Below are 68654 nucleotides of genomic sequence, written 5' to 3'. Positions count from 1 at the left end.
GTTCCACTATACAAGAAGACACAACATGAATTCACCTCAGTTTCCCAAAACGCGCACCTCGCACAACATACACGCAACACACCACATACATGGGAGGCCGTCCTTACATGACAATAGCTGTTAATAGGATGTTAATAATAAATCAATCAAACAAACAAACAAAATGTGCTAAACAATGTGGCATTATTTAAGAGATATCTACAATGGGTTTTTTGTGGGTTTTTTTACTTTGAAAAATTCTTAAATTCACAAAACATTCTACGAGTCAACGGTAAAAACCTCAGGTTAAACTCGGTGAACATACACTTCTTTATCAATATCGTTATGTTCAAGTATACCTAAGAAGTGGTATATAGGTATACAAACATCACTATAAGAGGCTAATATCTTAAAGCAATGTCACTCTAAATATACACTATAATGAATTACAGAAGGGATATAAAAACCTCTAGACTTCAATTCACAATTCAAGATTTTCGGATGTTACGAATAGTTTTATGCTATGAACGATAGCCTTACATGTAAATACTTTCGTATGAAAACGCCATTTTTTGTGCTTGAGGTCACATGATCTTCGGATATTGCCCATAATAAACAGCGAAAAAACAAAACTTAATTTAATATATATGAAAAAGGATCTTCGAACTTCCTAGACTTATTATTAAGGGAAACTTCGTAACTTTTTGAAGCAAATTTACAGTTTGTTTTGCTCTATGTTTTACGAATACGAATCCTGAATGATATGGATTATGCGACTTTAAGGCAAACCGCTATGCACAAGACTAGACATTTCACTTTGTAAAAGGACATAATACTCTCGAGATTACATCGACAGTCTCAATGATAGGATGCTTTAACAGCTTGTCTAATCCAATTAAAACAAATTAGTTTCTAACCATTTGCCAGCGGAAATGCATAAACACACTTTAATTTTATTCAGAAGATAACATATGTTTTTTATCTATTCTAAATCCAGACTGAAGGACGCTAGGGGGAAATAAAATAATAGTATTCTTTAAACATGGAGTTAAAAAATGTTGCCATTAAAAATGATATATAAATTGGAATTACTCTAGGTAGCTATTCAAAGGCTTTCTAAGCATTCAGCTTTTAATGTCGTTTATGTTTGACAATACTACTGTACATATATCGAGGTGGTCATTCATCCATGATATATAAGTGATAACGAATCAGCGGACACAAGCTATGGCACACAATATTCCATCCAATCGGCGGATATCATCACTAATCAGAGAGAACAAGTACATCCGGGTCAAGGTGTTGATTAGTGTGTCCTTGTGATAGCAGCTTTGATGGCATTGGTGAGCAGAAGTAGGCATTGATATCAAGAGCTATTTCTGTAGACGTCCATGTTTATGTTCTGTCTTGGTGCTAGGGGGAGGTCTTGTTAAGTTTTCATTATCAACCTGTACCTCGAAAGTGATTTTTTGTTGTAGGGTTATCATGAAGGTCAACTTAGACCCGCCTTTCCGGACCTTATTGAGATCACCAATGTCGATTTGGAAAGAGGTTCCTCGATAATCACCTCCTATGTCTCGGGACGTTTGGTTGGTGCTGGTCTGGGAGGGATTTTGCTGTCAAAGTTTAATCCATACCTTTTATTTGTGGTGCCATTGGTTGTAGATAGCGGGATAGTGGCAGCCATCCCCTGGTGTTCAGTTTATGAACTGATGGTGGCTGCACATGCGCTACACGGGACTTTGTTAGGCGTATTAAACATAGGTAGGTACATGTATAGTAAATATCGATGATAACGATGCAATGGAATGTTTAAATATGATTTATATGACATACATGTAACTAGTTTACAACTCTTGTCATGTTAGTTTCCCTGCATAACTATTGTATTGTTATGGACGAAACTCCAGCAAACGACGATGAAACAAACCTGTCTTCGATACCTACATTAACAGGGGGCCAACGCGTCTTGGTATGCGAAGGTGTAATTTGGTATGCGAAGCAAATGTGGCGTCGAAAGCTCCGCTTCGAGTATCAACCGTGATTGGGAAATCACCCATGTCGCTTGTATGCTTCATGCAACACTCTTGTAGATATTGCGTTTCGGTGACAAAATGATTGCAGTTTCTAAAAATGCAAGATATAATTATTGTCCTTACTTAAATACAAATCTATTGAAGAAAAAAACACTCGATTTTCACGCTAAAAACAGCACGTGGGCATGGTACAGGACTTTGTTTGGCTGAATGTGAAATTGTAGTTCGTTAGAAACAGCCGTATGATAGACAGAATCCTGTAAAATAACATATTAAACAATGTTCAACCTGTTTCCACTGTGCAAAACGGCTGAATTTACAGTACCCATCATTTTATTTCGGTGTACGTAATCATTGGTATGCGTAGTCGTGGACACCATATGATGAATTTTGGTGTTTGACTACTAAACTTGTATTTTCTATTATTTTACTAACATGTTATTTACCAAGATCTGACGCTGTTATTATAACAGATGGGTAAGATAAACTACTTTTGGTCCAACAAACAATGAACCTCAACCTACGTCACCGGAAGTGATATCGGACACACAAAAACAATGAAAAAACGCCCGCTTCAAGATGAAAATCGGCTGAAATTATGACATAACAGCAATGCATCTTCTAAACCTATCGCGCGTCAAAGACAGTGTATTGTTAGAGATTATATGAAGCCATTAAATATCGTCAAACTAGCTCAGATAATGCAAACACCTCGACACAATATTTTTCGACAGCAGAGATATCGGTCACATTTTATTCAATAAACTTTTAGAAGTTGTAAATAAATAGATGTTGCTGTCACAAAACCGTCCCGTTTACTAATATGTAATATATAAATGACTGTCGAAAGAAAATTGTATACCTACATTAAATTTGCTAGTGGAGAAACATAGACGGTGCTTACATATGAAATTATGAAAGCGATATCGGTCCCACACTTAGAACTAAGGTGTAACAGGTCACAATCCATTGAATACGAAAACAGAATATTTTACGGCAGTTCATGCAACCTCCAATGGATAACCCTGCAACACCAGTCAAAATACTTTTAAATTGAATTGATCTCTTTAAACCCTCCATCAATCAAATAGGTTGGCGAGCTATGAAAATCGCCTTCCAGCCATTGCACGTCACATTCCGTCGGCCGTCTTTAAATTGTCCTGTTATTTCTCTGAAAGTACTGAAATACGATTATTATTTTCAGTACCGAGCTACATGTAATTTTACCTATAAAAATTTAATGGTATGCATTTTTAAATTTTCAATCGTTAGAAAGTCCACTTCTTTGATTCTAATAGATGTAACTTGTTTGCTTATGGTTCAAATCAAACGATTGTTGAGCTTAATACTTTAATGAAACCTTTTCAGGGAATTTTTTAAGTACTTATCATGTATCTCTCTCTTTACTACTTGTTTGATTGTCAAAAAGGTCACGCCAATTGGAAATAACCGCGGTAATCGACAAACTTCAAGTTCGTTTCGATTTACCGAGTCTAAGAACATACAATTAATCAAATATATTGATCGATATAGATAATTTTTAACATAAGGATTGTATTTATTAATAGCTCATATCTTTGAGACAGATTATAATTACATAAATAATGAATAATTTGTGCCTAATCTGAAATTATATTTACTACCACGTGTTGCTTTATTAGCATTCATATACATATATAATACTTTATCACTGCAACCTCTAATATGTTATATCCTACCAAACTGCAATTCTCTGACATTCGAGTGGGTCTGTCATGAAACAGCTAATGTAGCATATTTTATTATGTGATGTCCAAAAGTAATTTTATGTGCCAATTCGGAATCACATAAAATACGGGCTTTGTTTTCGCGTCCTTGACGATATTGTATTTTTATTTAGATACCAATATCTTGGGATGTTATCATGACAGAGGTGTTATAATCAAATGAAAAAGGTATACGGTTAAATTGCATTACCGTTTTGACAATTAAGCGGAGTATGAATGCCCAACTGGACATCTATTAATTCACACATGAGAGCGCTAAAGAATATTGGAACAACATGTTGAAATTGACCCGATTTTGTACAATCGCAATGTGTGAAACGGTCAACGATATGACTCTTGGCCCTCCTGTTATCAACAACTGATTTGCTTTTATAATTTGTTTGCAATATGATCATTGATGCTATTGTTGTTAAGATATATTCTAAGTACCTTTTCAATCGTTATTGTGTGTTAAATCTGTGGAAGAAATTATTAGTGAACTGACATGTAGAATTGTACTAACGCTATCAGCTAAAAACCCTCAGTGATCCTGTGCTATCATGTATTCACGTATTTCTGTTAGCTTATAGATTAGTGTGCTTTTTCCTTTTGTTTACATCGGATGTCTTTACATCTTTAAGTTTTATGTAGTTTCTTGTATATTGTCACTGCGAAGTTTTTTAAATTATACGCAAAGACAATGCAAGAACAAAGGTGTGTAGTACAAATAGCATGTATAGACAAAAACTAAACAATATACAGTGTACGAATACCAAGTATTTAGCAAAACAAATGTTACGATAATAGTTCATGATGTATCATATATCTCGGTAGTATTTCCTTTTTACCTGAATAATTAGTTAGGGAAAACAACGCTGCAATATTTCAGCAATCTTTACGAAGCGACAAAGCATTTCAAAATATTTGGATGTGACCGTTACCCTGTGAACGACATCCTTTTTAAAAACAACAAAACGTCAACTAGTTTATACATGTATGTCACTTTTGTAGCGGATAAAAATGAACTATAGCTACTATTTGAAATATAAGGTATTTTATGTCAGTAAATAACAGTAAAGTTAAAAAAAATTACACTTGGCATATTTTCGGTGAATAAAATGTGACCAATAGCCACGCTGTGGAAAAAAAAGACAGACGGATGATGAGCAATAGACGAAAAGCGATTTCAATAGCTCATTAACCATTTGCTGATAGGGGGTTCAAAAGTCTTCTTTCAAGATCAGATAAATTCAATAAAAGTATTTTGGCGTCTTAATCCACAGTTTTCGTAACTTTGGATGTGACCGTCATCCCTAAAGTTCTAAGTGTGACCGATATCACTTTCATAACTTCTAATTAAGCACCGTATATGATTCTCCACTAGCAGATATAATGAATGAAATATTTTCTACAACAGTCATATATTACTTATTAGTAAACGGGACAGTTTTGTGGCAGCAAAATTATTTATTTGCAATTTATAACGTTTTAGTGAATAAATGTGACCGATATCCCTGCTGTCAAAAAATATTGTGTCGAGGTGTTTGCATAATCTGAGCTAGTTTGACGACATTTAATAATTTCACAGAGTCTCTAACAATACACTGTCTTTGACGCGCGATAGGTTAAGAAGATGCATTGCTTTTATGTCATAATTTCAGCCGATTTTCATCTTGAAGCGGGCGTTTTTTCATTGTTTTTGTGTGTCCGATATCACTTCCGGTGACGTAGGTGTCCCCATTGAACCTAGCTGTAGCAGATACTTCGTATGTTCCATTTTTTTATTCATCCCCACCCCCGCACTTCATACACGCTACACACCCCATACATGACCATGGCTGTAACATTAATAAGCCATTAATTTAATCAAACAAACAAACAAATGTAATCATCCATAAAATCGATGTTGTGTTTTTATCGGTTTGCATAATTGGTTAGTTTAATGTCTGAATGTATTTTGATGATTTCTGTTTTGTTAAATCATAAACGTTTGCGTGTGATGCATTAAGATAGAGTTCCATACGCTGAATTCTTGAGTTACAAAGTTTGTTTATTATACATGTTTAATATAATATACCTGTTTCTCAGCTCAAAATAATCGTCTGCTACAGCACTGTCCCGTGTCTGTGCACATGATGGCTGACTTATACCTGTGTCATGCTTGAGTGCATATCCCGACCACAGGTCCTCGTTCCTAATTGAGGACATGTACAATTATTGTATGTAAGATAGATGGTGTCTATTACATAACATTACATACATAATATTATGAGATCTCGACCGAGATTGTATGTAAAGGTTATTGCATGGCTTTCGAGTAATAAGGGATTTATTGCACCCGAGCAAAGCGAGGGGGTAATAAGTCTCGAGTGACGAGAAATCATGCAATAACTGACTTACTTCATGCTTCTTAACCTCGATCAAAAAGACAGATTGATTGAAAAGTTCACACCTTTCTGTCCCTATACCCCACTCTCCCATACTATTAAGCTTGTGAGCATTTCTCAGTATTTGCTCAATGTTAATTCATCAGTTTGTCCTTGTCCACTGTAAGGAACACAAGTATTTTGCTATGTGTAGAGGTGAAAACTTCTACTACATCACAATATTTATAGGGGATATGTACAGTATGAAACAATTGGATTGTTATCAAGCTCTGTTCAGCAATTGCAAGAAAAATAAGTAAATGAAGAAAAGAAATTCTAAGAAACTTTTTAATGTAAGTAAAGTTAAACCCATCTGTGCTTTCAATTGATAGAATGCATTTATATCAATTCCAAGGCAGCATTTGTTGATATAAATGGTCCTGTGGAGTTAAAAGTTTTCCTTACAATACGAAGCTGCTATCATATGATAATTAATTGAAATAATAATAAATGAAGCTTTTTCGATGTACATTTAAATAAATGTGATTTTCTAATTGCATTGTAGTTTTAAAAATCTTGTCAGCATCGGTTAATTGGCCTATTGATTGATTTAATCATTAGAACAAGGTGGGTAATGATTATCTCCCATTTCTTACAGCATTTTGTTACCATGGTCGACTGCACACATGTCCAGCTGTTATAATCCTGATTGGCCATGAATGAGGGATTCAGCCCCTTTCATGGTCAAGTAATCTTGATTGGCCATGAAAGGGGGTTATTGTGGAGTCAACTGTGGAAACAAGGCATTTATTGGCCACACTACTTTTCATTTGTGAGAGGCTGGAAGTATGCAGAAAAGTTTTTTGTTGGTTTCACTTACGCAAGGGTGCCGATAATTTGAGCTCCTTTGATTGGAGTTGTTTTTTTTAACGTATTGCCCGTTACAATGCACGAGCACAGATTAATATTTGAATACAAACCTATTTCGAGCACGTGCGTAGTATTTGGTTATCAACCTGCGTCCGTGTGTAGGGTATGGAACATGGGTAAGACATATCACAGGGGTTTGCTACATCGGAAGGTTGCATGGGGCCTGGATCACAGGGGCGCATCAAATCAATATTGGAGAAATGAACGTTCATTGCATCATTACTAAAAATCGCAAGAGTTAAGTTGACCCCTTTGTATATAATACGCGTATGGAATAAAAAGGCATCATATTCCTTCATACCTACGGGTGTAATACTGGCTGGTCTAGGGCAATACACTCATGCCGCCTGAGGCTGTATTGCATGGCTACCCATGCAATAAAGCCTCGTGACGTCACGGCGTCAACAGAATTCTATTTCCTTGGTAAAATTTTAACATTTTTTCACAAACTTGACTGGTTTTACTATTAAAGATGCAAACAGCGGAATTTTTTTTATTTTTTCCCGTGAAAATTGACTTTCAGCCGTAAATTTCTTCGAATTTATTTCAAAATGGCGGGATATTATAGTTGTAAAATTGCAATAAAACGTCGAGGTATGAAAGAAAAAATACTCTGTATAAGAATATAAGATTCTTTCATATGTGGATATGAAGGATAGGGATATTCTACCCGAGGGTCACAAAATGAAGTAAAACCCGAGGCTTGCCGAGGGTTTTGCAACATTTTGTGATCCCGAGGGTAGAATATCCCTATCCTTCATATCCACTTATGAAAGAGTCTCATAATATTAGGAAAATATATATTATACACGAATGTCCGTGCATAGCTGTAGGGTATGAAACATGGCTAAGACCACTGGAGTTTGTTACATCGAAGGCTGCATGGGGCATTGATCACTAGGGCACATAAAAATCAATAAAATAAAACAAATCAATATCATTATTTAAAATGGCGTGTGTTAAAGTCGTCAGAATGGAGTATTTAATTTATGTCCCCCAACCACCTCTAGAACGAATTTGCATACTCGGCCTACTATATCGGCTGAAGACGATACAATTTTTTGTCTAGTCTACAATATTGCAGGTACCCCCCCCCCCCCCCCCACCCCCCAACGTGCTTACATGTTCGTTCCTTCCCGTCCGATCCTTTTATTTTACGTCGTGTCTTTGACATTTCTATTTTCACACTGAACGGGATGTACAGGTCTAAGTGCGCATATGTAATACAAGTTAAAGTTATTTTTTTAATTGAAATATTTAATCCAGTTTCGGTGATCATGGAGCAAATATGATGTGAACGGAAAAACATAATTAATGGTGTTACAGTTGGCGAAGAAACATATCTGTATTATTTTTTGCTTTCGAGCAAAATTACTTTTTATCTATGGAGTTTTCTTAAGTATGCCTGACAAAAAGGGCAGTCACTAATAAATTTGATGTTTAGTCCATTATACGATTGTTTGAGACACAAAAGCATTGTTGCACACTCTTAAATACCTCCATCAATTGATTTAAGCAGTTATACCAGACTTTACCAAATATCTACGTCACTTTGTATGTAAACAGACCATATCATACCAAAAAACCGGTGGTGTCCACGAGCCTGCAGCATTACCAATGATTGCGTACACCGAAAATAAAACGAATCGGTACTGGTGAATTCAGTCATTTCTCACTGTGGAAACAGGGCAAACATTGTTTGATATGTTATTTTACAGGATTCTGTCTATCAATACGGCTGTTCTAACGAACTACAATGTCACATTCAGCCAAACAAAGTCCTGTACCATGCCCAGGTGTTGTTTTAAGCGTGATGATAACGTGGTTCTTTTTTTGTTTAAGTGAGGACAGTAATTACATATTGCATTTTTAGAAACTGCAATCATTCTGTCACCGAAACCTCAAACATCTACAATAGTGTTGCATGAAGCATAGAAGAGGCATGAGTGATTTCCCAATCGCTGTTGGCACTCGAAGCGGAGCTTTCGACGCCACATTTGCTTCGCATATCAATATTACACCTTCGCATACCAAGACACGTTCGACCCCCTGATTAAGATAAATCAAACACACAGGGATCTTCGAACGTGTCCTTGGTATATGCGATAGGTGTAATTTGATATGCGGAAGCAAATATGGCTTTCGCTTCGAGAGTCAACCGTGATCGGGTAATCACTCATGACCTCACTATGTAACCATCGCAACACTTCTTGTAGATACTTAGCATTTCGGTGACAAAATGGATTCAGTTTTCTAAAAATGCAAGAGATGAATTACTGTTAGCTCTACTGATCTGTTTCGAGCACCGTGCATCAGTGCAAGTAGCTGTAGGGTATTGGAGACAGGGGATAAGGACATACCACAGGGGTTCGTTGGACATCGGAAGGCTGCAATGGGGCCTGGATCACAGGGGCACATTCAAACTCAATATTGGAAAAACTAGAACGGTTTTTCCTTTATTTTACATCATTATATTAAACAATCGCAAGAGTAAAGTAGACGCCTAAGTATATAATACGCGTATGGAATACAAGGACATCTTAATATTAGGAAAATTTATATTATCAAACGTCATGTCCGTAAAAATTATACGGTGTAAAACAGCTGGCAATACACTGTTTTTAATAAAGTTTATTTCTTTTTAAAGTAAAATTATAATAAATCTCTAAAAAAGACATACAAAATACTAGTGATTTCTTAATTTCGTTTTCATAATTAAAAAAAGCAACAATTCATGAATAGCAATGTTATTAAAATGTTGTTAGATATGTTATACTCTGTAGTTTGTAAAGCGGCGAGCTCCATATTCGTAGTCTGTATAAAATGAAATATCTTCATTCAAATTGTTGACCGAGAAGTTGTATCCTCCTGCAGTCGCTAGTCGAGTCCTACATGTATGTATACACAGTGTTGATATCGCGGGAAGTGGCTTCCGATTGAGGATAACCAATCAAATTTATATGTAGGGGATAAATCCGAAATATTGTCTCGCCAACCATTCGTATTGTTTCGTCGCATATAATCTCGGCTCTGCGGTAATGTCGGAACCTGGGCTGACACGTAAAGTAGAATCCCGACCCGCTTCGAGGCTCAAGATTCACAACCTGCACGAGTGCCCAGGGTTGGTGTGATGTCTTACTTAGTATTATGAAAATGATAAATGTTAGAGAGCCGGATAATGGAAGAGAGGGAAAAACGTGGTATACCGTTACGAAAGACGTGTTATTAAGACATTTTCAGGCCTCAAGTGAACGAGACATTCGAAAGGTCGCAATTCTGGGCCATGTCACAAGTTCAGCTGAATTGATTGAACAATTCATCACAAGACTACGTGAAAAAGGTCAGTTTTCTGCAATTTTCATAGACATGAATGAGATGATTCGTGAACAAATCATTGAGAAATGTAGTTCGAGTCGTCCTACGGAGGAAGCTACTCAAATGACGTAACGTTACATTCGATCAAATTACGAGAACTAGCAAAACGCATTTGACGCGGCGCCAAAGGGAGGAAACTTTCTATGGAGAACGCATGAACGGTACGAAAAGTTAGTGCAAAAGATACAGTGAAAAGAAACGTCAAGTTACTAAAAAATCTGAGGATAGCAGAATTTGTTTTGCATGTGGCTATTCTGGACACCTTAAATCTGATCCACCCAGCCTACTAAGAATAGGAATTGTAACCAGTGTAAAAAAGTTGGACATTTCGCTTCGCGATGTAAAACTAAATCAAAATAACACAACCATACTCGTGTGAAACAAGTTGACGCTGATGATGACTCTAATGATGAATTTCTATTCAGTATTTGATGCGGGTGATGATGGCAGTTAATAAATGTAGAACTGGGAGGCGTCAAAAGCAAAATTCGTGATTGACTCTGGTGCAGGTGTTGATGTGCTTGACCAACAGTATTGGAACCAACTGAAAAGGAACAACATCAAGGTACGTGACCAGAAAATTAAACCAAGTAAGGGGTTATTTGCATATGGGATCGACGTTCCTTTAACTGTAGTAGTAACTTTTGTAGGAGAGGTCAAGGAGCCAGAATCTGGAGTTCAAAAGACAGCCGAGTTCTTTGTTATTAGGAAAAAGGAAAGGCGTCGATGGGGAAAGGAACAGCTAAAAATCAGGGAAATACTCCGATTTGGACCAGAAAATGTGACTGTAAGCTCAATTCGAGAAAAGTACCCAAGTGTTTTTGAGGGTGTTGGAAAGCTTAAGGACTATCAACTAAAGCTACCTATTGATAAAACTGTGAAACCTGTTGTGCAAGCTGGTACATGTAGTAGGATGGCGTATTCGTTAAGGAGAAGGTTGAGGAAAAACTGGACGAGCTTGTAAGCGGAGATGTCATTGAAAGTGTCACTCGGAAGCGTTATTTTCACGAAATTCGACATTGCCCAAGCTTACCACCAAATCGAAGTTGATAAGAGATCAAGGGGAATAACTGTGTTCATGACCCACAAAGGTGTTTTCCAGTATAAATGGTTGATGTTTGGTATCAGCTGTGCCTCCGGAAATGTACAATCGCATTATGATGCAGCACCTCGACAAATGTGACGGAGTACACAGTATTTTCGACGATATTTTGGTACATGGGGCTACTCAGCAGGAATATGATCACCGTCTCAACAAGGCATTATCTGTTATCCAGGAGAGGGGCCTCACACTGAATTATGACAAGTGCAAGTTTAAACTTACCAGAAGTAGAGTTTATGGGGACATATTTTGTCAGGAACTGGTATAGGACTTGCGAATAAAAAAGTGAAAGCTCGACGTCCAGAAAACTGTCGGAATGAGGAGTTTCCTTGGTCTCGTCAATTTCAGTAGAAAATTGTATTCCCGACCCATAGCAACAGTAGCTGAACCGTTAAGGAAGTAAACCAAAAAGAGCGAAAACCGTTTGAGTGGACGAACTGACCAGGAAACTACTGCGTTTCAGATTTTGAAAAAGAGACTTTCTAGTGCAGAAACACTGCAGTGACTTAAATGCGAAAACCCAAGTTTATAGCAGATGCTAGTCCTGTTGGGACTCTGGAGGTGTGCTCGATACAGGTAGAAAGATGGACAGAGCCGTGTAATCTGCTATGCAAGTCGTAGTCTGGCGAATGTGGAGAGGAGATATTCACAAACAGAGAAAGAAGCTCTCGCGTTGGTGTAGGCATGTGAACGTTTTAACACTTGTATTATCTACGGTACAGATTTTGAGTTATTGATTGATCACAAACCACTTCAGTATATATTCACTCCGAAATCAAAACCGTGTGCTAGAGTTTTGAACGTTGGGTGCTACGGTTACAACACTATAGATACACCGTACGACAATATACACCAGGACCCAAAACCATTGCGGACTCGTTATCTCGATCGTTGACAGTTGAGCCTGTGGTGAAAACTCGAGACAAAACCGAGGGATATGTCATATTTGTCGCGGAATCTAGCGTGCCTACAGCCATGACCCTTCGCGAGATTGAGTTAGAATCTTAGAAAGATTCTGAATTTTTACTCGAGATGGGTAGATGTCAGCATATGCAAATCAACGACAGCAGAGAAAACAGCCTCCAGTCTTAAGGAAACTGTTTAGTTCATTTGGTAATCCGGTCAGTGTCTGTCATCGGGGAAAAACGGACCCCAGTTCCGTAGAGAGGTATTTCAGTCATTCCTGAAAAAGAATGGAATCGAATTATCGACGTTTCACTCCTCTATGGCCTCAAGCTAACGGGGAAGTGGTAAGACAGAACAGGTCAATTTTGAAACAGATAAGAATCGCACCATGCTCAAAAGCAAGACTGGAAGGAGGATCTACAAACTTATCTAATGATGTATCGTGCTACACCACACTCGACTAACAGGAATAAGCCCAGCAGAGCTTATGTTTCGGGAGGAGACTTCGTACGAAAACTATGCTACCTGATTCTCGATTACAGATCAATGGATATTCGACATTACCATTCGGGACCGAGACAGTGAAAGGAAGGAAAAAGGAAAATGATGTACGGAGACGAGATACGAAAGGCAAAGGAAAAAGTGAAATCTGTGTTGGTGTGATAAAAGCGTTATTAAAGAAAGATCTGTTGAAAATAAGTTAGATTCAGTGTTTGATCCAAATCCTGTGAAAGTTGTGGCCAAATATGGCAATTGTGTGAAAATCCTGACCCCGAAAGGGCAGGAATATTAGAGAAATATCACTAGTGTTCAAAAAGTTCCTTGAGAAGGAGAAAAGTGTGTTGAAATCGAAATCGGATGAGCCACGTGAAAAGGAGTTTGACCTTTCTCAAGGTCATGATTCGGAAACAAGAAGTTCATCGCTACAACTCGGGCAACTTACCAGAGGAAAATTCAATTCAGGAACAGGAAGAAACGACGTTGGATACCGACGCCGATATATTGGTAACCACAACTCCAGGGGGCGTCGTACCACTTCGACGATTAGCGCACACCACATAGGGACAGTTGCCAACGAGATTTAAAGACTATGTAAAATAATCCTGTGAATATGAACTACATATGATAACTGATTTAATTTCTGGAATTCATATCAAGCAGATATGTGGAAAATAGTGTTATATAGAACTGTGAAAAATGAACGGACAGTAAAATTGAAAAGTCGGGGAATATTGAATTTTAAATGGTTTATGTGATTAATCAAAACAGTTTAATCAATAATGTTATGACATTAATTTCAAAGTTTACATATGGTAATATTTTGAGTGCTAAAATATGATATGAAGGTTCTTTCATTTAAAAGAAAAAAGAAAGGGATTGTGATGTCTTACTAAGTTTATGATAATGGTAATCTTACACATTCGTGCAACTATCCTGTATTTAGTATATACCTTTCCGAACTAACTGGATACAGAATTATGTTTGTAATCTGTACACATGCGCAGTTGAATAAACGTGTGAGCCATGCTGCTGTGAACCTTCAATGGTGTCGATTTCTATGTCCGGTTCAATCCATCCTTAAATGGGTAACAAACACTACAGTTGATATACGGATGCATACCTCCTCTTCGGTTAATATCTATTACATACATTACACATACAAGACAAACTGTAAGATCCGGCATTTATGATTATTAAAATACGTACAATCAACGGGAATAAGTTAACACACTAAAAAGCATACAATCTAGGGATAAACGATGCGCTACACCGCTAACAATAAACGTAATAATATAAATCTCATTAAACAAAATGTCTAAGGACAATTACATTGTATCGCAATAGACACACGCAAATAGTAAGTAATATTATAGCATATTTAATCACCTCTGTGTGGCAAAGGCATTCAATAAAGAGAATCAGCAACAACGCTAACTAGTGTTGGACTAATGCATTCACAAATCCTGAAATAAGAAATTAATAAAAATGCAGTCAGAACGGCCGGTTACTCATTGCAACCACTTGGGTAGACCCGCGTACGCACAATAATAAAACATCTTTTTTTTTTATAAAAAAACCCCGTACTCATAATAATTATTATACTGATTGTAAAAAACGATACGCCGAGGAGATACACGAAATAAGAGAAATTGGGAAAATGATAGATACAAGCAGGATTTTTCTTGAGGATTCCTGGCAAAAAGGGCTCGCTAATGAATGTGATATTTAGTCCATTATAGAATGTTTGACTCAAAAACAAAGTTACACTCTAAATACCTACATCGCATTTTTAAGCAGTTAATCTTCATTACTTCTAGTGTCATACCAAAACCGGTGGTGTCCACGACTGCGCTACCAAGTGTTTGATAGATTATTTTACATACCAAGTGTTTGATAGATTATTTTACAGGATTCTGTCTATGATACGGCTGTTCTAACGAACTACAATTTCATATTCAGCCAAACAGATTCCTATACCATGTCGAGATGCTGTTTTTGCGTGAAAATCACGTGGTTTTTCTTCATTGTTTTTTTTTAAGTGAGGACAGTAATTTTTCCTCTTGCAGATTTTTAGAAAACTGCAATCATTTTGTCACCGAAACACAATACAATGTATCTACAAAAGTGTTGCATGAAACATAGAAGAGATATGAGTGATTTCCCGATCACTGCTGATTCTCGAAGCGGATCTTTCGACGCCATATATTGCTTTGCATACCAAGTTACACCTTTACCATAACAAGACACGTTCGACCCCCTGACATATTCTGTATTTGGCATATTACAAATATGAGCTATGTGCCCTTGCGGGTAGGTATTTGATTGTGAACGCAATATGTTTGCGAGCGTAACGTCATACTTTTTTCGGCGAAAAAACGACGTGAATTACGTTCACAAAATATGACGTAACAATCGATACCTACCCCGCAAGGGAGCTAAAACTCTGTAATATGCAAAGACGGAAATAAAGGTTTGATATTATACAATGTATTTAATTACATTTACTTCAGAGAAAAACTGTTTCTTTTTTAAGCTATAACAACGACTTCCATGCAGTTTTTTTTTATTATATTTTTATATTGTCTTTTTATATTTTTTTTTTTTTAATTTTTTTTTATTTTTTTTTTTTTTTTTTTTTTTTTTTTTTTTTCTTTTTTTTTTTTGTTTTTTTTTTTTTATCAACGTCAAGAGGGCGTACCTATATTGATTTTGTACTTATTCTACGAGATTTCTCTTGGGCTTGGCACCCATCGCAACAGCACCATTCCTACAGGAAAATGTCAATAATATCACAACAACATTCCTGTCTGGTAATGATTCTTCCATTAATGACACGAGCTTCCCTCCAGCTCTCAAGATGCTGATCCTCCGGAGTCGACACTTTATATCGCCTACGTCATCTCAGCAGGATGATTGGGAATCCGTAAGTCTCTCATTCGCTATTCCTGATCCTAATTGCTGACGGAAAAGATGCCACTGCCTCCATTGAGAATACGAATAACGAGAAGAAAAACATGATCCGTTCTTATTCAGTTTCTTCAATGATCGTCGCAATAAACTGCGCAGTTTATAAATATTGGAATGTTTTTCTGGGATATTTACTAGTAGTTTGATCTTTAGCTAACTCGCTCAATATCTTGACGGTAATTTTGTGTCACAGTATCTTAATTGGGACTAAAAATCTTCTGGGCTCCTAGTTAATCATCCGTTTTCCTCTATTCTTTCTCAGACTAGGCTGGGTAAAATGGTGTGAAGAATATTTCTTGGTACGTGTAATAAAGTCACATTTCCGACCTTATTTACTTGCAAGTTTTACTTGAATAATCTCGAGGTTTTGCTTGCTCTGACTGTTACGTGCCGATTTCACTTGTGCTTGACTTTGGAATTTGAGGTATATTCAGCCTGTATAACTGGGTTAGCTATAAGCATCATGTGGCCTACTATATTAAGTTGGGTCAACGCCTATCTGATTCCTGTCGAGGGTAAAGTGGCCAGTTAACTTTTGATGGTTGGCTTGCTTTTATTGGTCTTATTACACCTATAGCCCTAGGACATCTCATGCAAGAGGTTTCACTTCTGTGGTTTATGTTACATATTGTCTCATCGCTTCTGTTATGAATATAATAAACATTGTGTTTATGATTATTCATACCAAGCTATACGACAAAAAATGTAATACTTACACATTAGAGGTATATACCTTACAGTCAACCAAGCAGGACGAGAATGGAACGGTTTCTTCCACGTTGTAACTAGTGTCTAAGTAACTAGCCTACTTAGGCCTGACTGCAGTGTTCATCGTAGGTACCTAACACATTTAAACGATTGAATATGGGTCTAGCGATGTGTTGTCTTCGGGAAATATTAGGTCCGAGATAAAGGGATTCACTTGGATTGACAATTTACATAATTGACTTACCCGATTACATACAAACCCTTCCCGTCAACGTTCGTTTGAAAATGGAATTTCATCAAAACTCATAATATGTCGATAGGCATCTCTATTCTTTGTACTCGGAGAATTTGATTCTGGTTTCTCTGTGTTGATAAATAAATATTCTACACATGATGCGATTTATTTATGCTTTGTTTGGGTCTATCGGATCAATTTCCGTCTTTTTACCGTTTTGCTAACACATGTTTATCGTTTGAATTGAGCAACATTGAGGAAGAATAAAAAGTGTCATGCCCTCGTATGACGTTTGTCGCTACTACGTCAGAACGACTGAAGATTGCATAAAACACACCAAGAGCAATGCCAGTCCCATCACGTTACGGTGACTCTCCATTTTTGAATCGGATCGGGAGACTACCGTATCACACAGTCTAGGCGTTATCCATCCGCATGTTTGACGAAATTGTTTTTGCAATGATTTCTAAATTTATTGTAAAGGTTTTAGGTTTCATCAGGATTACACTGATAAGATCATTGTTTCTAAATAAATATATGACAAATTGTAATAAGTTTTCGCTATTTATTTTAATTACCGGAAGTTGTTTTCTAATGGCGGGTCTATTTTCTTACGTCTCTGGTTGTAGACTTGCACAAGCCAAGATTTAGAGAGACACGCAAAAAGTTTGATAAGAGGTTTAAATATACATGTACATGTATATGATGAAATAATGTACGATTTAATTGAAATAGAAGGTTTGAACTTTGCTTTGGTGTTACGGTCACATGTATATTTTTAATCATTTTACAGTTTTAATTGTTTCGCGCATTGTAAATACGGAATTTAGTTATCCACTCTCGGGTCTGTTTTTAACTATCAACTGTGTGTAGCGGACATGTTAGATACATGAGCAGCCATGACGTATATAATCCCACGAAGCACAAACTACAGATTGTAGGTGCAGTTTGTTGTAGCCAATTTGTCAATAATATATCATGTACAAGTACACTGATCGTATTGCTATCTGTGAGTATAACAAAGTGGTGAGTTTTTTAGGCCAGTGTACTCTACCGAAGATTAGAACTCATCCTGTGTATGTGTATTGTAATGACGCGCCTTCGTTTTGTTTGTGAAACATACGCCGCACATGTAGTCATGCTAGTGTCGATTATATAGATTGTGTATATTAGTTGACGTGGGGAACATTTAAACTATTTCAAAATGATTGTGTTATGGTATAGCAAAACATATTTTATAATAGCATTAGTTATCATCGTAATTTAAGTTAGTCAATGGTTTACACAATGCACACTTTATATGTTGATCGTGATAGGCGTTCACGGTTGGAGTGAAACCGCACCTGTTTGGAGAATGCGCCCTACACATGAAAGGCGGGAATGCTCCTGGCATTTTGTGAATTGGGTGGTAAGGTAATATAATCTATGAGTTCGAAAATTGTTAATATTTTATCTAATTTAATTATCATCAATAATATATAGTGGGTTATTACAGAGTTAATCGGAATACCATACGATAATATTTGTATAGCTTAAAACCCAGACGATGGAGGAGTCTATATATAGCACTAACTTACCAACTTCAGCCAAGAGTACAGTGTTGTACAGTTTTTTACATAAAAGGGTTGTGAATCGAGGACTTTTAATTGGCGGTCCTGTGTAGGCAGACGTCTGCAGAGGTTCTGTGTTAGATCCGAGTGTTGGCCTTTGTTCTACGTAAACACTTATGCATACATTTCATGCTGATGCGATTTGTCATGGACTTTGACTTTTGACTTTGATCTGTAACTGTGTTGCTGCATCCGGGTAGCATCAACGGAACCACAAGGTAGCAGCTGGTAGCCAGACCGTGGATCGTATCTTAGAGACTCTAGGGGTTTATTATAAGTATAATATGTAATTAGCTTTTATAGGTACTTTTGTATAATATTGTATCTTATGTGTCATTTGTGCAATAAAGTGTATCTAGTTTTACTTAAGGAAAAACCAAAAACAATCATGTATATTTTGTACAATAAATCTTGTATATATTGTATAACAGTATTGGTATCATTCCTTACCACACTTGCATTGCCGAGCACGTCCTAGTTACAGCTTTGGTCAATTTCATCGGGTGATGAATTGAGTTCCTCTAGAAAAAAAACAGCATGGATAGCTTGACAGTTCATTCAAGACGAACGCAATTTATTACCCGACTCTCACCTTGTGTAGGTCTAGATCTGACACCTTCTGCACCTTGTGTAGGTCTAGCTTCTGACTCACACCTTGTGTAGTAGCTAGCTTCTGACTCACACCTTGTGTAGAGCTAGTCTGACTCGCACTGTGTAGCGCTTCTGACTCGCACCTTGTGTAGAGCTAGCTTCTGACTCACACCTTGTGTAGGCTAGCTACTCACACTTCTGACTAGCTTCTGACTCACACCTTGTGTAGGGCTAGCTTCTGACTCACACCTTGTGTAGAGCTAGCTTCTGACTCACACCTTGTGTAGAGCTAGCTAGCTTCTGACTCACACCTTGTGTAGAGCTAGCTTCTGACTCACACCTTGTGTAGAGTAAGCTTCTGACTCACACCTTGTGTAGACCTAGCTTCTGACTCACACCTTGTGTAGAGTAAGCTTCTGACTCACACCTTGTGTAGACCTAGCTTCTGACTCACACCTTGTGTAGAGTAAGCTTCTGACTCACACCTTGTGTAGACCTAGCTTCTGACTCACACCTTGTGTAGACCTAGCTTCTGATCCACACCTTGTATAGAGCTATTTTCTGAATCACACCTTGTATACAGCTGGCTTCTGACTCACACCTTGTGTAGAGCTAAATTCTGACCCACACATTTTATAAGCTAGCTTCTGACTCAGACCTTGTGTAGGGCTAGCTTCTGCCTCCCAACTTGTATAGAGCTAGCTTTTGACTCACACCTTGTGTAGGGCTAGCTTCTGACTCACACCTTGTGTAGGGCTAGCTTGACTCACAACTTGTATAGAGCTAGCTTTTGACTCACACCTTGTGTAGGGCTAGCTTGACTCACACCTTGTGTAGGGCTAGCTTCTGACTCACACCTTGTGTAGGGCTAGCTTCTGACTCACACCTTGTGTAGGGCTAGCTTGACTCACAACTTGTATAGAGCTAGCTTCTGACTCACACCTTGTGTAGGGCTAGCTTGACTCAGACCTTGTATAGGGCTAGCTTCTGACTCACACCTTGTGCAGGGCTAGCTGCTTGCAACACAGATATACAAGGTTTTTATTAAGCAATTACAATGTTTGACATTGCTATATGCCGTGATCTAAAACTCATGAAAGTTTACATTTATCCTAGAATAATTTAAAGCAGATCCATGGATACTTTTAAATAAAGTAGACTTCCTCAGGAGATATCTACACATTTGCACTGAATGATAAGATACGATGCATTTCATCACAGAAAATCACACATTTGTTAAATTGGATTATAGACAAATGCTGGAAGTAAAACTTGTCATGTTGCCAGCAGTAATATGCATTGTTATATATTTGAATATTTTGTCTTCAAAATTTACATTTTCAATAGAGTGTAGCTGTTAACATCAAATAGTATTTTAAAGTAATTATGCGACATGACAAAATAGATGGAACCTTTCGTTGTAAAAAGGAAAGTGAATGTACATTGTCTAATGCGTTTAAAAAAAACCACTTAAGAACTACAGACTCAAGAACAGTTTTTAATGTTTTATTCACCACCAGAAAATTGCCAACATATCGAGAATTGCAATACCAAAATGCATAGGTTTTAATTTAAAAAGCACAAATAACAGCTGAAAATGATGTTTTTAGCTGTTATTTGATGTTTTACATGTTTACAGCGTATTAGTCATTGTTAAGTGATTTTAAGGAATAAAAAGGGATATTTAATAAAGCACAGTTTATGTGTTATAACTAATGTTATAAGGCGTCATACATGTTTGTCTGTCCATTTGAATTATTTTCACAACTTCATTCATTAAAACGTATAGTTTTCAATAGATTACTGAAGTAAAAATGACAAAGTTAAAATGTTCGCCAAGTGATGACACATGTAACTTTAATCTGTTCACATGACAAATAAAAGTGTACCATGGACGAATCAGAAACTTTTGGGATTAATAAAAAGGCCAAAATGAAAGAAGTAACAAAAGGATCATATTGCAGAATTTTAATCCTAGAAGTTTTAATCACAGTATATGACAAAGGTGGCTAAATGATAATGGTCGTGTTGGTAAGATATTAAGTGAAGTTCAAGCTTTGCATACAAGTTTCGGGAACCTTACCTTCATACTACACTCACTCACAATAGTGATGTTTATGACCGACACTAAGATCTGTCCATATTCGCTTGGCATTACAGCAACAAAACTTAATACTCATTTCCATTACACTGACACCTTCGTTTAACAAAAATAATAGATAAAATCACAATCTGGTCACCTCGGATTGGGCTTCTTTCTTGTTCACCGACTCTATAGTATATATCTCTGCTTCGTAGACATGACCTCCCTTATCATGACGTTTTGTGTGAATTATCATACATATAACATTGGCTACAATCACAACCGACGCCATCAAACTAATGTAACAAAACCAGAGAAGAGACACCTCCTGCATTAGATGTCCTAAAGCTATAGGGGTAATTAGAGCAAACAGGTACGCTATTACAAGAAGGTAGCTGGACACCTTACCACTGACAGCAATCAGATTCGAGTTGATCCAGCTAAGAGCGGTAGGCCACATGATACTGGTGCCTAACCCGGTTATACAGGCTGATGCCCAGACGCCAATATCATCAAAGGTATAGACACTAATATTTAAACAAACAAACCCAAACGTATCAAGAAGACTAACAACCAGTAAAATCGTGTGTGCCTTCATCACTCGTACTAGAACAATTCCTACAAATTTGCCACCTAGTCTAGAGAACGAGAGGACGGACGTTACCATGGCTGCAGAGGTCTTGGTCCAATCTAGATACCGGAGACAGAACACCGTTAGATATTGTGGATAACACACCTCCATGACGGTGTAAATTCCGGAAAATAATCCAATGTTGATGAACTGCAGATAATTTGAGACTGGTGACGTTTTGTCAAGAAATGTGCTCTTCTTAAACGTTTGTGGTCCCGTAGAATCTTCGACACCTGTTTTCAGGTACACAATCAAGAACGGCACTGCCACAGCTACCGCCATCCCTGCAGATATAGAGTAAGCGATATAAAGTCTCGAGTCAGTCTGTGGGTATCTGGAAGGAGATCTGGTATCATTTACAAACGTTTCATCTCCAGAGCAGCATGTACCGGTCTGGATTGGTGTGTTACTGATATTTGCAACTTCGTTAGTGATTTCCTTTTCATGCAAGAATGGCGCCGTTCCGATGGGTGCAACTGCACAGGAAATCTCTAGAAACGCGTACAAAATGAAGACATAGGTCCTGCCTCTTGAATCAGTTCCCCATATTTGTATGGATGCCGTGGTGATGCCTTTAATGTGGATTATGAAACAGATATCATTGAAAGAAGGTCAAATGCAATAACGAAATATATGCAAGTTTGGAAATAATTACAATTCAGAATTGTGTTAATGTGACGCATGTATGGTTTCTATATTACACTTAAGGAAATATACATAGTAGAAATTTGATCAGCATTATACCATTTAATAAAGGACTAAAATACTCTTACCTACATTGAGTATGGATTGCAAGATTCCGTGTAGAGCATGTATACCGACCATTAGTTCGTAAACTGTACACCAGGGGATTGCAGCCACAACTCCACTCTGTAATACCAGGGACACAGCGAATACGATGTATTTATTGACCTTTGACAGCAGTATCCCTCCCAGTCCCGCACCAATCAGACGCCCGGAATAGTAAGATGTTAGTATGGAGGACCCTTTTTCTAGACTGACGCCGGCGATCTCAATGAGGTCCGGGAAGGCAGGTCTAAGCTGTCCATCGTTGTATCCCTAAACAAGAAACAACGTCATATTGTATCGGTCACGAGGTTATCTTCCTAAAATACTGAGGATATAGCCATGCAACGATCTAGATAACAATTTAAATATTTCTTTACTAGACATCCCTGAGTAGTACGAATATACTCAGGATAATAAGCTGAACCAATCATGTACATACTTACCAATACCACTCGCCGTACTCGCCTACATACTTACCAATACCACTCGCCGTACATACTTACCAATACCACTCGCCGTACATACTTACCAATACCACTCGCCGTACATACTTACCAATACCACTCGCCGTACATACTTACCAATACCACTCGCCGTACATACTTACCAATACCACTCGCCGTACATACTTACCAATACCACTCGCCGTACATACTTACCAATACCACTCGCCGTACATACTTACCAATACCACTCGCCGTACATACTTACCAATACCACTCGCCGTACATACTTACCAATACTCACATACTACAATACACTCGCCGTACATACTTACCAATACCACTCGCCGTACATACTTACCAATACCACTCGCCGTACATACTTACCAATACCACTCGCCGTACATACTTACCAATACCACTCGCCGTACATACTTACATTACCAATACCACTCGCCGTACATACTTACCAATACCACTCGCCGTACATACTTACCAATACCACTCGCCGTACATACTTACCAATACCACTCGCCGTACATACTTACCAATACCACTCGCCGTACATACTTACCAATACCACTCCCCTACATACTTACCAATACCACGAAGGCGTTGATTACCAGGATGCTAAACACAAACTTGATTCTCGTGTCCTTGTTCTCTAGAACCTCCCTGATAAATGACGGATTACTACACCTGGCTGAGTCAGCACCCTCCTTAGACTCCGTCATAGTATCTTGTGATATAGAACTGTGTAGTCCCCTACTTCGTATAACGGTAATCCTTGGGTTGGTCTCGCGACACTGGCTCCCCTGCTGATCGTCCGATGTGTTGGACCTCTCCATTTGTGATTCTGTGTAACACAGATTCTTCTTCCTGTCTCATAATTGTCACCAAAAGGAGCATTAAAATATCTAAAAGGTAACTACAATTAGGATAGTATTTTTATATTCTTTCTCCTCTGTCACATTTCTCGGGAAATGTAATTAAGATTTGTTTTTTGTTTTTTTACTAGAAAGCACTGCTTTTGCAACGACTTTAATTTATCTTTCCAAATTGCCAATTTTGCACTTTGAGATTACGACATAGGATTTAATATGTATACAAATAAAGACACGCTAAAACGTAAGTCAATTATCTGCTGCGCACCAACATACATATATAATTTGACATAGTGAAAATTAGGGCAAGTCTTGAGAATACAATGTGCCTAAAATAGTATTGACCGGATTAACAGCATAGCATTTTGATTTATTTAAAGACCCTTACCTCGGAAAATTCACTGCTAGCGGACGATTATACTTTTTTCCGTACGTGTGAATTTGAATCGCGTGTATTGCTAAATTTTGGCGCGAATCGCGTGTATTGCTAAATTTTGGCTTGCGTGATAAATACATTATATATATATATACCTACCAAGGCCTGCGACAAGTGAAAAAGCAGGGTACCTTTCGGCGATAACAGGATGACATAACTCAGAAAAAGAGACTAATTTTGCTATTTAATTTCCGTGTAAAGTATTTTTCTGAATTTTACATTGTTCGACAAAAAGAGTTTTAAAAATTCTTAAAGCAGCTTGTTTTAAAAGAAAGTTAGTGAACTAAAGCATCCGAGAGTGAGTAAAATTAATTCAAGCACAAAAATTATTCACAACCTTTTCCTGAGGTGTGGGTGAGCAGCTTAACACTTACGAAATATTCATATGATAATGGGATGATTTGTTTATTTAATTAAGTGTATGTTTTGCGAAGTGCATGTTTTGGGAGACTGTGGTATATTTATGTTGTGTCTCCTTGTATAGTGGAACTGTTGCCCATTTTATAGTGCTATATCACTGAAGCATGCCTCCGAAGACACCAAGCAACATACCCCACCCGGTCACATTATACTGACAACGGGCAAACCAGTCGTCCCACTCCCTGTATGCTGAGCGCTAAGCAGGAGCAGACACTACAACTTTTTAAAGGGACATAATAATAATTTGTTCTGTATGCTTAGATATGGTTTTCAGATGTTTATTGAATATTTTATTACAATGATTGGTTATCTAAAACGACAGAAAAACGTGGGGAATACCTACCTCAAAAATGATAAAAATAGACCGTCATATTCTATATTTGGAACACAAAACGAAAGCTGGTCGAAACAAGGTTATACTGAACAACAAACTTGCTGACATGACAAGGAATATAAGTTTTCCACATTTTAAGATTATTTTCTAATTTACGATGGTTGAAAAATGAAGTTTAAGCCACATGTTATAAAATTATTTGTATTTATAGCGTAGGAATGATAAGTCAAAAGTCAAACGAGACTTTTCATGCGACAGGGCACCGTGAAGGGAGGACTTATTGCACATATGTACATCACGCAAGTATAAAGTGGGGAGTTGCTCCCGTCTCTTGCATTTCAGCGATCCATTTATATTTACCTACTTTCCCAATCGCGCACGTTACTGACTCTTGACGTACACTGTTTTCTATCAGAATTCGTTTGTGTTCGCTTCACCCACGTTTTTGACCCACCATTTTGTTTACATATATATGTGCAGTGCATTGTGGGAGGTCACCAAAAATTCGACCAGGCCGGTTCAAAATACAGAAATATGCGCCAGTATATTGTTAGTAAATTCCGGATCCGCATTATCCGGAATTGGTTCCTTATATTACGCTCGCCTTGATGACGTCATTACAAGCTTTACAGTCTGCGTTTGTGTTGTGATTTGTCTTCCAACGTTTAGCCTAATATTGGCGTGGTGGCAGCGAGATTCTTACTCACACCTTTTCATCAGCAAACGGATGAACTTTTGAACTGTAAGAGACATTTAATCACAGCGTATAAACATTATACCCGGGTCGCAAGCGTGGTGTGTAACTGTGTAAGTCAATTCGCCCAACAAAAATGGCGAACCAAAATAGAGCACCAAAACAGTGGTGTCTGAGTAAAGTGGAGACAATAAACTCTTTTGAAAATTGGAGGCAAAACCTGGTGTACACGTTGTCACTCGATGCCAATTTCGCCCCATTTCTTGTTGAAGGCGTGCAATGGGAGAAAAAGACCAGAGACACTCCTCATAGAGGTTTTGTTGACGACGATAATAATGTCCCCCAGGCACGGAGGAAAACACGTGCACAGAAAGTCAGTGCACTTGAAATGATGTTGGGTCAAATCGCGAACTTTTGTCCTATAATTTCACGAAGTACCATAGTGAAGAACTCAATTTCTCTCCCGTCAATCTGGCAGACAATTCGCTTGCACTTCGGATTTCAATCGACCGGGGCTCACTTTATCGATTTCGCGTCAATAACACTCGAAGCTAATGAAAGGCCGGAAGACCTGTTTCAGAGAATAACGGCGTTTATTGAGGATAATTTACTTCGTCGCGACATGGGAATCACTCATCACGGACAAGAAATCGCTGACGATGAAGAACTGTCTCCCACCATTGAAAACATAGCAGTCTTAACATGGCTTCGCCTAATAAACCCTGAACTTCCTCGTCTTGTTAAACAGCGGTACGGTACCGAATTGAGAACACGAACTCTTGCATCAATTAAGCCGGAAATATCGCAGGCTTTAGATTCATTGTTAGATGAAATAAGAGCTAGCGACGATGCCAAAGTGATGAGAGCAGCGATATCGAACACTCGATCTCAAGGTCTCGCGTTTCCGCCCAAGCCCACCCCGCGTCCACGCGCTACCGTTTCATCGAAATCGTGCCCCCTCTGTAAGGAAGCAGGCCGGCCAAGCACACACTTCCTCAGTAAATGTACATTTTTCCCTTGAATGATCGAAAATACCTCGCTAAAGCGCGATGTGTTATGAATTCGGATGCTGCACCCAGTGACGAAGAAGACTCCGATTCTTCCAATACCGCGCGTGTCGAAGTTAGTGTGAATAGGGTACAAATCCGCCAATCACCGTATCTCGATGCCTTTTATGGATATCACACAGTTCGTTTAACGATTGACAGCGGCGCGACAGGCAACATGATTCATTCGTCAATAACTACTAAGTTAGGCGTACATGTAAACAAGTCATCACATGTCGTGAGTCAGGCTGACGGTATCTCCGCATTACACGTTATCGGTGAAACGCGCTTCTCATTTCATCACAATGGTCATGATTTGTTTTTCGAAGGTCTTGTTGTGGACAATATCGCGACAGATGTTCTCGCGGGTATCCCGTTTATGGAGAAAAACGACATCTCTATCCGACCATCTCGACATGAAGTAGTCATAGGCGATAACTACGCGTTCACGTATGGTTCCCAGCTACGAGGATCAAACCAACACATCGTACAGCGTGCACAAGTTCTTCGTGCTCCGGTCGCCACAACAACCACTGTATGGCCGGGCGAATTCCTTGAAGTGAAACTCCCTGACGATGTTGCGCCTTCTGATGAAACTTTCTCTATAGAGCCTCACCCCACGACTAATGAACCGTTTTCCTGGCCGCCACCGTCTCTTGTATCTAGCGTGGCAGGGACAATCAGAATACCCAACCTTACTACTGAACCTCAAACTGTTAAACGAAACGAGCACCTGTGCAAAATCCGATCGACATTTTGCCCCGAACCGCTCCCACCGTTAAGTGATATGAACATGTCAACCAAAACTCAAACTCAAAAAGCCGGAAACGTTAGGTATTCTGACAGTGTAAACCTAGACCCTGATAATATTCTGTCTGGAGATGTGAAATCCCGCTTTCAAGACTTGTTAGGTCAACACGATAGTGTCTTCAACCCTACCTTCTCTGGTTATAACGGCGCTGTTGGTCCATTGAAGGCTACGGAAGACTGCCCCAATATAGTAAACACCAGTTGGATGAACTTCAAAATAAGTTTGACGAGCTCGAGGGTCTGGGCGTTTTTCGTCGCCCCGAGGATGTGAGCGTAAATGTAGAGTATGTGAATCCATCCTTCCTCGTAAAAAAGCCTAACGGTGGCTTTCGGTTAGTTACCGCGTTCGCCGACGTAGGACGGTACAGTAAACCCCAACCATCGCTCATGCCCGATGTGGACTCCACGTTGAGACAGATCGCACAATGGAATTACATCGCCGTCACAGATCTGACAAAATCGTTTTACCAGATCCCGCTTGATAAAAACTCTATGAAGTACTGTGGTGTAGTGACTCCGTTTCGAGGCGTCCGCGTTTATGCCCGGTCTGCCATGGGTATGCCCGGTTCTGAAACGGCTTTGGAGGAATTGACATGCCGTGTTCTCGGTCATCTCGTTCAGGAAGGAATCGTTGCGAAAGTAGCAGACGATCTCTATTGCGGGGGAAACTCGGAAGAGGAATTGCTATCAAACTTCGGTCGATTACTGGATGCCTTACAAAAGTCTGGCTTGAATCTCTCCTCGACCAAAACCGTAATTGCACCAAAGGAAGTCACAATCCTCGGATGGATTTGGCGTCAAGGAACGCCCAGAGCATCGGCACACCGAATCGCCGCACTCGCCTCGTGTGAACCACCGACAACAGTCACTGGTCTGCGTTCTTTCGTTGGAGCCTATAAGGTACTCGCACGCGTCATAAAAAGCTGTTCGTCTTTAATATCGCCACTCGATAGCGCTACTGCTGGAAGGGAGTCGAAAGACAAAATATTATGGTCCGATGAACTGTTGTCGTCTTTCCGTAAAGCTCAGACCGCTTTGAGCACCAACAAGTCCATAACATTACCGCGATCAAACGACCAATTGTGGATAGTCACCGACGGTGCAGTCAAGTGTAAAGGTCTGGGAGCGACTTTGTACATCGCGCGCGGTAATAAACTACTGCTTGCCGGCTTCTTCAGTGCCAAACTGCGACAGAATCAGAGTCTATGGATTCCCTGTGAAATTGAAGCCCTTTCGATTGCTTCCGCTATAAAACACTTCAGCCCTTATATTATCCAGTCTACGGCTTCGGCTTGCGTGTTAACAGACAGTAAACCATGTGTGGAAGCTTACGAAAAACTGTGTAGGGGCGAGTTCTCGGCTAGCCCGCGTGTCTCCACATTTTTGGCTACCGCTAGTCGATATCAAATTTCTATCAGACATGTCGCCGGTGCTGCTATCTTACCGTCGGACTTTTCTAGCCGGAATGCCGCAGAGTGTGAAGAGCCCAACTGTCAAGTTTGTTCGTTCATTCGGTACATCGAAAGCTCTGTGGTACGCCACATTACCACAGAAGATGTGTTGAACGACTCGGTGAAGCTGCCGTACATAAGCAGACCTGCGTGGATATCTATTCAGAGTGAATTCTCTGACCTGCCCACTTGAAACAAGGGACACGGCCGTCGAAAAAACTCACAAATATCAAGGACGTCAAACGTTATCTACAATCTGCCTCAATTGCACAAGACGGACTTTTGGTTGTGAAGAAAGATATCCCGTTTGAACCACAGCGTGAACGAATAATCATTCCGCGCAACGTATTGGAAGGTCTTCTGACGTCGCTCCATATCAAATTGGACCACCCGTCAACTCATCAACTCAAAGCCGTTGTACATCGCTATTTCTTCGCCCTCGACATGGACAAGGCAGTTGAACGAACAACATCCGGATGTCATCAATGTGCGTCACTCAGCAAAATTCAGCGTCACACTCGGGTGCAAAGCACTGGGGATCCCCCAGCAAAAATCGGTCTGATGTTTGCGGCGGATGTTATGAAACGCGAACGCCAACCTATTCTCGTGGTTCGCGAGTACGTCACATCGTTCACTGCCGCGATAATATTGGAAAACGAACGACGCGAATCTCTTCGTGACGGTCTGATGTACTTGTGCTCGGAAATGCATCCGTTAGACGGCCCATTCTCCGTTATTCGAACAGATGGCGCGCCTGGGTTTTCCGCTCTCGTGAACGACAAGGACTTGTCTAAACACCGATTGAGGATTGAAATCGGCCGTGTCAAAAACCCAAACAAAAATCCTGTTGCCGAACGCGCGATCCAGGAATTGGAGGACGAAATCCTACGACAAGACCCTACGTGCAGAGCAGTAACACCTCTCCTCTTAGGACTCGCTGTGTCCCGGATGAACACGCGCTTTCGAAACCGAGGGTTATCCGCTCGTGAAATGTGGACTCAACGAGATCAGTTCACTCACCATCAAATCCCAGTTGACGACCAGCAATTGATTTCGCGTCAACACGATCTCAAAACCGCAAACCATCCTTATAGTGAGAAATCGAAATCACCGTCCAACTGTCTGCCTACGCCTCCGCAAAGTCGCGTTGGAGACATCGTGTACGTGAACGACGACCGTAATAAGTTCTACGGAAGGGACAGATATATCGTTGTATCTTGTGACGGTCAGTGGCGTAACATTTGTAAGTTTGCAGGATCTCAACTCCGTAAATCGCCATACAGCGTGAGGATTCTGACTTGTTTAAGGTTCCTTCCACCACTTTGACAAGAACGGAAAGAGAAACTCTCGCGTCTGACAATTCTGTGCTCAACGATGAGGACGAGTCGGACTCGTGTAATGAAACATTGCCAACTAGTATTGGAAACAGACCGATGACATTTCGCGAAAATGAGCAACCGCTAGAAACTCCACAACCACAACCACTACCCGAAATTCCTAGCGTCATATCGGAGATACCAGCGCATGAATTCAACCCTCAGTCGACCCTTAACGATGGACAAGAAACTTTCACAACCCCGATCGTAACCAACAGGCCTCGCCGGGAAATCCAACGTCCCAAGTATCTGGATGACTATGTGACTGATTAATAAGTGAACCTTTTTGATTGAACGTGTTAGTTATGGAGTGACTAGTGACCATGTACCAGTAATGTTTTTCCAACGCCTTTTAATTGTTTCTTATTTTTCTAAGTGCCAAATAGGTAGCTTTGTAATAACTTTTCCTTGTCCAATTATCGGATGTAACTTTGAACTCTAATGATCTTTTGAATATGTTAAGTGTGTATTTTTTGTGAAAATAACCGGGGCAGAATAATCCCCTTACACGCACGAGGGCAGTCTACCCAATGAGTGTGCTCATGTTTAAAAGTATATACTATAATTGATGTTCTCTCTTTGAAAGAAAAAAGCGGTAGCGCCAGTATATTGTTAGTAAATTCCGGATCCGGCATTATCCGGAATTGGTTCCTTATATTACGCTCGCCTTGATGACGTCATTACAAGCTTTACAGTCTGCGTTTGTGTTGTGATTTGTCTTCCAACGTTTAGCCTAATATTGGCGATGGAATTTCCATTATAATTATTTCATTTGACACATTTGCACAATAACTGAGATATATTACTTAGTAAGGTACTGACACGTCGTAAATATGTATTTTACTCAAATTTACATGGTTTATTTAGGTTCATGTCCCTTTAAGACTTTTGTGTCTCGGCCAGTGGACAGAACCCAGAGCCTTTCTCACAGGGGCGAACGCTCATAAAGGGAAGCTTCCTAAATAGGATGTTTTGTATAGATGACATGTAATTACATCTACAGGATGACTATATTTTGAATACAATTCCACACAATAACGTAAAATTTAACAAGAGTGCATTATCACACGGGCCAGGTCTGTTGGTGGAGGAAAGACGGAGTATCCGAAGGAAAACCACCGACCAATAGTCAGTACCTTGCAACTGCCCCACGTGGGATTCGAACTCGCGGCCCAAAGGTGGGTCGCGAGTCCGAATCCCGTTAGCATAATGACACGAAATGTAAATGGTGAAGATTTGTATATACATAGATACATAATTATGTGTTTTTATTTATTTCTGATTGGCTTAAACTTCACTTTTTTCCTTCTTGATTAAACACGATAGCCACAAGAAAAACTTAACTGTGCATTGTGCCTTCATCTCAGATTGATATAAGATATTAGAACGTATAGATCTTATAACATAAAAATATAGAAATACATTGTGACGTCATGTTGTATGACGTCACATCACAATCACTTTTGAAGTTGACAAAATATTTTAATAGACCCAGGACGTACCCAAATATGGCGAAAAGGGACATTTCGAATTTCATGACGTCAAGATAATCTATTGGTACGTCCGTTCATTATTCATCAAGAGGTAATGGAAAGGAGCAGGTATCCGACAATTAACTTGATCATGTAAATTATTGTGTGTACATTTCCGTTTCATATTTGCAGGCTTCAGTTTCCTCTTCGAAATTCTTCAACTTTCACTGTATAGAATATCAGCGTCCATACTTTACATAAGGGAGAATGTTTGATATATTACGTAAATGTCGTGTACATGTGTATTCATAATAAAACAATTATCGACTCGAAATTCATATTTATATCATATCAAATGAACATTAACATAGAATTTAATCATTTCAATACACAAACAAAGGAAGTTTTTACTCCTGGTGAAGTACAAACTGTTAATATGATTTAACTGACCACGCAGGTAGGGCGTTAAAAATAGCATTGTATTTGCTTCACCTAATACATGATCGTAAAACACTACTATTTAGGATATTATCTTATCTTGTCTTCATAACTGACTTTCTTTTTTCCAACGTCTCCCTTGACACCACCTCACTTTTCGTCTTCTGTTGAGCGGTCGACCCCGTGAGGTAGGCTCCGGGTTCTGTCCCCTGGCCGAGACACACCAAAGTGTCACCTAACTCACTAGCCATGCATGATTGTCTTTATACAGAATCTGGATTAGATACACTTATGAATAGAAGGTGAAAACACTAAATCATTCAATTCCATCAGATTGTTCATGGTCAGTGCCCCCCCCCCCCCCCCTTAATACCTAACTAACATGCTCTCAGCTCGTTATCGTAATATTCACTCATACAACACAAGGGAAACCGATTCTTTCTATCAACCTCCATGCCGCACTAACCTTTACAAAGACTCCTTTCTAACTTCTTCTGTGGACCTATGGAACTCGCTTCCGGACATTATAAAATTTAATCCATCTATTACCTGTCTCAAAAACTTCCTTAACACTGATATCCTAGCTGTCTCTCTCTACTATTATCATTGAAAAACAAGGCACGGCCAGATTCACCACTCCCGTCTTAGAATGCATTGTAGTTCTCTACACTCTCATCTATATCATTGTAATCTTGTAGTTAGTCCTCGCTGCTCCTGTAACCAATCGGACGAAACTTCTGAACATTTCCTTCTCCATTGTCTAAATTACCAACAAACAAGAATGGTATGTTTTACCCATGACTATGGTATTAACACTTTACTCTATGGTAACCCTAATATGCCCGATCATTACAATGTAAATATTTTTGATACGGTTCAAAATTTCATCAGTCGCTCAAACCGTTTCAAGTTGATATAAATACATATATATCCATCAGTACTACTCTACTGTCCATCTTAAAACCAATCTGATCTTTTTCGTATATTGGGTATATTATCATGACCCGTGTTAGTTTTACTAATGATCAAACTAAGGCCGATTTATCAACAAATCTCTGGTTTTGTATGGTTGAAAAATAAACACCATTTTTCTCTACTCAATCCCTGCACCCTTCCCTTTCCCTACCGAATCATTGTATAAATACCACTGAAAATTCTGACATCAGTACTGTCCTATTGCTTATGAGTTATATATATATGGAGACGGATTAATATAAGTACATTGTACTTGTTTCTGTATCCAACCTTTTTGATATGAATATTGTACTGTATCGTTATTGAATTGAATAAAATATTGTTTAAACCATATAAAAAATGGCAAAAAAATTAAATCTAATATAAAAATAATGATCTTTGATTCGTTTTATATTATGTAAACCGCATAATAAAATCCTTACTAATGAGCTGAGTCTACGCTCTGGGTCCTATATCACAACAATAACTTCAATAAATCTAAATAATTAACAAATAGTATATACTCATGATTTAAAGATAATGTGAATAGAAGATGAAATTACATGTTACTATAATTTTAATAATATTTAATTTCTATCATATGAATCTGAAGCATAAAAGGCATTTGTAAAAATATTATCTATATTAGTAAATGTTTCTAAACTTTACACAGTACTCAAGTAATGATAGTTGTTTCATTCGTAACAACTTTTTTATTCAAAGTGCGTCGATATGTACCATATTAACGTAAAATGAAAAATAAAGTATTTTTTCAAAGTGCGTTGAACCTACACCATATTTAACGCACTTTGAAATAATTTTTCAAAATGCGTTAATTTTCCAAGTGGGTTTGTAACAAAGCTTGCAACTAGAATTGTACATACTTACTGTATGGCATTGGCCAACCATTCAATATCATGCATCTCACTCGGACTTGAGACGTTATAAAGATAAAAAAAAAAATCACTTCTAAAAAAACCATAACTTACTAAGCTGGTGTTCTGATTGAACGACGGGAGGTAACTCTTACAGGACAGGCGCTGATGATCGTGCCACGGCTTCAGTAATGAGCTCGAGTTGTCCCGCGTGATGTTTGACAAAGAAGGGACAAGGGACAGTTTGGATCGCAGTTGCTCAATGATTAATACGGTGGTGCTTTCTTGATCATAAATCTATATAACTAAACGTTTTTGGAAAATTGAGTGAATTCATATAGATCACTCTAGTTATAATCCTCTTACGATTTTCACAATTAGAGTCAGGATTCGGATCCGATTGATATTTATATCAAAACTAAATCAAATTTCCTTTTATATAGTTAACTGAATTTTTGGATATAGAACAAAAAAGACAATATATGGTACACATTGTAAATAATTTTTATTTTCATTCTAAAAGTCACACGACTAGACATTTGAACTAATAGTATAGTTTAATCCGTATTTCACACCGCATGGTCATATAATAAATGCAAGTTGTTTAGATTAAACAAACAACATCAATGAAACCGTTTTAATTAATCAAATGTATACAAGTGCATATCCCGCTTGCTATATTAATCAACAGTTGGTACGCGCCACCAGCCCTGTCGAACTTCTTCACGACTTTTCATACCGCAAATATGTCCAGAATTAGCAAGTAATTACGTCCGCAACATGCCAAGCGTGTGTTACTGACCTTGGAGTAGCCGCTAGTAACATGCTGAGTGAGAAGGGCTGAGGACGAGGCGTCCAGAAAGTTTAGAGGACATTCAGTTACTGCGATGAAATGGAATGTGTAGTATTTAAATACAATATAATTTACGTTTTGTAAAGCCACACACCAATAAAAAAAACTATAGAAGAGTCAGGAAAAGATTTTGAAAAACATCGTTAATAAAGCTCCTAGCCCCTTATTGTTCCCCTGAATGTGATGGACAGAACATTTGGACATTACATCTGACGTTTTCTGACACTTAGAGATTAATCAGACGAACTATATGTGGAGGGTCAGTTATACCTATATAATACATATTTATATTCTCTATAATGGTAGCCCGTGCACAGAAAAGACACATATTTGTTTTTATTACAGTCAGTAATAATGATTTACACGATAAATTATTGCTTATTTGTTAGTTTTTAAAATTCGCTCGCTGAGTTAAGGTATTATTCAAATCTCCTGTCGGTGCCCCTTGTTTGTTTGTCCAGTACTAGACATGCATGCCCACTGCTATCTGATTCGCTGAGCCTCATTTGACGTCATCAGCGTCATGTTGTTGACGTTACATGTCTGTATGGGTCGGGTTAGTGATTAGCAGGGGTCTATAAATACCGATATCAACCCCAGGACAACCCATACCGACATATACTACATACACTAGTGCCAGGAACGACACAGAGGAACTGTCTACCAGCGCCATGAATGCCTTTGTACAGTCAACATGTATCTGTAAGTACTGGACGGTATACTTTTATCTATTTTCATTGTCAACATAGACAAAAAGGAATGTGCTTGCTCTGAGACATTTGTATCAGCCAAATATATATAACCAATGCATGGTGTCTCATAATTAACGTTTTAATTGTCAAAATCATGGCAATACAAGTAATAAAACTTTTTATTGAATATTACTTCAATCGTCAATTATTTTAGTCCTTCTCTCTTGATCTGTGTATTTTTTTAATTTCATTTTATGCGTTATTTGCAAGTGTAATTTTAATTGAATTGGAAAAAGGTATGGCGACATCAAAATTGCATAATTATGTCTTTGTAACAGCGAAAAAAAAACTATTGTTGAAATATTAATACTGTACCATTGATACTTATTTTAGTGTAATCTTCTAAAATACAATTTGTGGATTAAAGACTTTACATGTAAAACATTTTACTTGAGTCGCAGAGATAACATGAATGTTCAAAGTTTGTCTATTGGGTTTTGTCAATGCTTTTTTTAACTCCAAATTGCATGCCACGTCTTGCAAGAATTATTCATTTAATACCGTCTCAAGTGTTTAGATAGTTATTAATTCATTTTCTATGTAGGCTATTCTCACCTAAAAGAGACAACTATATCAAAATATCCCGTCTCAACAAAAATAACACGCAAATTTTCTAGATCGGACAATAGAAAATAATTATGCAATTTTTGCAATGCATTATGCATGAGCGAGAGCTGCAATTTCATTGGCTGGCTGAAATGAAAAGTTGTTTTGCTTCTTTCGGGACACCTCTTCATTTACGTTTGGGGTAACCCACACACCAGAGACACCCGAAGAGAAAATGCCATAATGATTTTCCAGACTCCGAGTGTTGAAAAAAAGACTTTCCGAACAATAAAATTTTGGTGACTTTTTCGTGTTAAGAACCTCCGACTCAAAAAGTAGAAAACAAATTCTGTTACAACTATTTGGAGGTTAGGCCTCTATTTTTCGTATTTTTACTGGACCATTGTTATGTCATGATGCAGGGAGAGACTCTTACATAAAAATGTATACAGAACATGATAAACATCGTATAGGACATCCTCGATATTCCAGGGGTTCCGATCACTTATGATCTCTATGTAGTCTTCAAAGGAAATCTTTGCTAGCCTGCGATTGGTCAAATGTTTTCCGCTGAGCTGCCTTCAATTTTACTATGAGATAGTCCAGGGGTGTAGAGATCGTAAGTGATCGGAACACCTGGAGTATTGAGGATGCGTATAAGCATCCTTTTAAATGCCGTCCTTTTGTGATATTAGTCACTTGATGTTTTGCAAACTATTTAAGTCTAAACTCAAACCCGACGCCTCTGACCATTATAAATTCCTCTACGTCCTTTTGCCAATTCCATACCTTCTGTTTCAGACATCATCCTAGTCGTTGCCACCGCACATTGCCAACAATTTGAGCCCGAACGCACGTGTCCTGAGTTCAGATCTCGTTACGAAGGCGATAATCTCGTGATATCTCTCGACGATGAGTGTGAAATGTGAGTAGAAAATACTATTAAAGTTATTTATATCAAGACATTCGATTTTGGTGGGAAAAAAAATTGATTTTATAAAACCGTAAATTTAACTCCTGACTTCTACGTGCAATTGAGTCACGTGGATAGCTTTACTTCAACTAAGAACACACAGTGGCGGCATCCAATCTTCATAACTTACAAAGCAGCATTTTGATAATTATTTTGAATTAGTTGCGGATGTGATAGCCAAATGGAGTCTTGCGTCTTTGGTCGCAAGTTCAAAACTCAAGTGCGGCAGTTGATAGTTATACTGACTGCGGGTCGATGTTTTTTTCCTCCAAGTACTACGCTTTTCTTCCACCCCTAAACGACAATAAATCATTCTAACTATTAAAGAATAAACTTGAATTCTACATTTTTTTTAAATTCTAGGGTCGTTGGAACACTTGACATAGCCGGACTAAGCGGCTTGGTTGCTGGTGTTCCAAATACCGGAAGCGGAATGTTCGCACCTGTCAGGTAACTATATAAGTTAACGTATTCGTAATGGGAAAAACGAATATTACAATTAAGACGATGTAACTCTTTCTAATGCGATTACAGGTGCCTTTGATTGAACAAGAAGTTGTTTTCTGACATGATTTGCATTGATGTGTTAAACAGAGGATTTCACATTCCGACTGTGACCTACAGGAGACCGTCAAATCTAATGAACACCATCCGCCCCCAGATGCCTGGACGTATGTGTCCGCCATACACCGTCCGCTACCTGGGACCCCGTGTTGTCATGGATACAGTCCCCAACAGGTGTCAGAAGTAAGTCTCTATTCGGTATATCTCGGCAGATTCCGTATTAAAACCTGCAGCATATATTAGGAATCGCTAATATTTTGTACAGTTTGTGTGTGTGTATGTTGTAACCGTTTTTATTTCACACAAGATAATTTCCTCGTTCGCTTAAGCAATATATATAGGAATATTGGGAAGTCATACAATCTAGATACAGATACAATTGCCTACCCACAAATCACGCTGTTTAGATTAATTTGCATATCGGGTTCTTAAAGATGCTCCACCGCCGACAGAGAATAAATGATATTCATCATTTGAACAATAATTGGCATTTAATCGTGTATATATACGCCTAATTAGCACAAAAAATAACATAAAATAATTTAGTTCGCCTTTGGTGCATGCGCAATCATTACTTCATTCCATATAGGATATAGTGCCACGGAATTTTTTCGGGATGCAATTAATTATTTTTCATATTTTTAACTTGAAGTAAAATAAGAAGCTCAAACTTTTCAATGGTGGTAATGGTGTAAAGTAAGTAACTTTTGTAACTGAAGAAAAATACTAAATCGTCTGTTCCTGTTTTTGATAGTGAAAAAATACCATTTGTCAGCGGTGGAGCATCTTTAAAGGTTTAATTATTTCATATAAATCCCATTAACAAAATCATTGGTCACATATACGACAAATTTATTAATCTTCTTTATTTGAATTTTGATATTTATACATTATAATTGGCACTAGACCATCATATACTAGTTTGCATCCCGGGAATTTGCAGCCAAAAAATAATCTGACAGTATGTCTTGTGAATATGCTTTAATAATATTACGACTTCGGAGAATAACACCAAGACATCTATACCATAATCCGTGCGCCTGTGGATGGTGCTACATTGAACCATCTTGAGAGATTCAAATATTACAGTTAATGAAAAACTTATTAAGCCCAATGTTTTTGTTTCAATACAATACATTTGTACGTTTTTGTTTGGACAGGGTACTGGCAGTGAGAACTTTCCAGTCGTTTGTGTCCGCGGGAGAAGGAGCACGGCCTGGTCGTCTAGGCATGAGGTAAGTTATCACGAAATCTTCGGGATGGTTCCAACTTCTACTTAGTATTAGAAGAGTGATAAATATTCCAATTTCGAAAAAAGTTCTTATAATTTCAAATTTCGCAAAAAGTTCTTGTGATCACAATCAATCAACGTTTATCTATTATGGCTTCTAAACTAAAGGCTTTACAAGAAAAAAAGATGCTGATGCAAAAAACTCATCATAATGTTTATAACTTAAAATTGCCGATAATACAAAGAAAGCCATTTAAGTTGTATGGTCTGTGACTTGTTGTATTTTTGGCATAGAAAAAGTATTTAAAGTGTTCTACATATTTTCTCCGCCTCTCTAAGTTTTCAACTTTCGATAATTACTGACTTTTGTAAAGTTCGTATTAGCTAAGTTATTAAACAATTAAATAAAAATATTGATTTTGACGTGTACACGTTTAAAACAGCCCGGAAGTCTCCGAACTGTTCCGATCTATTCCGATCTGTACGGGTATTGCCGATATTGACCACGTGATACGACTCGCGATCGGGTGTCGGTCACGTGATGCAACTTGGTTTTCCCATATTACCTGAAAGTTTGAAACAAGTTTCAAAACGTGTGATATGTCATGCGACATTTACCGCTATGGCAATAGTATATTAGTGCTTTCATGGATCTGAACCATCATATATAAGCATCCATATTCACACAACTTTAAATTTTACTGAGACTATAATGATTAGACTATGTAAGATGTCACCGTCTCAAAGCGGTATGGAAACTAAAGGAGAGAAGAACGAGTTATCGTTCTTTACCTTTCACATCTCAAAGCGGGATGGAGCATCTGGAATACAATAATGACATCATTAAAGATGCTCCACCGCTGACAAATGGTATTTTTTCACTATCAAAAACAGGAGCAGACGATTTAGTATTTTTCTTCAGTTACAAAAGTTACTTACTTTACACCATTACCACCATTGAAAAGTTTGAGCTTCTAATTTTACTTCAAGTTAAAAATATGAAAAAAATAATTAATTGCATCCCGAAAAAATTCCGTGGCACTATATCCTATATGGAATGAAGTTCTGATTGCGCATGCACCAAAGGCGAAGTAAATTATTATATATTATTTTTGTGTTAATTAGGCGTATATATACACGATTAAACACCAATTATTGTTCAAATGATTAATATCATTTATGCTTTGTCGGCGGTGGAGCATCTTTAAGGAGGAGGGAAGTACGAGTTATCGTTCTTTACCTTTCACGTCTCAAAGCGGGATGGAAACTTAAGGAGTATGGAAGTACGAGTTATCGTTCTTTACCTTTCACATCTCAAAGCGGGATGGAAACTTAAGGAGTAGGGAAGTACGAGTTATCGTTCTTTACCTTTCACATTGTTATTTTGGTTTTCAGGATGGTTACAAGACCTGTATTTGAAAACCCGACCCGCTGGGTATAGATGGACGGCTGGACACTTACCACTATATAGATGGATGGCTGGACACTTACCACTATAGATGGACGACTGGACACTTACCACTATAGATGGACGGCTGGACACTTACCACTATAGATGGACGACTGGACACTTACCACAGACAGAAAGACGTGCATGATTTAACGGAAGCCTAAAGAATACTCAATTTTCCTCTGTAAATATTGGCCATTGACACAGGAAATCCATTGTGTGAAATCCATAGTAGAATGTCATTTCTTGTCTTTAATAAATGTTTGTTTATTTTCTCTGTTTGCTTTCGGTTATTAATTACTCATCTAATCCGAAAACACGTTACTTCTCACAAAACCACTCGGTGTACTACCGAACTTTTTAATGGAAGAACCAAATCGTGTGGGAGATAAACTATTTGATCTCACTGTACGTTTGATCAAACAACCGTAATTCATACCAAGACACAAAATACAAGGGTTTTATTAGTTTAATGTCCTATTAGCAGATAGGATAGTGTAAGAACGTGTCAGATTTTGTTGGTTCAGGAAAGCCGGACTACACGGAGAAAAAACCACCACCCAGAGGCCAGTACTAGGCAACTATCCCACATGGATTTCAACTCGCGACCCAGAGGTGGAGGGCCTGTGGTAATATGTCGAGAAATCTTGTCTACCACTCGTCTACCGCGGCCCCATCACAAAATACAAGAATATTTATTAACGGTGCATTTTGTTTAAAGGCCCACTACACTATATATTGTTATTATTGCCTTTAGGAATTGTGGGAAGTTTGGCAAAGATATTTATGATTGGTGGAATATTCCACAGGGATCTGAGAATTCTTACAGTTTAGATGTGGATCCACCACAGTGAGTACTCTATGTACAAAAACGTCTAAAAATAGTTTTATAGAAAATCTGGTTCAATTTTAGTTCTCACTGTTAACACATTTTATTTCTAAAACATGAAAAAGGATCTAGCTGCCTAAAGCTAATTCTGCTATCTCTATGGAATAGTCTCGTTATGAATCCGATGCATGCTATTATATAGACAAACTATTCCGTCTTTGCATATTACAGAGTTAGCTCCCTTGCGGGTAGGTATCGATTGCTACGTTATTATCATTTTGTGAGCGCAATTTACGTCGTTTTCTCTGAAAAGTATGACGTTACGCTCGCAAACACATGACGTCACAATCAATACCTACCCGCAAGGGCAGATTACTTAACGTAGACCGTCCCTTCTGTGACGTCATACGTTTGTTACGTCGCTATCCGAATCCCGGCAAACGTATTTTATTTCTCCGTAACCACCTATTACAACTCGCTTCTGAAATCGGCATTCGAGCAAGTATTTCGTCTAGAACCTTTTCGAGTGTTTACTTGAAGTGTATAAATATAAAGGTGTGCCATTCGGTAAAAACTAACAAGGGTAGATGAATAACATAAAACGTTGAAAAGTGCTACAGATTCGCCTATTTTTTTTAACATTTTCAGACCAAAATTTAAGGGGTTGTAGGAAGCAAATCGGTCATAATTTGAAAAATAATGCGGTGAGGTATACTTTTTATTGGCTTTTCGTATTGCAAATAAGCCAGTCTTCATGGAAATTCTAAAAAATCGATTTTTCTTGAGATCATTTTTTCAGAAAAAAAGAAAATATTACTATTTTTATGCAATTTTTTCACTAAAATTGGGTCCGGACTTAATTTTAAAATAACGATATTTCGTTTTATTGTGGAAAACCCGAGCTTATTGGATATAGTAATGACTTCTATATCACCTACTGAAGGTATGAACATGTTACAGGTATATTATTTATATGTTAAGGGATGCTACAGGGAGGAAATATTATTTATTTAAAAATCCTTAAAATCCGGATTATTAAGTCATTTGTACATATCTTTAAGCAACCATGGAAGAAAAAATAACCCGGTGACATATGATTTTTATGCGGTTTTTGTGATCAGGGTATACCTAAAATCAAAATATCAAAAAATGAACGAAATCCATGAGAGGAAACCAGAAGGGACGGTCTACCTTAAGGATTAAAGTCTCTTTCTGGTGGTTCTATCGAAGGATAAAGTTGAGTAGGGTATCGATATTTGTTTCATGGACCGCGATTATATTTACAGTCTGAACTATTATTTTCATAGCTCAAAATTTACCCTTAATAGTGTTTATGGCATTTATAAGACTAAAATTGAATTATATCGTTTGGTTCCGACAGGCATTTGGAACAGCCACTTGAAGTGGCGGAAATTCCCGCCAATTTATCAATGAACATACCAATAAAATGAGTTCCGTCTGATGAAGCATATATCTGGGGTTTTCCCGGTATGGAACTATAAATCATTTTATTTATCTGTTGTTAAAAACACCATGGTGCAAAGCAGTTTGGTTTTAATCTTTTGCTTCGTATGATTTCACACGCTTACACAATTCATAACGTGGCAGGATATTTAACGTAGTTGTGACGCGGTGTCCGATTCAAACCGCCTGTGTCAAGGAGGTGTGACAAACAGAGAGTTTCTTCAATTTTGTGATCACTTGAGTTCTACTTAATCAGTTCACGTTTGAAATTTCTTGAATACACGGATGTTTACATAGTTTCATGTCATTATTTCCGGATTTTGGAGATTTTCAAATGTATCGGACGTCGTTTCGAGGAACATGTACAAACACAGGTAGGCCCACTACTGTAAACGTTTACTGTACCGCTCTCAAAATGTTAACTATATTCATATTGTTGTTTCAAACACTTCAATAAATATTAGAGGTATCTATTACAAGTATTGTAAAGCTACAATTGTAGGATTCCGTTTCATTGATATTTCGAAACACCCAAACGTACCTACTCTCGCCGATTCACAGTAGGCCTAGATTCTAGATAACGTACAGGACTTGTCTGTCCGCCGAGGTGAACAAAAATGCTTTGTCGTGCTAGGTCGTTTTGGTTAAACTTATCCACCTCAAATACTGATGTTGTTCTGACATATCTTATCCATTCGCGTACAACCAAAGATGTTAAAAATACGAATAGAATGAAGATCTAGGCTACATGTGGTAGAGAACAACACAGACTCACAGACACACAACATGTAAACATTGCGACGTCATCGGAATTTGCAAAACTGTACATTGTACAACATTGTTTATTTATCATACGCACGGAAGCATTGGTCAAAGAGGTACGTAGTAACATAAACAATGTAACTTTTCTACCTTTGTATTTACACACGTACATATGTATATGTGTTAAAACCTATTTTGATACATGTACATGTTCATCGAACGTACGTTCGGTTACTGAAAACACCAAAAGTTTCTGATTTGGACCATCATAAATTCATCCACGCGGCTCCAAATAGCACGATGACGTAGAGTGGGGGTACGTAATTTCGCACAATTTTGGCATTGATTTTAATGAATTTCAAATACTTTCATTCCGAACCAAAAAGACTGGACTTACATCGGCAGATGTACCAGTGCTTCACAACACACGAGTATGTAACCGGATATGCGCAGACGTATCACTGCGCACGAGAGCTGTTATTAACTTGAGGTTAACCTGTAGTTGAGCGGGTTTTGGGGACGTAATTTCGCACACCCCTCTAACTTTCTTGTTTTTGGAGAAAATAATTATTTTCAAACATTTTCATGGACCAACAACATCATAAACAAAGATTAATTACCGTTCAAATCTTGAAATGACATCAAAACACAATTATATTTCTAAATGAAAAAGTGATATTTCGCCGCCATTTTCGTTACGAAAAATGACCGCTCCCCCATAGTAAACAATGTAAACGAGGTCAAGAAAGTCATAGGGTGTCCGCAGAAAATATCCGTTTTCCGCTTATACTTGATGGATTTTCATACGGGTTTCGATATATTCTTAAAAAAGGATAGTTTCTCTACATATTTGTACGTGAGTCAGTTATTTATCACTCAGAATTATTTTATGTCAAGTGGTTTATTTTTTTTATTAATTTCTTTACTGAGATGGGCCGTATTATTCCGATTTCGTTTTTTCAAAACAAACTTATCCTGAAAAGTTTAACTAAATATGACAAAATCACAGTGAGAGGCCTCCTTTAGTCACAACATAAACAACAGAGCAAATCTTTCTGACATTTAAAGGAAGATCGCGAAAAATCGTCAGGTGTGCGAAATTACGTACTGTGCGAAATTACGTACCCTAACTCTACTCAATCTATCGAGAAATAAAGTTGAGTAGCCTTTGGTTGAAATCAACAGGGTTTATACTATCAATTCACCACTGACTGCAGAATACTAAATATTATGCCACAGCAAGGGGTCTAATGTTGAACAGGGATTACTGGATAGTTGTGAGCCATGCATCGGTGGTGACCACCCATGTGTGGCCTTCCATGGCAGACATGGACTGTTACGATACATACCGGTAGTACTTTTGCCTCAATTATCTCAATTTTTTGAAATGGAAATTATTATTTATATAGGATTAAATTGAGAGGGAAAAAACATATTTTAAAAATAAATGAAATGTTTCATTGTTATATTTCAAATCAACTGCAGCTATAACATTCAACAATTGGAACTATATCGACGGCCATCCTGACTACCGTAGTTACCCAGCTTAGCAACCAACATCGTTTTAAATTTGATCACGAGCATGTAAAAATATACTATTTTATGTAAATATATGAATTGAACAATATTTTGATTGCGTTAATAAGGGTATGAACGCAATTAAAACACTGTTCAATCGTTATATTAACCAAATCAAAGACCTAATAATTTTTATATTAGATAGAAGTTTCTCTGAAAAATACCAATAGCATTATTTGTGATACTTGTTACTAACAAGAAAATAGATGGCCATAGGACACTACCCGGTGAACTCAACATTATGGACAGAGGCAGGAGTTCAAAAGCCAAATATTTATCGTGCGACTATGACGTCACAACACTAATACATGTATTAAGTTGATGTTTATTTTAACAAAAAAGGGAAATCCTGGTTTATATGCTATACATCTACCTCCGCATGACCATTGGATTATTGGAAAATTTCATCTGATATATATGATTACTAACAAATAATACCTTTGGATTTCCAACAATAGAATGTCGTATGCAGTACTTAACGGTAACGTTTAAATAAACTGCGTTGCACATCAATGGATCTATTGGAAACTCTGTTAACTCATAGGCTGGAGTTATTTTAGCAACAGTATAGATATAAGCAAAGGGAGATTTTGCTTCAAATAAACTATGTGTATAAACTTAATCAGTAGATACACGGAACTATGGAAATCTATTGTAGCTACGCGCCTGAAAGTTATTAAAAGCACATTAACTCTAATACGGTATATAAAGCTATTGAAATTAACAAGATGGAGACTGTTTTCAGATTTAAACGATGTTTCAAAATTCATTTTAGCGACAACGTCATGGGTAAAGATGACAAAGTTCTTGCTCGTCCATATAAAATGTGGCTTCCGGAATTAAAATGTGGCTTCCGAAGTCTGAAATAATGTAATATATAATATTTTTCGCGTGATAATGCCAAAGTTTCGCGTAATAACACGATTTTCTTTTTTCTTCTGCCAAAATGAGTCCAATTGGCTTTCGTAGGAAACATTTCGATGACAAATGAAAAATCTTGAGAAACGAATACTACTTGCGCGGTCCACCCCGCAAAATTCCCGCCGGATCTTCGAATGCAGCTGGTCACGTGACAAGTCTATCCGAATCGTTCGTTTGTGCCTGACTTTGAAACTCTCATAGCGTCCACCTGTCATATCCTGTTCAATGTCCATGTGGTAAATCCGCACCTGATTGAGCCATCAGGTAAGCACATTAACTCTAATACGGTATATAAAGCTATTGAAATTAACAAGATGGAGACTGTTTTCAGATTTAAACGATGTTTCAAAATTCATTTTAGCGACAACGTCATGGGTAAAGATGACAAAGTTCTTGCTGGTCCATATAAAATGTGGCTTCCGGAATTAAAATGTGGCTTCCGAAGTCTGAAATAATGTAATATATAATATTTTTCGCGTGATAATGCCAAAGTTTCGCGTAATAACACGATTTTCTTTTTCTTCTGCCAAAATGAGTACAATTGGCTTTCGTAGGAAACATTTCGATGACAAATGAAAAATCTTGAGAAACGAACTTCCCGCCGGATCTTCGAATGCAGCTGGTCACGTGCACGTGACAAGTCTATCCGAATCGTTCGTTTGTGCCTGACTTTGATGTTTTAGCGTAATGAAAACTCATAGCGTCCACCTGTCATATCCTGTTCAATGTCCATGTGGTAAATCCGCACCTGATTGAGCCAGGGAATTCATCAGGTTGGATTACGACGTTACTTATACTAAATAAGGTAAGTAATTTGTTCTAAGTAACATTCCCGTTCATGATTTTGTCGTTCCAAAGTGAACGGACGAAAAATATTTGTGTTAGCTGTTTGTGGCGATCGCGATGCGAAATCGTAACAGAATATCTGCTGTTTCTCGCAGACAATATAATTTATTGTCCAATATAAAGAAAAGAAAACCTATGTGGAAGCGCATGAAGTTGACCACGTCAGCCTATAATAAGATATTATTGCAGTAGAATTGACAGCCGAAGCTACTAATACAGTAGAATTGACGGTCAGCCAGTTACTAATGTAGTAGAATTGTAGCTACTGTTACAGTAGGTTTATATGAGCAAATCATAGCATCCCTAAATCACTGACCATTCTGTTTTACCTAGATTACATGACCCATGACCCCTAATTCCTTGGCCATTTTGTTATACCCTAAGGCACATGACCAATAACCCCTAATTCCTTGGCCATTTTGTTATACCCTAAGGCACATGACCAATAACCCCTAAATCCTTAGCCATTCTGTTATACAGGCACTTGACCTATGGCCCCTAAATCCTTGGCCTTTCTGTTATAGAGGCACTTGACCTGTGACCCAAATCCTTGGCCATTCTGTGATAAGACAATTGACCTATGGCCCCTAAATCCTTGGCCTTTCTGTTATAGAGGCACTTGACCTGTGACCCAAATCCTTGGCCATTCTGTGATAAGACAATTGACCTGTGACCCCTAAATCCTTGGCCATTCTGTTATAGAGGCACATGACCTGTGACCCCTAAATCCTTTGCCATTCTGTTATAAGACAAATGACCTGTGACCCCTAAATCCTTTGCCATTCTGTTATAGAGGCACATGACCTGTGACCCTAAATCCTTGGCCATTCTCTGATAAGACAAAATGACTGTGACCCCTAAATCCTTTGCCATTCTGTTATAGAGGCACTGACCTGTGACCCAAATCCTTGGCCAAATTGACCTTTGCCATTTGCCATTTGTTAAATAGGACATGACCTGTGACCCTAAATCCTTGGTCATTCTGTTATAGAGGCACATGTTGACCTGTGACTCTAAATCCTAATTCTGTTATATAGGAATGACTGTGACCCCTAAATCCTGGCCAAAATCCTGTGATAAGACAATTGGCACATGACCTGTGACCCCTAAATCCTTGGCCATTCTGTTATAGAGGCCATGACTGTGACCCCTATATTCTGTTATAAGACAAATGACCTGTGACCCTAAATCCTTGCCATTCTGTTATAGAGGCACATGACCTGTGACCCCTAAATCCTTGGCCATTCTGTTATAGAGGCACATGACCTGTGACCCCTAAACCCTTTGCCATTCTGTTATAGAGGCACATGACCTGTGACCCAAATCCTCGGCCATTCTCTGATAAGACAAATGACCTGTGACCCCTAAATCCTTGGCCATTCTGTTATAAGACAAATGACCTGTGACCCCTAAATCCTTGGCACTTCTGTTAAAGATTGAGGCACATGACCTGTGGTTCCTAAATCCTTGGTCATTCTCCGATAAGACAAATGATCTGTGACCCCTAAATCCTTGGCACTTCTGTTAAAGATCGAGGCACATGACCTGTGACCCCTAAATCCTTGGCCATTCTCTGATAAAGACAAATGACATGTGACCCCTAAATCCTTGGCCATTCTGTTATAAGACTAATGACCTGTGACCCCTAAATCCTTGGCACTTCTGTTAAAGATCGAGGCACATGACCTGTGACCCCTAAATCCTCGGCCATTCTGTTATAGAGGCACATGACCTGTGGCCCCTAAATCCTTGGCCATTCTGTTATAGAGGCACTTGACCTGTGACCCAAATCCTTGGCCATTCTGTGATAAGACAATTGACCTGTGACTCCTAAATCCTAGGCCATTCTGTTATATAGGCACATGACCTGTGACCCCTAAACCCTTTGCCATTCTGTTATAGAGGCACATGACCTGTGACCCAAATCCTCGGCCATTCTCTGATAAGACAAATGACCTGTGACCCCTAAATCCTTGGCCATTCTGTTATAAGACAAATGACCTGTGACCCCTAAATCCTTGGCCTACTTCTGTTAAAGATCGAGGCACATGACCTGTGGTTCCTAAATCCTTGGTCATTCTCCGTTAAGACAAATGACCTGTGGCTCCTAAATCCTTGGCCATTCTGTTATAAAGGCACATGACCTGTGACCCCTAAATCCATGGCCATTCTGTTATATAGGCATATGACCTGTGACCCCTAAATCCTTGGCCATTCTGTTATAAGACAAATGACCTGTGGCCCCTAAATCCTTGGCCATTCTGTTATAAGACAAATGACCTGTGACCCCTAAATCCTTGGCACTTCTGTTAAAGATTGAGGCATATGACCTGTGACCCCTAAATCCTCGGCCATTCTGTTATAGAGGCACATGACCTGTGACTCCTAAATCCTAGGCCATTCTGTTATATAGGCACATGACCTGTGACCCCTAAACCCTTTGCCATTCTGTTATAGAGGCACATGACCTGTGACCCCTAAATCCTTGGCCATTCTGTTATAAGACAAATGACCTGTGGCCCCTAAATCCTTGGCCATTCTGTTTATAGAGGCACATGACCTGTGACCCTAAATCCTTGGCCAATTCTGTTATAAGACAAAATGACCCTGTGGCCCTAAATCCCTTGGCCATTCTGTTATAGAGGCACATGACCTGTGACCCCTAAATCCTCGGCCATTCTGTTATAGAGGCACATGACCTGTGGCCCCTAAATCCTTTGCCATTCTGTTACTTTTCGGTCTGAAGTAATGATCTGTGACCCCCCAAAATTTCCACTGGAATTCCAGTGGTATTTCCAGTGGATCAGTGGTAAAATTGTTGTAATTTTCATTGGAATTCAACTGGAATCTTATTTTTCCACTTGAATTAAATTAGTACTTTTGAAATTTTTAATCAAGCCAATGGCAATTCCATTGGAATCCTGAAATTCTTAATTAATGCAATATTTGATGAAACAAATTCTTATGACAATTAGGTATTGAAAAATAAGCAATTAATCAATATATTAATATATAACAACAGAAGAGTCTTACTTTGAATCACATAACAATTTGCTTTACTCATTTTGTTTACATACTGCACAGATCAGAGTCAGTCCAGTAATTGTTTGAAATATCAGACATCCTCTGCAAAATTAGTATGATAAACAAATGAAAATATAAAAATGATGTTAACATCCGTAACCCTGAGAAACATTACAATAAGAAACCATTTTCAAAATCAGAATTTGCAAGTATGAAAAGCGTAAACTTTTGACAAAGTATCGATTATGAAGCAGGGATGTACGTATCTGTTATTGTTTTTTTATCAGTCTCCATACTGTGTTTGTACCTTTGAGACCCGGCATGTATACTTTGCTGTGACGTCACGCCATCTTTCTGAAATCCCCTATTGTTCCCAAGCCATCAGAGAGTTACTGGCCCTGATCTGGTCCACAGGATGGATAGGCTGTCAGCAATCTGAGGGCCATTAGTACTGGCAGCCAGGAAATCTATTGTCCATGTCCAGAGTCAGTGTCCACTGTCCAGAGATGTCCAAACAGATATAAGTCAGACGGACAGTGTCATCAGTGTAGAGTATGTAATACCAGTCCTAAAGGATTCTGGGATGTTAAGGTTCCTGGCATTAGTTAAATTATACATTATATATTGTAACATTTGATATTTGTGACAAGGCTTTCTATACTTTAATGCTGTTTGACATTGAGTTAGTGTCTGTCTGACCATTTGATTTCATGTACCAAGAGGCCTAAATGTCCTGTGTTTGTCAGGTTAATAAGGGATTAGATAATCACGATCTGCGTGTTTCAATGTATAAATAAAAACATGGTCAGACAGAGTTTTGAACACAGGACGTCACATTGAAACACTAGTCACGCTCTCTTAATCTAAGCCTGGTCACAGTGATCATCTCAACATTCACACTTGCAGTCACACCTCCAGTCACACCACCAGGAAAACCTCCAGTCACAACACAAGTCACACCACCAGTCACACCATCAGTCACACCACCAGTAATTCCACCTGTCACACCACCAGTCACACCATCAGTCACATCACCATGACACCACCAGTGACACCACCAGTCACACCACCAGTCACACCATCAGTCACACCATCAGTGACACCAGTCACACCCCCTCCAGTCACATCTCAAGTCATACCACCAGTCACACCACCAGTCACACCACCAGTCACACACCACCAGTCACACCTCCAGTCACACCACCAGTCACACCACCAGTCACACCACCAGTCACACCACCAGTCACACCACCAGTCACACCACCAGTCACACCCCCCAGTCACATCACCTTAGCAACATCACCAATCACACACCACCAGTCACACCACCAGTCAAATTACCAGTCACACCACCAGTCACACACCATCAGTCACACCTCCAGTCACACCACCAGTCACACCACCAGTCACACCTCCAGTCATACCACCAGTGACATCTCCAGTAACACCTCCAGTCACATCACCAGTCACACCACCAGTCACACCACCAGTGACACCACCAGTCACACCACCAGTCACACCACCAGTCACACCACCAGTCACACCACCAGTCACACCACCAGTCACACCACCAGTCACACCACCAGTCACACCACCAGTCACACCACCAGTCACACCACCAGTCACACCACCAGTCACACCACCAGTCACACCACCAGTCACACCACCAGTCACACCACCAGTCACACCACCAGTCACACCACCAGTCACACCACCAGTCACACCACCAGTCACACCACCAGTCACACCACCAGTCACAACTCCAGTCATACCACCAGTGACACCTCCAGTCACATCACCAGTCACACCACCAGTCACACCACCAACGACACCACCAGTCACACCACCAGTCACACCACCAGTCACACCAACAGTCACATCACCAGTCACACCACCAGTCACACCACCAGTCACACCACCAGTGACACCACCAGTGACACCACCAGTGACACCACCAGTCACACCACCAGTCACACACCTCCAGTCACACCACCAGTGACACCACCAGTCACACCTCCAGTCATACCACCAGTGACACCACCAGTGACACCACCAGTCACACCACCAGTCACACCTCCAGTCACACCACCAGTCACATCACCAGTCACACCACCAGTCACACCACCAGTCACACCACCAGTCACACCACCAGTCACACCACCAGTCACACCACCAGTCACACCACCAGTCACACCACCAGTCACACCACCAGTCACACCACCAGTCACACCACCAGTCACACTACCAGTCACACCACCAGTCATACGCAGTCACACCACCAGTCACACCACCATCACACCACCAGTGACACCTCCAGTCACACCATCAGTCACACCACCAGTCACACCATCAGTCACATCACCAGTCACAGTACCAGTCACACCTCAAGTCATATCACCAGTCACACCACCACCACACCAGTCACACCACCAGTCATACCCCAAGTCAGAAAAAGACCTAATTTCAAAATGGCTCTCCAAATGGGCCATTTCTTAAAATACCTGTATAATAATATCTATAATATATAATATAATAATAATATATAAAATATATCTAAAAATACAAATGTAATTTTTTTGACAAAATTTGCAACTGGCAACTTACTTCAGATATTGATAGATTGTATTTAAAAATCTCATAACTTCTTTGATCTTTTTCTAAACAAGACTTCAAAGGGACTGGAACCTCAGAAGTATACATCCCTATGTTAACTATTTGTATGGACAACACCATGTTTTGGATTAGAACTAAAAGTTTTGCTAATTGTCCCACCTTTGAGCTTTAATCACGTTTCACTACCTATACAAAATCACAATTGAAGTCTGTATAAATTTGAAAAGTGACAGTTGAGAAGTGATTCAGCCTTTGACAGACCGCGTCTGTTGTGATGTGGATGGTAGTAGATCAGTATATATTGTCAGCTACTCGTTTAGAATTGAACACTATCATTAAGCAGGCACATCTGTAATCACTGGCGATTTTTCACCTGACCTTTAATTACCATCCAGGTGGTAAATGATACAGTGGAGTTGTTCTAAGTAATGGCCATTGATGTATCCAAGTCCATTTGTATATATATGTAAGAGGAGAGGAGAAAATGTTGTGGCCAGACCTTGATTCGAACCCAGGACCTCCGACCACTAGCGGAATGCTCCACCGCTGAGCTACCTGGTCACTGATGATTGACTCGGTCCAATCCCGCTACATATATATATCTATAGGGACGACTTACCAAAGACACAGATAATTGTGACTGTACCACTCATATAAATATCACTAAAATTGTACTCTCTTACAGTACAGACATGTGACATTTATTAAAACTTTACCAATTTTTTCACACCTACATGTACATGAAAGTTATGGACTGTAAAGCTTGTTACAACAGCAATCTATTTCTGTTATCATATGAAACAACTTTGACCTTTTGAAATATGATGATGGATCTGTATGAACATTCAGATTTACACGGGCCTCGTGGACCTGATTGAACATGCTGATGGAAGCAGGCCTCATGGACCTGTTTGAATATGCTGATGGAAGCAGGCCTCATGGACCTGTTTGAACCTGCTGATGGATGGATGCATGCATCGTAGAACTGTTTGAATATGCTGATGGACGCAGGCCTTGTAGACCTGTTTGAACATGCTGATGGACACATGCTTCATGGACCTGTTTGAACATACTTATTGACGCATGCCTCGTGGATCTGTTTTGATTTTTGCTGATAGACGCATGCCCTGTGACCTGTTTTGAACATACTGATGGACGCTGCCCTGTGGACCTGTTTGAACATACTGATGGACGCATGCCTCGTGGACCTGTTTGAACATACTAATGGACGCATGCCTCGTGGACCTGTTTGAACATACTAATGGAAGCATGCCTCGTGGACCTGTTTGAACATACTAATGGAAGCATGCCTCGTGGACCTGTTTGAACATACTAATGGAAGCATGCCTCGTGGACCTGTTTGAACATACTAATGGACGCATGCCTCGTGGACCTGTTTGAACATACTAATGGAAGCATGCCTCGTGGACCTGTTTGAACATACTAATGGAAGCATGCCTCGTGGACCTGTTTGAACATACTAATGGAAGCATGCCTTGTGGACCTGTTTGAACATACTAATGGACGCATGCCTCGTGGACCTGTTTGAACATACTAATGGACACATGCCTCGTGGACCTGTTTGAACATACTGATAATGGAAGCATGCCTCGTGGACCTGTTTGAACATACTAATGGAAGCATGCCTCGTGGACCTGTTTGAACATACTGATGGAAGCATGCCTCGTGGACCTGTTTGAACATACTGATGGAAGCATGCCTCGTGGACCTGTTTGAACATACTAATGGAAGCATGCCTCGTGGACCTGTTTGAACATACTGATGATGCATGCCTCGTGGACCTGTTTGAACATGCTGATGGACAGCATGCTCTGTGACCTGTTTGAACATACTGATTGACGCATGCCTCGTGGACCTGTTTTGAAACATATTTGCTGATTGCACGCATGCCTCTGTGGACCTGTTTGAACATACTGATGGACGCATGCCTCGTGGACCTGTTTGAACATGCTGATGGACACATGCCTTGTGGACCTGTTTGAACATACTGATGGACGCATGCCTCGTGGACCTGTTTGAACATGCTGATGGACGCATGCCTCGTGGACCTGTTTGAACATGCTGATGGACACATGCCTCGTGGACCTGTTTGAACATACTGATGGAATGCATGGCTCATGGACCTGTTTGAACATACAAGATGGACGCATGTCTCTGTGGACCTGTTTGAATATGCTGATGGAGGCATGCCTCGTGGACCTGTTTGAACATACTGATATGCATGCCTCGTGGACCTGTTTGAACATGCCCATGTGGACCTGTTTGAACATACTGATGGACGCATGCCTCATGGACCTGTTTGAATATGCTGATGGACGCATGTCCTCAGTGGACCTGTTTGAACATGCTGATGGACGCATGCCTGTGGACCTGTTTGAACATAATAATGGATGCATGCCTCTGTGGACCTGTTTGAACATACTGATGTACGCATGCCTCATGGACCTGTTTGAACATACTGATGGACGCATGGCCTGTGGACCTGTTTGAACATACTGATGGACACATGCCTCGTGGACCTGTTTGAATATGCTGATGGACGCATGTCCTGTGGACCTGTTTGAACATACTGATGGACGCATGCCTCGTGGACCTGTTTGAACATACTGGTGGACACATGCCTCGTGGACCTGTTTGAACATACTGATGGACGTATGCCTGTGGACCTGTTTGAACATACTGATGGACACATGCCTCGTGGACCTGTTTGAACATACTGATGGACGCATGTCCTGTGGACCTGTTTGAACATACTGATGGACGCATGCCTCGTGGACCTGTTTGAACATACTGATGGACGCATGCCTCGTGGACCTGTTTGAACATACTGATGGACGCATGCCTCGTGGACCTGTTTGAACATGCTGATGGACACATGCCTCGTGGACCTGTTTGAACATACTGATGGACGCATGCCTTGTGGACCTGTTTGAACATACTGATGGACACATGCCTCGTGGACCTGTTTGAACATACTGATGGACACATGCCTCGTGGACCTGTTTGAACATGCTGATGGACGCATGCCTCGTGGACCTGTTTGAATATACTAATGGACGCATGCCTCGTGGACCCTGTTTGAATATTCTGATGGACGGTATGTCCTGAGGACCTGTTTGAACATACTGATGGATGCATGCCCTGTGGACCTGTTTTGAAATACTAATGAAATTATCATGCCTCGTGGACCTGTTTTGAATATACTGTCATGACCTCGTGGAATGTTCATTGACTATGAGGTATGTCTTGTGGACCTGTTTGAATTAATAAATACTAAATACGCATACCTCGTGGACCTGTTTGAATAACTATGGAGGTATGTCCCTGGACCTTAATATACTGATGGAGGTATGCCCTGTGACCTGATTGAACCTGTTTGTGGACCTGTTTGAACATTGATAGACGCATGTCCCGTTGGACCTGTTTGAATATACTGATGGACGTATGCTCCCCTTTGGACCTGTGATTTTTTCTCTATCAAAAAAAATGATGTATGCATGCCTCGTGGACCTGTTTGAATGAATCTGATGACAGAGTATGTCCTGTTGACCAGTTACATAAGTTGCTGATTCTGTTACACCTGTTTTGAATATGGCTGATTGAACGTATGTCCTCTGTGGACCTGTTTGAAACAAACTGATGCTTTTTCTTTTAACCTGTTTGTAAGATAAAAAATGTGAACCTGTTTGAATTTCTGATGGAACGCATGTTTGAAAAAAAAAAAATATCTTTGATGGACTATGTCATATCGAATGAATTGTCCTACCGGTGATAGAACATGCACTGATGGAGCAAAATGTGGACCTGTTTGAATATACTAATGGACGCATGCCTCGTGGACCTTTTGGAATTTGTGATAACCTGTAGACATATGCTGTACTGGACGTTATGCACCTGTGAATACACTAATGGACCTGTTTGAATATACTAATGGACGAGCATGCCTCGTGGACCTGTTTGAACATACTGATCTGGACGTTATGTCCTGTGGACCTGTTTGAACATACTACGGATGGTTCACGCATGCCTCGTGGACACTGTTTGAACATAATGTCCTGTGGATGGACGATGGATGCCTCTGTGGACCTGTTTGAAGTACATGGACTCGTGGATGTTTGATAACATTGATGTATCTGTGGACTACACCTGTTGACTGATGGACATATATGATGGACGCATGGAATTTACCTCGTGGATCCTGTTTGAACATACTAATGGACGGCATGGACCTCGTGGACCTGTGTTGAACATTCCTACTGTTGGACATACATGCCTCGTGGACCTGTTTGAACATACTGATGGAAGCATGCCTTCGTGGAACATACTGATGGACGCATGGACTTGTGGACTGTTTGAACATACTGATGGACCATGCTCGTGGACCTGTTTGAACATACTGATGGACACATGCTGCCCTCGTGGACCTGTTTGAAACAATACTAATGGAAGCATGCCGCGTGGACCTGTTTGAACTGATGGACATGCCTTGTGGACCTGTTTTTGAACATACTGATGGACACATGCCTCGTGGACCTGTTTGAACATACCCCGATGGACGTATGAACACTGATGCCATGCCTCGTGGACCTTTTGAACATACTGGCTGATGGACACATGCCTCATGGACCTGTTTGAATACTGATGGTGACACATGTCCCTCGTGGACCTGTTTGAACATACTGATGGACGCATGTCCTCGTGGACCTGTTTGAACTACTGATGGACACATACCTGTTTGAACATTGACTACATTGAGACATCATTTGCGGTTTTAACTTAATGCTACGATTGGGAAAATAGTGACTGAATTTGGGAAAATACAGTGCTATTTTTCAATTGGGAATGGGTCCGTTTACCGGACCCTATAAAGGCCTGGCAAAAACCCTGCTCATGGACCTGTTTGAACATACTGATGGACGCATGTCTTGTGGACCTGTTCGAACATAATAGTGGACGCATGCCCTGTGGACCTGTTTGAACATACTGATGGACGCATGCCCTGTGGACCTGTTTGAACATACTGATGGACGTATGTCCTGTGGACCTGTTTGAACATACTGATGGACGCATGCCTCGTGGACCTGTTTGAACATACTAATGGACGCATGCCTCGTGGACCTGTTTGAACATGCTGATGGACATATGTCCTGTGGACCTGTTTGAACATACTGATGGACACATGCCTCGTGGACCTGTTTGAACATGCTGATGGACACATGCCTCGTGGACCTGTTTGAACATGCTGATGGACGCATGCCTCGTGGACCTGTTTGAACATGCTGATGGACACATGACTCGTGGACCTGTTTGAACATGCTGATGGACACATGCCCTGTGGACCTGTTTGAAGATTCAGGTCAACACACCCAGTCTTCTTGGATCCATTTCATTTGAAGGTCTTTTGATCTGTTGAAGCTTGCTAGTCCTTGCAGGAATCCCAGAAATAAAAATGTTTGAAAATTGGATCTTGAAATATAAATCAGATTGGAGACTTTATTCAGAATTTACTGATGTAGTGGTTCTGACAGTTAACATGTCTTCATAACCTGAATATGCATTCTGTAAAACTTTCTCTTATATCTGTTGCTGGTGAATATTAAAGGAAAATCTGCATAATTTTGTTTTCTTCCAGAAATATAAAATACTGGTTTGAGAAATCGAAACTGAAAAAGAAATATTGATTTTATTCTGATTATGCAAATTCCACAGTTTAAATATGTATGTTTCTTTAGAGAGTAGGTGGAAGCAGACACAGAAATCTTAAATTGATTTTTATCCATTTGTTGGTGAATATCTTCTCTGTCAAATAGGAAATGAGTTTGGTTTGAAAACCGACTTCCATTCAACTAAGAATAAATTTGACACTTTACGATGTTAAACAGTAAATTTAAAATGTAGTCTGAGTCAGATAGAAGTTTGAAAGAGACATAATTAATCATCATCAAATACAATGACTGTGAGCTCAGTGATTGGATCAGGACACTGAGAATCTAGATGAAATAGTTTCTGCCATTTTTAAACCATTTTTTGTTTGCTGAAATGGATATTTACAAACTATACTCCAGACAGATAAACTATAAAACTATAAACTTTATTATACCACCTCAGTGACGATTAATATTACGGTTGAAAATGAAAACGAAAAAACGCTGTAAAAACAAAACTAAAAATGAGGAACTAAAAGCACTACAACACTGACAAAAATACTTCGATTTAGAATGATCGATTTGCTTCAGTATTTATACCGAAGTTTGGAACACAACAATTTGAGTATGAATGAAGACATCACTTATTATGTGGCTTACCATTTTACCATTCCATAAATTCTATAAACCGCTAGCAATGACGGTGGCGAACATCAAAAATGATTAACAGTATCTTTACTGTACTAATTATGTAATTACGTAGATTGTAAAAACAAATTGCCCGGTATCGGTCTGATCAGTAATATATCCCGATGATATATATCGAGCAAGCAACACAAACTGTCATAATCCCAATTGTCCGGCGATGGGCTGTCGCGAGACAAGTGTGACAGCATGCCGCGGGGCGTCGGCGAACATCTGATCTGTACAGGTAAATTTTTTAACCTTGATTCATAAAAGTTTCATTCATACGTACAGTACATGTACATGGGCTTGTTAGTAATGTTATATAGTGAAAAAATTCGGGACCAAGCAAAAAGTTCGATACAGTGAGAAATTTGGTTCAACGAGTTCGAATCATTGAGGTTTGACTGTATGTCAAATCCAATTATTGAAATACTAAATAACTGTTTTGAAATTTTGACGGATTTGGGGGCCAATAAGGGCCTAAATCATGCATAGCCCTTTGTCTGGCGAACTTCTCCTAAACTACTTAACAGATTTAAAAAAAAATTGGTACACAGAACCCTGACATAAAAGGGAGTTGAGTAAATGATAAAGGGTTCTGCAATGTCCCCTATTTATGGAGTTATTACTGAATTTTTACAGAGGGGGGATATTACATGTAGCTGTCACTGTTCGACATTTTTTTCTATAAATCATTAAATCAAGTTATCAAAATTTTATTAAAATCCCTATGATCCATTAAATTTTATATTGTGTCTTATTTTGAATTATAATTGAAAAACTAAATTATTTATAAATGAAAATAATTTTAAATAACTATATTTTTCAATTTAATATTTTTTGAAAATGAAGGGGTTTTTGCCCTCTTTTCCATTAGTATGGAGGGGCTTTTGTTCAAGGGGCTTTTGTCCAGGGGGGGCAATCCTTTATTTTAGATTGATTATGAAATATTATAATTAGAGATCTTAGAAAATAACTTTGATAGCTCTGATTGGTAAGTGTGTGACAGGTTTTCAGTGGAAGGATACTGGCATGTTCGGAAAAGATGTACCCATGTAATTGGGCAGGCAACTCCTGACCTTTCCACATCTGACTGTCAGGTATCAAACCAATTGGCCTGTCCAGTTAGGTGAAAAGCAAGTCAGGTTATAAATGTTAAATTTTGATTTATCCAGAATTAACCTCATTACATCCTAATATGTGTTTCATTTATAACTAATTATATCTTGAGGGCCTGTGTTAATTATCTCTTATCATGGTGTTCATTCAGTACTTCAATTTTAATTTTTAAATTTGTTTATTTCATACTATAATTATATAACATATTAATGTCTGTCTATCGTAAGATAATGCACCAACAAAAACACCTGTCATGGAGCTTTTAGTATTAGTGAAAGTATGGGATTGCAGACAAATTTAAGACACTCGTAAAAAGTTTGTTATTGTGTTATTTGAGTAACATATTATGTATGACGTTCATGTAATGGAGACGACAGTCTATATTGCATTCTTGTCTCAGCTAATAACATTGACGACAGAATTTTAGTGGCGATTTGTCTGCGGAGTATTATTGAGTGACGTGTACTTATTGCCTACATTTGTCTTATGCCGCTTGTTTATTGACTATATTTGCCTGACATCCAGCTATTGACCAGGCCACTATACACAGGTTTGTTCTTAATTACTGGGTCAATTTCAAGGATGGTGACTCAAGTTAAGATTCGTCAGTTGTTTGAATTATCTCCTAGCAGTGTCAATCAGATTGTATGTATCTCCATTTTAAAACAAGTTAACGATGATGAACATTTGGGAATCTAAAATTTGTATAATAATAACCCTGATCAATATACATTATGTAGATGCTAATTCACAGAGATAAACTTTCACAAAGTTGCATATATCACGAAATTTGCAAAAGTAAATCGCATGCGAGAGAATGTTGGTTTGCAGTACTTAACTCAACAGAATATGTAATTATAGATATGCAGTAATTTCAGAAAATCCTCATGCACAGTCATGTGTGTTTCCATGGAAGTTGAAAAATGGTCTAGAAAGTGCTGCAGTGGTTTTGTCCTTTTAGACTTTAGATGCATTTATTTCATTGTATTTGTTCTAGAAGGTATGCATCAAGTGTGTAATTATGACCAAATTTGGTGAATTATAGCCCCCAAGTCTTTATTGACAAGTTTGTCTGTAAAATCAAACAAGTTCACAAGACTCATACACTATATATATCTAATTAAGGAATCTGCTACTCATTGAGTCTGTATGTGTCCCCAGAAATGATGGATATTTTGTCAGAAGTAGCATTAATAGTCTGGTGCTACTGGACAGCTCTTCATTTCCGATGACAATTTCTCGCCTGTTACATGATCGTTCTCTAGTGTTAATAGAGATGTGAATTTGATTGGTGGAAATGGTCTGGCCTACCACTGTGTCATTGCCTGACCAAAGGCTATTTTTGGTTACAGGTTTTCATTTTACCATAAGAACATAATAACTTCTCCGGTTTTTTTTACTATTTTTAACCAAACATTGACATGTAGATTAGATCTACTTGTATTATTTATGATTTTTTTTAAGTTAAGGTATTTTTTATCCCTCGCTTTCACCAAAACGGGGGATATTAATTTGGCTCTGTCCATCTGTCTGTCTGTAATGCTTGGTTTCTGTTCAATGTCTCTCGCAAACATTACCAGATTTTCTCGAAACTTGATAACATGGTTAAATGTCTCGAGGCCAATTTTGATCGGCACTTTCATAGGTCTCTATTTAGCGGAGTTATGGGCCTTTGATTAATGAAAGCGGGGGATAACAAAAAAGGCTATTCCTTTCCATCATACATTACAGAACTTTTCCAAAGTTATAATGAAATATACAACAATTGATGTCCAACCAGTTAAACTGTATAAATGAATATGGCCTTACTCTCGGAGTGAAGCATTCGACTAACAAAGAGTTTGACATTTCTATAAATAACCTCATTCATACTCGAGACCACAGCACATACTCATGTATGACTCTATTTTCTGTTGAGCATTAATTGATTTAAAGATTTACATTTTATCTATAGGGCTGATTCTTCAATGATATTAGAAATATTTAAACTAAATTTTATTTCTTAATATGAGCATTGACTTCTAGTAATTTGAGATTCCATATTCTAGAAAACAATAATTTAAAATCTTTTATATTCATGCAGGTTTTATTTACTGTGGCTCTCTTGATCAAAAATATCTATCAGTTTAATCGATGAAATTTTTCTGAAGTACTATAGATTCACAAAAAATTCCGAAGAGTTTTCTGTAATAGTTCACCTATGATCAGTCTTCAGTCTCATCTAACAAATTGGTCTGTCATATAAATGTAATGATGCTGAAACCATCTGCTGGGAGTTATAACAGTCACAATGTAACGGGTATAAATGTTGGACTCTCTCGGAGTATTATGTAATGATCAAGCCAGGGAGGATACATCAGAATAAAATCCTGTAAATATACCTACGTGATGTTAAAAACACCTCGCGCAGAAATTTACAAATTGTATACTTGTGTTTCTAACAAATAGCGTGCTTTGTAAGAGTTCAAGAATTTTCGCAGCAGAGACAATATTGAGATGGAGATTGTTGGCTAATATGATGGGTACCCTAGGGGGAGAGTTCGTCTGGACCTGACACGGTGGCAAAACGCGGAGGGATTATCCTAATGGTGATTGATATATAAAACGGGGAGAACAATTACGGTGTGCGTGAGCGAATGTGCCCTCAGGGTGGCAACATTATACAAGGAAATGGATTTGGAAAAAATGGTGCAAGGTCACACGATTGAAATAAATTTTGATTTTGATTTTGATTGTAATGTTGATGTAGTAAAAGTTGTTTTATCTGCGTGTACAAGGGTAAACACTGTGGTTGTCTTTGTTAGGCTACAACCGTATTCGACCCAATAAGCGCCCATGTCCCTATAAGCGCCCTCCCACTTTTTGAGGCCTCAATTTCAATTGCCCATGCATAAATAAGGACCATCATTACATAAAACGGTATAGATTTGCAATAATTTCGACTTATTAGCACCTTTTTGTTTTTATCAATTTTTTAAGCGCCCTGGGCGCTTATTGGGTCGAATACAGTATTGGTATTGGGAGGTTTGGCTATCTCTCAGCTATAGTCACAAAATGTAAAATTAGATCAGCTTTAACTTCGCTGATGTACCATGCTTTGAATACATTTATAGTCAGAATTACCATACTGAAAGTAAAAGTTAAAAAAGTAAAAGTTATTGCAGTATGTAATTGAAATTAGTTTAATATAAAATTGTGTTGACATCAGAGATTTATAGTAAATTCTATTTAATGTTCTTTATAAATTTTATTTATCATTTGTATGGAGTTTAAAGCAGGACATGTCCCCATATTCTCTCCTCAAATAAACCAGAATTTAGTGGCGTAGGAAGATGAAACCTAATGAGGGACATTTGATCATTTGTACACATAGAAATGCATTGTTAAAAGTTAATTGAATGTCAAAAAGGGACTAAGGAAAATTGAATGTACAAATGAACTCTTTAATTTGTTATTTTATTGTGATAGCATCGAGGACTAGTCACATATCGAAGTTCAGTGTAACAACATCCTCCTATTTGTTTGCCCACCGTAAATGTCAATAACGGTATCCCTGTCTATTGGCATGTCTTGGTACCTATGTGACAGAGCCAAAACCTATTTTCGTTGGTTTTAAAGCATTTCCGCACACTTATTAAAAGCCTCTATCTGCTGTTGCCGTTGTTGATGGCAGGGTTGATAAGATCTGAAGGATTATTTTGATATAATTCCTTGTTAGTCAATAATGGAATCCCTTGATGGACATTTTTTGTCAAGTTGATTATAAATGTATTGAATTTTTAAATCGCTTTTTGTCCGTGATCCGTGGTCAGTCCGTTATCATTTCTTGTTATCACTATTTCTCAGAAAGTACTGAAGGGGTCTTTCTCAAATTTCACATGTAGGTTCCCTTAGGGCTCTATAGCTGTGCATAATTGCATTTTGGGACCGATCGGTAAACAAGATGGATGACGGGCAGCCATCTTAGATTTTGATAGTTAAAAGATTTTTCTGCTATTTCTCAGAAAGTATTGGAGGTATCTGTCTCAAATTTCATATGCAGGTTCCCTTGGCCCTAGTTGTGCATATTTCATTTTAGGACCGATTGGTCTGCAAGATGGCCGACAGGCTGCCGTCATGAATTTTGATAGTTGAAGTTTGTTCCCACTATTTCTTTGAAAGTGCTGAAGGGATTTCTCTAAAATTCCATACGTAGGTTCCCCTAGGACCCTAGTTGCTCATATTGCATTTTGGGACTGATCCGTCAAATAGATGGCTGATAGGCCGTCATCTTGGATTTTGATTGTTAAAGTTTGAAAAGCAGAGAAAAGATCCCTCTTTCAATTTAATCTTTGGTGGGCGCCAAGATCCCTCTAGGATCTCTTGTTATTGTGTTATTGTTTTGTTAGTTACGTGCTTGAACATTTTAGGAAATGCACCGCACAGCAGAACATTTTCTAAAATCAAGTACGAAAAATGTGGAGGAGGGCCCTTTTTTCCTTCAATTGTGCATTTTTAGAACATTTCAGTAATGATGTGGAGGGGCAAATAGACATGTTTGCCCCCCTCCCCTTGCTTTCTACGCCCCTGGAATTTGATATCTAAAAGGTGTTTGTTCTTGTATCAATTACAGTTGTTTTGGTGCACCAGCTAGAACATGTTGGAAGAGTCATAGCCCCTGATACAGATGAAAACATTGTTAGACACTCATCTGAAATTCTACATATTTCTTTTACTCGTCATTGGACCCATATGTTTAAGATGTGCTATCTATAAATACTTACAGTATAATGTTACTACAATGTAACTCAATCACTTATGTAAGTCATATAGAATCAAAGATGCACATCAAATCATAGTCAAACTCGAAATTCTTGAAATGGGTAATTTAGTCTCTTTTTTGTTATAGGTTTTTTTATACTTGAATGATATGAACACATGGAAACTATTTTTAAAATTGAGCACATGAATGACACACCTCACTTTTAGATGGCATGACAATTTTTGTATAGGGAAACTATACATATATATATATCTTTATTTAATGTGTCTGCAAAAGTTATACATTCCTGAAATTAGGTTCTACTTACATAAATGTTGTTAATGAAAACTGTAATGTTTCCATGAAATTAGGCCTTGTTTCTAATGTGATGATCATGGATGGCCTAAAATACTGTGTTAATTCTTGGCTTTTATTAAGATTCTAATTCTGGGCTCGTTACTTATTTGATTTATTTCAAGGACAGATCCTGGGTATAAATATTTCATGTAACACCGAAGTTTGGATGGTCTAGTCAAAGGTGACATGATCATGCAGACGGAACTCATACAGACACCTTGCTTGTTTGTTTTCTATAAACAGTGAGGGTCATACAAGGACGTGACAGGTATAGAATATGGAAGAAAGTCACTAATCTATACTCATAACTGGTAATTGGCCTATGAGAATTTGACCTTCAACTCACAGAAGAAAAAAACATTAATCTATGGCAAGGACGTATATGAGAAGGATAAGTCCCACTGGGTTTTGGGGAAGTACAATGGAGGAGCTTTTGTGTTTGTGGACTGACCATGACAGTGGGCGACGACTGATTTTACCTTTGATATCTGCCGGCGCAGCCTTTGATGTAGCTTGCGGGGGCGAGGGTTACCGTTTTTCTGAAGTGGGCCGTCATTTCATGAGCTGTCGTATTATTTTAACAAAAATTTAAGACATATCTTCTAAATCTTCCGTCCTTAAAGCAAGTAATAAACGTTGTGAAATTTAATTAACTTTACATTGGCGTTTCAGTTGACTCGATAAGACAAGTATTTGTTGAGAAAAATGGTTTTTATTCCCAGTTCATAGGCGTCTCGTGTGGTTTTTAGTGATGTAAAGAGACAGTGACGAATCCTTCTCACTTATAAATCCTAGATCTGTGGTCATTACTGGTAACGGGGCAATGAGAATTTGAACTTTAACCCAGTAGTTCAGGGCTAATATATTGGGACACCTCAACCACTCGGCCACAGCCCTGTGGCTAAGGTGTATAATGTGCTACAGCCATGTTGGTCTTCCGGAGATCCCCTAATTACTGTGGGACCTGATTTTGGAGATCCCGTCACTAAGTGACAAACTTTTAGAGGTTCCCTCATTGGATGGCATGATTTTCCTTAAGATGCTCCACTGCTGACAAATGGTAATTTTTCACTATCAAAAACAGGAGCAGACGATTTAGTATTTTTCTTCAGTTACAAAAGTTACTTACTTAACACCATTACCACCATTGAAAAGTTAGAGCTTCTAATTTTACTTCAAGTTCAAAATATGAAAAATAATTAATTGCATCCCGAAAAAATTCTGTGGCACTATATCCTATATGGAATGAAGTAATGACTGCGCATGCACCAAAGGCGAAATAAATTATTTTATACTATTTTTTTGTGTTAATTAGGCATATATATACACGATTAAACACCAAATATTATTCAAGTGATGAATATCATTTATGCTCTGTCGGCAGTGGAGCATCTTTAAGTGATATGATTTTGAATATCCTGAATGAAGTAATGATCTTGCATCAAATCAATTAGCATGCATTATCTCCCCTTGCTATTTTTAGGTCATCTGACCCAAAGTCATGATGACCCCTATAGTCATCATGCACCGTCCGTCGTCGTCCGCCGTGCGCCGTCCGCTGTCTGCCGTGCGCCGTGCGTAAACTTTTCATTCAAACAACTTCTTCTCAATAACCGTATTGTCAAGGTCACCGGGAGTCAAATAGGCTAAAATCTTTGAACGTCTTCTTTTAACTAACCGAAAGATCCAGGGTACTCATATTTGGCCTGTAGCATGCTGGGATGAAGGGCTACCAAAGTTGTGAAAATAAATGACATTGACCTGCTTTCAAGGTCACAGGGGTCAAATAGGCTAAAATCTTTGAACGACTTCTTCTAACTAACCAAAAGGTCCAGGGTACTCATATTTGGCCTGTAGCATGCTCGGATGAAGGGCTACCAAAGTTGTGAAAATAAATGACATTGACCTACTTTCAAGGTCACAGGGGTCAAATAGGCTAAAATCTTTGAACGACTTCTTCTAACTAAACAAAAGGTCCAGGGTACTCATATTTGGCCTGTAGCATGCTGGATGATGAAGGGCTACCAAAGTTGTGAAAATTGGTGACCTTGACCTTCTTTCAAGGTCACAGGGGTCAAATAGGCTAAATTCTTTGAACAATTTTTGTTAACTAACCCAAAAGTCCAGGATACTCATATTTTGCTGGTGGCATGCTTGGATGAAGGGTTACCATAGTTATAAAAATGAATGACCTTGACCTTCTTTCAAGGTCACAGGGGTCAATTAAGCTAAAATCTTTTAACTACACCTTTTAATTAGCCGAAAGGTCCAGGGTATTCATATTTAGTCAATAGCATGCTGAGATAAAGGGCTATCAAAGTTGTGGAAATGACCTTGACCTACTTTCAAGGTCACGAGAGTCAAATATTCCAAAATCTTGAATTTTGAACTTCTTCTCAAGTTCTACCAGTGTGATTAAGCTGAAACCTGCATGAAATGATCCTGACATGGTCCCGACCAAGTGTTGTTATATTTTATGTCGATCCAAAATCCAAGATGGCTGCCACAGATGATCCAAGATGGCTGCCACAGATGCCATCTTGAAAACACATTTGAACTTCTTCTCAAGTTCTACCAGTGCAATTTAACTGAAACTTGAAACATGAAATGCGACTGATATGATCAAAGTGTTGTTATTTCTCTGGTTGATCCCAGATTGAAGATGGCTACCATGACACCATATCTAATTATTTTCCTATACAGCTATTGCCAAGATAGTCAGATGACCGTTAAGGCCCTTGGGCCTCTTGTCGATAACTGTACAATGGTTTTGTCTTAGATACGTAATGTACCTATACAAGTAGAGCACAAGTTTCTCTAACAATATTAGCATTGATTCCATGGGGTCATTTTGGTACATTGTTTCATATTGCAGTAAACTTTAACCAGTGCTTTAACTTGAACATGCTTGTTACTTCAAAATTGACCTTGCTTAATTAGAAAATAATCAGTTTTAAGGTAGTGTTGATTACTGACGACTGTCTAGCAGACGGTGCTGATTGGAAGTAATGGGAGGAATAACCACACAAATCTAAGACTACAGTCTATATTGTTTAGATCAGAATTAGGTCACCAGAAATATAAAGATCGTTCTTAGTAGCGAGTTGGACTATACTTTTTTGTTCTATCGGTAAAGCTGTTGCATTGGTTTACCACACTGGAGACTTCAGGGTTCGATTCCTGGTCAGCCACCATGTCGGGATCAAGTCTTTTCCATGTCCCTTATAACATCTACGAACCTTGTCTTGTCTCGTAGATTTTTGCCCTCCTTTCGATTAGGAGCTGTCCAGGTTTCCTGGAGAATAGTTCAGGTTTTAAAAACGTTTTGTAATTTTTATCCCCCGCCCAACAAAGTTGGCGGGGGATATACAAATGGGTTCCGTCCGTCCGTCCGTCCGTCTGTCTGTCTGTCCATCCGTACGAATGGTTTCCGGAGCATAACTCTAAAACCAGCAGAGATATTTCCACGAAACTTCATAGACACATTGGTC

At 38.8% G+C, this 68654-nt stretch overlaps 4 protein-coding genes across 4 annotated transcripts; 2 read left to right on the top strand and 2 right to left on the bottom strand.

Annotated features, from left to right (window-relative positions):
* Window positions 1–20889: 20889 nt before the first annotated feature.
* LOC138316856 (sodium-dependent glucose transporter 1-like) lies at window positions 20890–22876 on the bottom strand. Its single transcript, XM_069258505.1, has 2 exons — window positions 22539–22876; window positions 20890–22337 (listed from the first exon to the last, which is right to left on the bottom strand). The coding sequence occupies exons 1-2, from the start codon at window positions 22588–22590 to the stop codon at window positions 21277–21279; spliced, it is 1113 nt and encodes a 370-aa protein (XP_069114606.1). The 5' UTR covers window positions 22591–22876; the 3' UTR covers window positions 20890–21276.
* A 12692-nt stretch (window positions 22877–35568) lies between these two features.
* On the top strand, window positions 35569–40833 carry LOC138314174 (uncharacterized). Its single transcript, XM_069254364.1, has 6 exons — window positions 35569–35742; window positions 37140–37263; window positions 37675–37761; window positions 37906–38058; window positions 39036–39110; window positions 40502–40833. Exons 1-6 carry the CDS (start codon window positions 35712–35714, stop codon window positions 40545–40547), a joined length of 516 nt encoding a protein of 171 aa, XP_069110465.1. The 5' UTR covers window positions 35569–35711; the 3' UTR covers window positions 40548–40833.
* A 10183-nt stretch (window positions 40834–51016) lies between these two features.
* On the top strand, window positions 51017–51979 carry LOC138313622 (uncharacterized). The gene is made up of 2 exons (XM_069253981.1): window positions 51017–51162; window positions 51301–51979. Exons 1-2 carry the CDS (start codon window positions 51017–51019, stop codon window positions 51977–51979), a joined length of 825 nt encoding a protein of 274 aa, XP_069110082.1.
* A 2356-nt stretch (window positions 51980–54335) lies between these two features.
* Window positions 54336–55625, bottom strand: LOC138313613 (zinc finger protein 664-like). The gene has a single exon (XM_069253972.1). It carries the CDS (start codon window positions 55623–55625, stop codon window positions 54336–54338), a length of 1290 nt encoding a protein of 429 aa, XP_069110073.1.
* Between the last annotated feature and the right edge of the window lie 13029 nt (window positions 55626–68654).

The sequence above is a fragment of the Argopecten irradians genome, chromosome 2 (assembly GCF_041381155.1).
Source record: "Argopecten irradians isolate NY chromosome 2, Ai_NY, whole genome shotgun sequence".
Lineage (NCBI taxonomy): Eukaryota > Metazoa > Mollusca > Bivalvia > Pectinida > Pectinidae > Argopecten > Argopecten irradians.
Note: the sequence above shows the minus strand (reverse complement) of the source record. Positions and strands in the feature narration are given on the sequence as shown.

Coding starts and splice junctions, on each gene's coding strand:
- LOC138316856 (XM_069258505.1), bottom strand. CDS start 22,590: ATGGTCGGTATACATGCTCTACACGGAATCTTGCAATCCATACTCAAT. Junction 22,338..22,538: donor GCAATCCATACTCAATGTAG/GTAAGAGTATTT, acceptor TCCACATTAAAG/GCATCACCACGGCATCCATA.
- LOC138314174 (XM_069254364.1), top strand. CDS start 35,712: ATGAATGCCTTTGTACAGTCAACATGTATCT. Junction 35,743..37,139: donor TGTACAGTCAACATGTATCT/GTAAGTACTGGA, acceptor CTTCTGTTTCAG/ACATCATCCTAGTCGTTGCC. Junction 38,059..39,035: donor GTCCCCAACAGGTGTCAGAA/GTAAGTCTCTAT, acceptor TTGTTTGGACAG/GGTACTGGCAGTGAGAACTT.
- LOC138313622 (XM_069253981.1), top strand. CDS start 51,017: ATGACACCACCAGTGACACCACCAGTCACACCACCAGTCACACCATCA. Junction 51,163..51,300: donor CCACCAGTCACACACCACCA/GTCACACCTCCA, acceptor ACACACCACCAG/TCACACCACCAGTCAAATTA.
- LOC138313613 (XM_069253972.1), bottom strand. CDS start 55,625: ATGTTCAAACAGGTCCACGAGGCATGTGTCCATCAGTATGTTCAAACA.